Raw genomic sequence first — 64,922 nt, 5'->3', positions numbered from 1 at the left:
AAGCGGGATTGGCCTAGGGGGGGATTTTATAGGGATTTTAAAGGGATTTTATAATAGTAAACTTAATACAGGTTATTTAATATATATTTTAATTTGGCTTTTAGAGATATTTATTGTATTGCACTGTTTTTATTTACCTGTAAGCCGCCCTGAGTCCCTCGGGAGAAGGGCGGGGTATAAATGGGAAAAATAAAAATAAATAAAAATAAAAATAAAGGACCTGAAGGCAGGACAAGAAGCAATGGATGGAAACTGATCAAGGAGAGAAGCAACCTGGAACTAAGGAGACATTTTCTGACAGTTAGAACAATTAATCAGTGGAACAACCTGCCTCCAGAAGTTGTGGGTGCCACAAGTCATAAAAGGGCCGAGTTTGAAGACCCCTGGGTGAAACAGTCATCCCCACGGCTATTAAATAAGTCATTGACAACATTTGACAGATTAATCGGCCGTCTGGATTTAAATTAAGACATCATGCTTGCTTTAGTTGAAATTCTAAGGTTAAACTTGCGTTGTCTTTTTTCTCCGCAGCCTAAATTCTGTATAAATGCCACAGAATAAATGGCATCCAAAGTGACAGATGCTATTGTCTGGTACCAGAAAAAGGTAAGATATTTTTTTTCTCTAGTGTGAAATATTGGTTCTAAAACAAATTCTAGCCTGGTCTAAGGCTGATTACAAGTAGTCCTTGACTTATAACAGTTCATTTAGTGACTGTTCCAAGTTACAGCGACACTGAAAAAAGCGACTTTTAACCGCTCTTCACAGTGACAACCGTCGCGGCGTCCCTGTGATCACATGATCAAAATTCAGACGCCTGGGAACTGTCTCACATTTATGACAGTTGCAGCGTCCCCGGGGTGACGTGATCCCCTTTAGCGACCGCCTGACAAGCAAAGTCAACAGGGGAAGCCGGGTTGACTTAACAACCGTGTGACTAACTTAACAACCGTGGCAAGGAAGGTCGTAAAACGGGGTGAAATTCACTTAGCAAATGTCTCGCTTCAGCAACAGAAATTGTGGCTCAATCGTCGTAAGTCGAGGACTGCTTGTACTTAGTACGACTCCTGTGTATTTGTGCTGGGCTGCTCTCTGCTTTTTTTCACGGTTAGCGCCAAAGCTTTGAACGAAATTTATAGCGTTAACTCCGCTGTATTCTAAGAAATAGTCTTCATGCAACTAGCAGAGTTGTTTAGCAGACATCTTAGCATCTTCTATGTTGGGTATATTTTTCTTTACCTGAATGTTTGAATAGGCTTGTTTTTAAAGATCAGACATAGCCTAACTCAGGGGTAGGCAAGCTTGGCTCTTTTATGACTTGTGGACTTCAACTCCCAGAATTCCTGAGCCAGCATGGCTCAGCTTGGAAACCTCTCACTTTCCTCTCAGCATGGCTGGCTCAGGAATTCTGGGAGTTGAAGTCCACGAGTCATAAAAGAAACAAGGTTCCCCACCCCTGCCCTATATCAGGGGTCCTCAACCTTGGCAACTTTAAGACTTGTGGACTTCAACTCCCAGAATTCCTGAGCCAGCATGGCTCAGCTTGGAAACCTCTCCCTTTTCCCTCAGCGTGGCTGGCTCAGGAATTCTGGGAGTTGAAGTCCACGAGTCATAAAAGAGCCAAGGTTGCCTACCCCTGGCCTAGCTTTTACTTCCTTGAAATCAGCTGCTAAGGTTTTAATCCAGGCAGTCCTCAACTTACAACAGTGCATTTAGTGACCGTTCAAAGTTACAACGGCACGGAAAAAAGTGACTGGTGACCGTTTTTCACACTTACGATCGTTGCAGCCTGCCAAGGGGCCACATGATCAAAATTTGGACGCTTGGCAACCGACTCATATTTATGACGGTCGCAGCATCCCCGGGGGGGTGTCACGTGACCCCCTTTGGTGACCTTCTGACAAGCAAAGTCAAGGGGGGAAGCCAGATTCACTTAACAACCAGGTTACTAACTTAACAACTGCAGTGATTCACTTAACAACCGAGGCAAGAAAAGTCGTAAAATGCGGCAAAACTCATTTAAATAAACCTCTTAGTTCACCACGGAAATTTGGTCGTAGGTTTGTAAACCTGTAGTTTCTTGTTATGTTGGTTGAACTATTCCCGGAATGAAGAGAAGTTACTAAACTTAAGCCTCTGTGGTGAAGGGATTCACCGTTTTACGGATTTCTGAGTTGTTGTTTTTTTAAATAAAATAAAAACAATTCAGTTTATCCTTTTGTCCCGCAAAGCTTTTATAAGGTCTGAAAACGGTACGTGCAGTAGACGTGTGTGGCAAGGCTTTCATCTTTATGTAGAAAATAACTCGCCGCTGAGCTCACCCACATGGTCTTAGTTTTTCAAATGTTACTGGAGAAATATGCAAGGGTGTAAATCGCCTCGGGCACGCTTATTAATATATGAATGCAGTCATTGTGTCCTCTTTGTGCGGCTGGCTTAATGGAGTTTATTCTTGCATTCGACTTTTTGGGAAAGCAAATGCAGACGTGCCTTTTTAAAGGGCAGATGTTTTGTCTGCTTTTGTTTAGGCTTAAGGTTGAACTTGATGTTTAGCTCCGTCAGCACTACTTAGGAACAAATACAAATTATTTACTAGATTCCTTGGTGATGATGTTACTTAGTTGGGTAATGAAACGTCTGCAAGAAAGCCACCCAGCTAAGAGATCACCAAGGACCCCACAGTCGTCGTCGTCGTCCTCCTTCTCCTCCTCCTCCTCCTCTCCACAAACCCTACTCCCTTCTAACACTGATGATGTTACCTAGTTGGGTAATGAAACGTCTGCAAGAAAGCCACCAAGCTCAGAGATCACCAAGGATCCCACAGTCTTCCTCCTCCTCCTCCTCCTCCTCCTCCTCCTCCTCCCTTCTAGCACTGATGATATTACCTGGTTGGGTAATGAAACATCTGCAAGAAAAGCACCCAGATCAGAGAGCACCAAGGACCTCCACAGTCCTCCTCCTCCCTCCCCCACCTTCCCCTCCTCCCCTTTCTCCTCCTCCATTTCTCCTCCACTTTGCAAACCTCCCTCCCTTGTACCACTGATGATGTTACCTAGCTGGGTAATGAAACGTCTGCAAGAAAGCCACCAAGCTCAGAGAGCACCAAGGACTCCTCATTTTGACCCTGAGCTATAAATATTCTCCTTTATTGATTACTAGATTCCATTGACTGCAGCTTAGAGGGTGAACGTCACAAGAAATCTCCTGAAATTTGGTTGGTCAGTTCTAATCCAGCCTGGTGTAACTACATCAGGTTGTAGTAAAGGATTCATTGTTCCTAGAAGTTTTTTTTTTTTTTTAAGATTATAGGAAAAAGGAAGAGAAGAAGAAGAATCTTGCAGAAATTCTCCGTTCAGGAGCTGAATTCTACGTCTTCTTATTTAGAACCAACTAATGACTTTATGAGGCTCTAGTAAATCTTCCTTAGCTAAATGTCTTTTTAGTGAATAAAACATTTTTATGTCCTAAGGAACTTTCAAATAGCAACAAATATGGCTGATTATTGTTCAGGGCATCATACAGTGCCTTAAATTTTAATATAATTGCCTCCTTATTTACCAAGGATGATTAGACTTTTAAAAACATCAATTAGTTTTGATCACCGTGACACAGACCTACACTGATTTTTGCATAAAAATAAAGCTGAGTTCCAAGTTAACGCAACCCTCTCTAAATTTAGATGTATTTTTTTTAAAGTAAGTCTGTATAATTGCTCCTTGCGTGTTTACCCAATAAGAAAGTTTTTCTCCAAAAACTATAACCCTTGAATTGAAGCAGTAATCTTATCTTCACAGGGAAGACTAGAATACATGTAGTCCTCGAATTATGATCACAGTTTACCCTAAAATTTTGGTTGCTAAACAAGACGAATGCTAAGTGAGATTTGTCCCCATTTTATGCATGGCTGTTAAGTAAGTCACTGCAGTTGTTAAGTGAATCAGACAGTCATTAACCGTCCCCCTTTGACTTTGCTTGTTGGAAGTTCTTTGGGAAGGTTACTGTCATAGTTCCGACAGATGAAACTCTTCAAAAGAACTTCCAGGCATTGTTTACCTTAAAGAATCTTTATTTTGAGTAGCATAACATCGGCACTGCGTAATCGAAGCCAAAAACTGAATTCCCCTCCCTTGAGCACATAGTATCAAAGCACAATTCCCTCCTCCAATTGACAGTCATAAAATGTCAATCAGGTTGATTACATCAATATTTAGGTTGTCTCATAAATGCAGTACATTTTACTCAGTAATGGTTTCAGCTAAAATTTAATGCTGGACTCTTCATGTAGCTTATATTGCAGTTGTGCATTGCAGAATTTATATATCGGCCGAAAGTTTTAGTCTTATTTTCTGGTGGCCAAAATGTCAATCAGGTTGATTACATCAATATTTAGGTTGATTCATAAAAGCAGTACATTTTACTCAGTAATAGTTTCAGCTCAGATTTGATGCTGGACTCTTCATGTAGCTTGTATTGCAGTTATGCATTGCAGAATTTATATATCTCCTGAAAGTTTGATCCTTGTTTTCTGGCGGCCAAAATGTCAATCAGGTTGATTACATCAATATTTAGGTTAGGATTTTCATCTAGGAGGAAGGTTCAAATCAAATCAAATCAACCTTTATTGTCAAAGTACAACATGTGTACAATGGGATTGGCTAAGCCAGGGGTAGGCAACCTTGGCTCTTTTATGACTTATGGACTTCAACTCCCAGAATTCCTGAGCCAGCCACGCTGAGGAAAAGGGAGGGGTTTCCAAGCTGAGCCATGCTGGCTCAGGAATTCTGGAAGTTGAAGTCTACGAGTTATAAAAGAGCCAAGGTTGCCTACCCCTGGCTTAGCCATTTCCATCACAACAAACCATCCAATCAGCAAAACCCCAAATCAAAGTTTCATTTTTTTGCCACCAGAAATCGTGGGCGCTCCATCACTGGAGGTTTTTTAAGAAGAAGCTAGACAGTCACTTGTCTGAGATGGTCTAGGTCAGGGGTAGGCAACCTTGGCTCTTTTATGACTCATGGACTTCAACTCCCAGAATTCCTGAGCCAGCCATGCTGAGGGGAAAGGGAGAGGTTTCCAAGCTGAGCCATGCTGGCTCAGGAATTCTGGGAGTTGAAGTCCACAAGTCTTAAACTTGCCAAGGTTGCCTACCCCTGGGCTAAGCCTCCCTTCGTGCACCCCCCAACACAACTCAACAGTAACAATAAACCCACAATCTTATTGCACTATGTGAATTTATTGCAAAACGCGCCGGCCTCGCAAGTCCGGACATCAATTATACATTGCTGCTGAAATATTTATTGTTTCTATTAGAAACACCGGGGTTGGTAAGTATTGGAGTACATAGTGATACTGTCACAGCTGATAGTTAAGCTGGCGACAAGGTGTCTGCCCCAAAGCTCAGGTTTAGCTTTGGAAAGGATACCCATTATTCTTTCCACCGGAAACTTAACGAGAGCAATTAATCAACAAGTTCTCTTCTCCCAGCTTCACAAAAATTGAATCCCATTTAAAAAAACACACAGAGATCTAAAGGCAGACACCAACCCACTGTCAGCTACCTCTTTTTTTTTTTAGCAACCGCAACGGATCCCAAAATTTCTGTTGCTAAGTGACACAGGTTAAAGCGGGTTTTGCCCCGTTTTATCACCTTTCTTGCCATCGTTCTTAAGCGAATCACCGCAGTGGATAGGTCAGTGACACGCTTGTTAGGGGGAACCTGGCTTCCCCCGTTGATTTTGCTCGTCAGGAGAACGCCAAAGGAGATTGTGTGAACCTCCGGGCCGTCATAACTACGAACCCGTTGCCAAGCGTCTGAATTTTGATCGCGTGATCGTGTGGATGCTGGAAAAGTCGTAAAAAGTGTGAAAAACGATCATAAGTCGCTTTTTTTTAAGTGCTGTTGTAACTTTGAACGGTCACTAAATGAATTGTTGTAAGTTGAGGACTGCTTATACATCTCTGTTATCATTAGAAGGCATTTTATTATAATAATAATAATATAATAATAATAATAATAATAATAATAATAATAATAATAATAATAATAATAATAATAATAATAATAATAATAATAATAATAAAGTTGGAAGGGACCTTGGAGGTCATTGAGTCCAACCCCCTGCTCAGGCAGGAAACCCTACACCATTTCGGACAAATGGCTGTCCAGTCTCTTCTTAAAAACCTCCAGTGTTGGAGCATTCACAGCTTCTGGAGGCAGGTTGTTGCACTGGTTAATTGTTCTAACTGTCAGGAAGTTTCTCCTTAGTTCTAGGTTGCTTCTCTCCTTGATGAGTTTCCATCCGTTGCTTCTTGTCCTGCCCTCAGGCGCTTTGGAGAAGAGCTTGACTCCCTCTTCTTTGGGGCAGCCCTTGAGATATTAGAAGACTGCTATCCTGTCCCCCCTCGTCCTTCTCTTCATTAAACTAGACATACCCAATTCCAGCAACCGTTCCTTATATGTTTCAGCCTCCAGTCCCCTGATTATCTTTGTTGCTCTTCTCTGTACTCTTTCTAGAGTCTCAGCATCTTTTTTACATCGCGGTGACCAAAACTGGATGCAGTATTCCAAGTGTGGTCTTACCAAGGCCTTGTAAAGTGGTATTAATATTGCACGTGATCTTGATTCTATCCCTCTGTTAATGCAGCCCAGCACTGTGTTGGTCTTTTTCGCAGCTGCAGCACACAGCTGTCTCCTATTTAAGTGATTGTAGCAAAGCCACAGGGGTCTACTGTGACTTCAGGAGGTTTAGTGGGATGTTAGGTTTTTCAAGAAGGGGTTAAAAGTGGCTTCTTTCTTTGCCTGCTTCTCTCTTTTCATCTGGTCTTGTCCCCTTGTAAGAAACTTACACAAAGCTACGTAGATGAAAGTTACTCCCTAACGGGCACACCTGCAAATGGCCAGATCAAGATGTCCTTGGCGCTCGTCCCAAGAACAAGCTTGCGATCAAAACAAAGAGAAATTTAGCATCTAAAATGAAGTTGGGGATTCTTATGTAAGTCCTCAACTTACAGAAGTCCATTTAGCGACCGTTCGAAGTTACAACGGCCCTGGTAAAAGGTGACTTCTGACCGTTTTTCACACTTACGACCATTGCAGCGTCCCCCGAGATCCCGTGATTTACATTCGGATGGCTTGAAAACTGGTTCGTATTTACGACGGTTCGCCAGCATCCCAGGGATCACGCGATCCCTGTTTGTGACCTTCTAACCAGCAAAATCTATAGGGGAAGCCAAGTTCACTTAACAGCCGTGTAACAACGGCAGGGGACTCACTTCACAAGTGTGGCGAGGAAAGGTCGTAAAATGGGGCAAAATTCACTTCACAGATTGCTCACTTAGCAACAGAAATGGTGGGCTCAATTGTAGCCGTACGTCGAAGGAAGGAAGAACATTTAGCAAAGATAAAAAGATACGGTGTAAACCATTAGGTGGAACTTTTTCTGGCGTCTTCAATTTTTGTGACTGATTATTTCTCGTCCATTTCTCTGTCTGGTATAATAATAGTGTGACGCACGTGCCTTTGTGCATATCACATTTGTGCATGTATCACAAAAAAAAAAGATGTTGAGAGTTTGGAAAAAAAATCAGAGAAGAGCAACTAAGATGATCCAAGGCCTGGAGACTAAAACATACGAAGAACGACTGCGGGATTTGGGTCTGGCTAGTCTAAAGAAAAGAAGAAACGGGGGTGACATGATAGCAGCGTTCCAGTATCTGAGGGGCTGCCACAAAGAAGAGGGGGTCACGTTGTTCACCAGAGCACCAGAGGGAAGGACGAGAAACAATGGTTGGAAACTGATCAAGGAGAGAAGCAACCTGGAATTAAGGAGAAACTTCCTGACAGTGAGGACAATTAACCAGTGGAACAGCTTGCCACCAGAAATTGTGGGCGCTCCATCACTGGAGGTTTTTTTAAGAAGAGGCTAGACAGTCACTTGTCTGAGATGGTCTAGGTCAGGGGTAGGCAACCTTGGCTCTTTTATGACTCGTGGACTTCAACTCCCAGAATTCCTGAGCCAGCCACGCTGAGGGGAAAGGGAGAGGTTTCTAAGCTGAGCCATGCTGGCTCAGGAATTCTGGGAATTGAAGTCCACGAGTCATAAAGTTGCCAAGGTTGAGGACCCCTGATATAGGGCAGGGGTGGGGAACCTTGGTTCTTTTATGACTCGTGGACTTCAACTCCCAGAATTCCTGAGCCAGCCGTGCTGAGGGGAAAGGGAGAGGTTTCCAAGCTGAACCATGCTGGCTCAGGAATTCTGGGAGTTGAAGTCCACAAGTCATAAAAGAGCCAAGGTTGTCTACTCCTGGTCTAGGTTCTCCTGCTTGAGCAGGGGGCTGGACTAGAAGACCTCCAAAGTCCCTTCCAGCTCTATTCTATGCTCCCTATTCTCTATATATGCATGCTTTAAAACTAGACCCTAATAATAGCTAATATAAATAAGATCCTGGACAGCTTACGGCCATCGCATTCTAGGTTACCCAGTGTATCTGACTGGAAGAGCTGCAGTCCTCAGTTGCACGTGGTCCATGCCAAGGTTTTGAAAGAAAAATTCATGTGCTGCAGCAATTTCCAGCCAAACCATGCAGAGACGCTTTCTATTTATTTCTGCATTCAAAACTATTTATGTGCACAGTGATAGATCCAAAACAGGAACTCGTTCCTTCTGCAAAAGCCTACTCACAGGAAATGACAGTGGAATAGAAGAGCATTGGATGAGGAAATGGAAAGAAATGGGTGAAACTGCCTTGTCCAATGGAAGCTGGTTGAAACTCACACCGGCTTTGATCCCAAATGCAGGAAGTCCTTGATTTACGAGCACAATTCAGCCCCAAATTCCCATTGCTAATTTATGTTGCTAAGCGAGACAATTGTTAAGTGACTAAGTAACATCATTGCCCCGTTTTACGACCTTTTTGCCCTGGTTGTTAAGTGAATCACTGCAGTGAGGAACACGGTCAATAAAGGAATCTGGCTTCCCCCACTGACTTTGCTTCTCAAAAGGTCGCAAAAGAGGATCATGGGAACCCCGGGATATTGCAACCGTCGTAAATATGAATCAGTCGCCAAGCGTCTGAATTTTGATCACAGGACCGTGGGGATGCTGCAACGGTCATAAGTGTGAAAAACGGTCATAAGTCACTTTTTTCGGCATTGTTTTTACTTCAAGGAGTCGCTAAACAAAATTGTTGTAAGTCAAGGACTCCCTCTAGGGAAATTGCAGTGTTGACATATTTCTAACTTGTCTTCCTCTTTCAGATTTTTCCAAGTCGTAGGGCAAGAATCTTCACTAAATCCAGAACGTAAAAATAATTGGGGTCATTTCTCTGCTCAAAAGTTTGTTTGCCGTGCAGTACGGAGTATAAAACTGTTATCAGTTTGTTTTGAGCGGATAATTTTATTTGTTTCTCAACCGTGACTTTCTGGAAAGGGTAAATGTTTTTCTATAACGTCTACAGCAGCGTGGGAAATAGATCAAAGGAGGAACATAGCGATGATAGTAAGGAACGGATAAGAAGTAGTATTTTTCCATTTTTTCTGTTATTATACAGATAGACCTCGGCTTATAACAGGGGTCTTCAAAGTTGGCAACTTTAAGACTTGTGGACTTCAACTCCCAGAATTCCTCAGCCAGCCCTCAGGGCTGGCTGAGGAATTCTGGGAGTTGAAGTCCACAAGTCTTAAAGTTGCCAACTTTGATGACCCCTGGCTTATAACCACAATTCAGACCGGAAATTCAGTCTTTGAACAAGCAGTCGTGAAGATGCTTATGGGATTGCTTTACTCAATGACTATAATCCAGGCTCTCCTAGTTGTAGCAATAAACGGGTTGTTAAATGGAGTCCCCGTCTCCATGCCACTTGACCTGGGAGGCACTGACTCATTCTATGTCCTACCATGCCCAGGTCCACTTAACCTTTGCTATTTTTTTACATCATGTGAAGTATTGGTACCATTTTACAATGCCTTGTGTAAGACCACACTTGAAATACTGCATCCCATTTTAGTCACCACGATATAAGACAAGACGTTGAGACTCTAGAAAGAGTGCAGAGAAGAGCAACAAAGATGATTGGGGGTCTGGAGGCCAAAACACGTGAAGAACGGTTGCTGGAATTGGGTTTGTCTAGTCTAGTGGAAAAAGAACCAGGGGAGACATGATAGCAGTCTTCCAATATCTCAGGGGCTGCCCCAAAGAAGAGGGGGTCAGCCTATTCTCCTAAGCACCAGAAAGCAGAACAAAGAAGCAATGGATGGAAGCGAATCTTAGTGAGAACCAACCTAGAATTAAGGAGAACTTTCTTGACGGTGAGAACAATTAATCAATGGAATGATTTGCCTCCAGAAGTTGTGGGTGCTTCATCACTGAAGGTTTTTAAGAAGAGATTGTTTGGGTAGCGTTTCCTTCCCCCATCCTTCCCGTTGACGGAAAGAGAGGGCAAGTCAACTTGTGTTTGAGAAAGTCTGCTTAACCTCCTCAAGGTTAAGATAGCATGGTTTTATGACCCACCACAAATGCTACATCTACTCTATCACTGGAAGCTTTTAAGAAGAGATTGGACAGCCATTTGTCTGAAATGGTAGAGGGCCTCCTGCTTGAGCAGGGGTTGGATTAGAAGACCTCCAAGGTCCCTTCCAACTCTGTTTTTCTGTAGCCCGGCTGAGCTTTTCTCTCTGTGTGGAAGTGAACGCCTCCATGGAGCTGCAGAAATGGTAGTTGGGTCTTCCAGATCTGAATCCTGTTTCTGTAGCTCGGTAGATGGGGCTGAATTCCACTTGGCAGGTAGCTCCTTGAGACGAGAAAAAGGTGATCCCTCAGGTAACTCCCAGCTGTGTCTGGCCAAATAACGCATCTGAAACGGAACTGAGGTAATTTAGAAGCCCACTCATAATGGAATTCCAATTACACTAGTCATCAACATGTTGGTTTGAGCTAATAACATCCCCGCACGCCTTCTCATAGTCTGACTCAGCCACAGCCAATTACAAATATCAAATATTCTATTGAAGGAATAGAATTACACAGGAGTCAAGCAATGGATGACTGACAGGGCTCATTTTTGGTTATCGTAAAAAGTAATTGTACGATGACTGGATAATTACACAGTTTCTCTTCCTTCAGATGTCAAAGTCTGATGTCGGTTGAAGTATACGCAAGGTTGTTTTTAGTCAGCTTCTGCCCCTGTGTTTTCATTTATACAGGCAGTCCTCAACTTACGACAGTTCGTCAGGAAGGGCATCCGGCTAGTAAATGCTCAGTTCCATCCAGTTGCCCCAATTCTACCCCAAACTAAAGGATGATGGGGTCGTAAAAAAGGAGTTTTTCAGTAGATTTTGATATCTTTCGGTGTGAACCCCGTTGCAGATAATTATTTAACTGCCCGTGCAGATCTCAGTGTTCATACGAGAAGACTGATCCATCTCCTCGTAGTTTACCAGAGGCAGAATTTTAGTTCCATCTCTTATGACACCCGACATCTATTCTCTATTAGAGTAAGAAGGTGAAAAAACTTGAAAGAGGATTTAATGGAAAAGGAAGATAAATGCTTTAATAGAAAAAATATATATGACATACAGCATGTTTTAAAAAAGAAAGGTCAACGTGTAGAATATGCCTTGTAAATCGTACTACCTGTAGAGTCTTCAGTCTTTTAATGAAATTTTATGAAATCACTAAAATCAGTAGTACTAAACTGAAATGTAACGTTCATTTGCAAACTCTGTGGTAAACCACAAGTTTCTATTCTTCCTTCTTTCTCTAAAGATAACAATTGTAGAAGGGGAACTGGTGGTGTGTTTGTTCAACATGGCACATAAATGCTTGAAGCGCCTCTGAAATGGTGGCGATCCTTTAATTTTTACGGTAATGAAATCAGCACAGGAGAGAGTCAAAACTGCCTTCCATGTTTTATCTAGCACTCCTGAAATTGTTTTATTTCACCGTCTGTAACACCAGGCTGTGTACTGATAGAATAAATTATTATCTAGCACAATCTTGAATTACTATCTAGAACAGGGGTAGGCAACCTTGGCACTTTTATGACTCATGGACTTCAACTCCCAGAATTCCTGAGCCAGCATGGCTCAGCTTGGAAACCTCTCCCTTTCCCCTCAGCATGGCTGGCTCGGGAATTCTGGGAGTTGAAGTCCACGAGTCATAAAAGAGCCAAGGTTGCCTACCCCTGATCTAGAACAATCTGGGAGCAGGTCTTGAGAAGGATGTGGGATCCTGGAACTATACAGTTTATAGAAATGTGTAGATTCTTTTATTTGTATATATATTTTTTCTATTCCTGTTTGAACATAGAGCATGATTTTTTTAAATTAATGACTAACTTATGGATTTTGGCATATTAATCAGTTATCTATTTTACAAGGAAGCAGAATGTATGGATGGATAGAGAGATAGTAGATAGAGAGATAGAGATGACAGACAGACAGACAGACAGACAGATAGATAGATAGATAGATAGATAGATAGATAGATAGATAGATAGATAAAAATAGTGGATGGGTGGATAGATAGATAGATAGATAGATAGATAGATAGATAGATAGATAGATAGATAGATAGATAGATAGATAGATAGATAGATAGATAGATAGAATGGAGAAATAGATATAGATAAATATAGTAGTTAAATATAGTAGATAGATAGAGATAGAGATAGTAGATAGATATAGTAGATATATATAAGATAGATAGGTAGATGATGGATAGTTAGATGGAGAGATGGAGAGATAGATATAATAGATATAGAAAATATGATGGATGGATGGATGGATGGATAGATAGATAGCAAATTGTTTTTTTTTTCTGAGGACTATCTTAGTAGGAGCAATTCTTAGATGTTTATTTCATTTATCCAGGAATTAACTAAAAGTACCGTATTCAGGTGTACTGCCTTGTCTATTTACTATAATGCAGTTCCTTGAATTTGTTTGATGGGTTGATTGACTATGTGCCATCAAGTTGTTTTTGATGTCTAGCAACCACATATATAGATTTTCTCCATGACAATCTATGTCCCTAACTGGATCTTTCAAGACTTCTAACAATGCACTCATCGCCACTACAGTGCAGTGTCTTGAATTTAGCAGTCTTCTAAGTCAAATGTTTTAATAGGGCTTCTGTAATTGTGGGATGGTGCATTTTTGCAACGTCTATTTAGAAATGCTGTTGCTTTCTTTGGCCCGTTTTCTGACTTCTGAGTCCAGTCTAAGAAGTCTGAGAGTCTACCTCTCAAATACCGTTAACTCCGAATCCCGCTAACATCAGCTGGGTGCTGCCACCTATTGGAGCAGTGCGGATACCGCAGAAAAGACATTTTATAATTATGATTTGCGACACACTTAGCTAGAAGTCATAAACCAAAGCACCGTCATGCTGTTAAAACAGATAAATGTGATTTATTATCAGCTGTTCTGCTTAAACAACTATAATATGGGCAAAGCTTCAGTTTGCAATTGCTAAACTGGGTTTTTTTTATTTTTTAAAGGGCAGATTTAAATTAAATATATTTCAGCTGGTTTATCTTTTTGATTTGCAGCTTTTTTCTACATCTAATATGTACATATATGTAGAGATGCGCTATTTTGGACGTTGTGCCAAATTTGCATTCTGCAATGACTTAATATTTTGCTAGGCCATATTTTAATTAAATCTTTTTTTTTTCCTTTATAGATTGGGGCTTACGATCAGCAAATATGGGAAAAATCTGTTGAACAAAGAGAAATCAAGGTAAATTTCAGACTTCCATACTTTTATAGCAATACATTCCTTAATAAATTTCTTTTACACTGCTTAAGAAATGCAGAGTTTTTGCACAAAAACTTCTAATCTTTACAATGATGTTTAGTGTATTATTAGCACTGCTTAACTGTTCCACAATAAGCTTATGTACCACCAATAATATGTTTGATATTGTCAGTTCAGTTTTAGATATTTGCATACTGGTTTTTCTGCTCTGGTTAATGACCACAATAAACCTTTCCAAGTTTCAGTCACATATTTAGCACTCCTTTTCAAAGAATGCATTTTATGGAAATGTTTGCGGATGAATAAGCTTTGCGCAATTTCCTTTAATAACTTTTTGAAGAAGTCCTATAAAATTCTGAACATGACTCACAGAAAATTATTTGAAAAAAAAAACACCTGCAGAGTGTCATGCACTTTTAAAAGACCCTGCTTGAAAGATTTCTACCATTTTTTCTTAGGAAGTGATAAGATTTATTATGCTGATTCTTACAGATTTGCAGTATTTTTAGTAGTTTTAAATCAGCTTTTCTCCTGCTGAAATGAAAGATTGGCCCAAGGAATCAGGAATAGGGAGGGAAATTATAGGATTTGAACATCTGTATAGGTTTTAGGTCCACCTGAATGTAAACCGCACCCCAGTTTGCCTGCTATGGGTACCTCTATAAAAGCTCCTGCATTGGTGTAAAAAATTGCATTTCTGTCTCTCTTTAAGAAATCCAGACCCTGAAAAAAAATATTCCTGGGTTTAGTTAATGTTGCATGCCTGTCATTTCATTTGTGCACTCTCTTGTAAACTTTCCTGTGACTTTTGTCAATTTTAGTTTATTGTCTTCTGGTTGTGTTTATAGTCCCAGTTCACTTTTTCATCCTGTTATTCTTTTGAACAGTTTATTAAGTTGGTAAGTATATAAATTTAATAAAACTATAAACTAAGTATATGATAATGGCCGAAAATCTGCAAACAGCTTTCCTAGATTAACTGTCTCTGCATCTTTGCCTCACTAACAGAATCCACTTAGTATCTGGTGAGCTACAAACACTTGAATCTTTAAGGATCCGTTCCTTCTAAAATAATAATAATAATAATAATAATAATAATAATAATAATAATAATAATAAGGCTGCAGTCCTATGCAATTTAGTTCTGAAAAGGTCTTGTTAAACCCCTGAATAAACCTGTACAGGATTGCACCATTAGGTTAACTCTTAGTATTTATACAGTTTTCCAAAGGTGCATGAATGTGTACAATAAACTTAATTTTCTATGGCGAAAAGTTAAAACTTTGGGACCTGAATCCAGATTTTGACTTTAAATCAATGGTTCTAACATGTTTGGTGCAGTGGAACTTAGATGTAAGTGGCTTGGGCTCAAAACAGTCATTTTATTCTGAAGAAAATGCCTAAACTTATAAAAAAAAAAAAGATTGCTAGGAATTCATTGCTAGGAATACATACATTGCTAGGAATACATTGCTAGCAATACATTAATAATTAGCCTTTTTCTGCAGATTGAGCTAAGCAGGGATATATACGTTTCTTCCCTTTAACTCAGTTAAAGAGAATTTTGTTAAGAGTTTCTAATTTCTGGAAATGCTTATTTGGTTGGAAGTCTCCATATTTCTGAACTGACCCCTCCAGGGAAGGAGAGATACCTGAGTATCTGTTTTTCTTTTGGAGGATCAGCAAATTCATCAAATTCCATACTATTTTATTGTATATTTCCTTTCACTGCCTGCCTTTTGACAAGCGGATATAAAGGCAGCTAAAGGTCTCTGAGAATTTTGTTTTTAATTCTCAGATACAGTGGCTGTGTTCTTTATTCTCACCTTCTGTGTTGAAACAGAAATGGAACTAAGCGGTGATTGTCTTCGAGTCCAGAGAATAAACTTTAGAAGGGAATATTTATAGCTCAAAGTTGAATTGTGGTGTCCTTGGTGTTCTCTGAGCTTGGCGGCTTTCTTGACGACCTTTCATTACCAAGCTAGGTAACACCATCAGGGCTCTGTCAGTCTTTAATGGCTTAGCCCAGGAGTAGACAACCTTGGCTCTTTTATGACTCGTGGACTTCAACTCCCAGAATTCCTGAGCCAGCATGGCTCAGCTTAGAAACTCTCCTTTTCCCCTCAGCGTGGCTGGCTCAGGAATTCTGGGAGTTGAAGTCCACGAGTCATAAAAGAGCCAAGGTTGCCTACCCCTGGCTTAGCCTGTATGAAATCTGCCCATTCTAATCACCCTAGATATTTTTGGGAGGTATCTTGAGGTATTTTGCCTCATTTTTCTTTGGATTGAGAAGCTAAGATCAGGAGGGGCAGTATGCAATTTGCTTCCTTTCCTTCTTAATTTTATGAGATTTATCAGCTGTTTTGATTCACGAAGCAGCCCATTTCAAAAGTCTGCCCTTTCCTAGCTTCCTTGGGAAAAAAAAACCCCTTGCTTTTTTCACCTTGGTTAGACATAAATACGTTCTTCACACCAGTCTCTAGGCCAGGGCTTTTCAACCTTTTCACCCATTGTACCACTTTTAGGATATGGCAACATCCGAGTACCACCAGTCGCCTAGCAAGGTGTCAAAAACTTGATGACCCTCCCCCAAAAAGGAAAAAAGTGATAAAGTACAGGTAGTCCTCGACTTACAACAGTTTGCTTAGTGACTGTTCGAAGTTACAATGGCACTGAAAAATGTGCCCCCCAAGCCACAGCCGAGCAAGACGCCTGCCTGCCCACCCAGCGGCGCTCTTCCTCCTGTCCGAGGTTTCCATTGTTGTGAGCATTTCAGTTGAGGATTGGCAGTGGGAGTGGGGTGGGGGGTGTTTGGTTTTTATTCCCCCCCCCGTGTGCTGGGTGGTTGCAGCAGGTTTTGGTCCCTTCACATGACCCTGGGACACTGTGACCGTCATAAATGTGAATCAGTTGCCAAGCATCTGAATGTAAATCACAAGACCCTGGAGAGGCTGCAATATTCCCTCCCCTGCTACCACTTTTCTAGGATGCTCATGTACCACCTGCCAGGTCCCAGTGTACCACAGGTGGTACCCGTACCACTGGTTGAAAAGCCCTGCTCTAGGCTGACTACCTAATCTAGCTTTCCTTTTTGAAAACGTGGATGTGTGCTTTCCTCCCCCCCGCCCCGCTTTTGTTCGTGATGTGTGTGAAATAAACCTCGGTAGACTTCTCAACTTCAAAGATGGCCCTTGAGAAGTCTCCTTCACTGCTTGGGAATGTGAGTCTGTGTTGAGTTACTTCTCCGTTGTTGACCAAGTTTGTGAGCTAATAATTTCACGCGCTGAAATTAGCAATATCGCTGTGTTCCCAAATCAATAACGGCCTATAGCTGTGAGACTCAGCTAGGATCCCTTGTTTCAGCATTTGGCCAACATCAAATTTCACGTTCTCGTTTTTTATGGAACCAAGGGAAATACAACAATTTTGAGTCCAGCCTTAGAAATTCAGCGCCCCCCCATAGAGTGTCCGCAAGGTATGGTGAAAAAAAGTCAAATTGGCAACCCACCACAGTGTGATTGAACCTCCAGCTGTTGTTTTTTTTAATCTCCATTGCACATGGGGTGCATGAGCGGCCTGGTGGCCTAGTGGTGAAGACGCTCGCCTCCCACTTGGAAGGTTGAGAGTTCAATCCTAGGTAGCGGCAGATGTTTCTTTCTCAGGGCGCAAAGAAAAATATATATATTGCTGTGAACTCTACGTAGGCGTCAGGAAGGGCATCCAGCCAGTAAATGCTCAGCTCCATCCAGTTGTCCCCAAATTAAGGGATGACAAGAGTCGTAAAAAGAAACGTGGTGCCTCTAAAAAGGGGCGGAGCATTGTTCACACCATCCTGGCTGCCATCTTGACGTTTTTCACCACACCCCATGGATACCCCGCTTATTAAATTTTTAAAAAGTGGTTGAGTGTACTGATTTGAGTGGGATGAGAAGACTTTTTGAAAGCTTAATGGCTCGTTTCAGAAGACACTGAGACAAGGGGCCTTCCTGACAGGGTCGGAGACATTTTGGTAAGCTGTTGCTTGCCTCTCAGCTACTCCTGGCAAGTAGCTACTTCCCACTTGGATTTGCCTGCTCTTCTTTGATTGTTTGTTGCTTACCTGCATGCTGTCAGAGACAAGAAATCAGGAGCCAGGATAGTTCAAGTTTAAGTTTATTACAGTCAAAGACCAGAGATGAGCCAGGGTAGACTTCAAAAGTAGCAATAGCAATAGCACTTAGACTTATATACCGCTTCACAGTGCTTTACAGATTTCTCTAAGCGGTTTACAGCGTCAGCAACTTTGCCCCCAACAATCTAGGTCCTCATTTTACTGACCTTGGGAGAATGGAAGGCTGAGTCAACTTTGAGCCAGTCAGGTTCGAACTCCTGGCTGTGGGCAGAGTCAGCCTGCAATAATCCATTCTGCATATTGCACCACCATGGCCCCTTCCTTCCTTCCTTCCTTCCTTCCTTCCTTCCTTCCTTCCTTCCTTCCTTCCTTCCTTCCTTCCTTCCTTCCTTCCTTCCTTCCTTCCTTCCTTCGCACTAGTACTTAGACTTATATACTGCTTCACAGTGCTTTACAGCCCTCTCTAAGCGGTTTACAGGGTCAACATGTGGCCCCCAACAATCTGGGTCCTCATTTTATTGACCTTGGAAGGATGGAAGGCTGAGTCAACCTTGACCTGGTTAGGATCGAACTGCTGGCAGTGGACAGAGTCAGCCGGCAATACTGCATTCTGACCCCTATGCCACCAGGAGAATAGAAATAGAAATAATAGAAATAGAATAGCACTTAGATTTATATACCGCTTCACATTGCTTTACAGCCCTCTCTAAGCGGTTTACAGAGTCAGCATATTTGCCCCCAACAATCTGGGTCCTCATTTTACCGACCTCGGAAGGATGGAAGGCTGAGTCAACCTTGAGCCGGTCAGGATCGAACTTCTGGCAGTGAGCAGAGTTAGCCTGCAATGCTGCATGCTAACCATTGCACCACCAGGACTCTATAAGTACGATAAAGTTTATTTCATTCTACCTGTATACGAGAATAGCTCAAATTGGCCTCCTAATGAGAACTCCTTGGAGAAGACCCTGATGTTGGGAAAGATGGAAGACAGAAGAAGGGGACAGGAGCGGAAGAGATGATTAGGTAGTGTCATCAACGCAACAAACATGAATTTGGGCACACTCTAGGAAACAGTGGAAGATGGGGAGGGAGGGGCTGGCATGTTATGGTCCATGGGGTCACAAAGAGTCAGACATGACTTAGTGCCTCAGCAGCAATAACAATAATATACAAGAATTTGAACTACTAATGGTCAAGGTGAATTGGCATCAAACAAGAGTCAGCTGTCAAGGTTGAATGGCTAAGATGTTTGCTAACTTCTGTCACTACACAACTTTCCATAGAAACAGGCGGGAGGAGTAGGAAGCATGGGAAGGAAATGGGAGTCTAAGACACTGTCCATGGACCATGAGAGTCAAGGTCACAAACGCAGGTGTCTGACAAGAGAAGTGGACCATTCTCATAACAAACCAAAGAAGTATGATTGGGCAACGTGAACACCTGGTGGGTGGGGCTTATGGAAAGCTATTGTTAACTAGACTTCAAGGGGAGGGAACAGAGATCTATTACGGGGGTGTAGAGGTACCAAACTGAGGGTAAGCTTGATGCCGCCCTTTGGTTCGGCCTGGTCTTCTCCGACACATCCACCATTCACAGAATAAAGATGGCATCCATTGGAATCCGGTGTGAACCAGCTGGGACAGGGGTGGGCAACCTTGGCTCTTTTATGACTCGTGGACTTCAACTCCCAGAATTCCTGAGCCAGCCACGCTGAGGGGAAAGGGAGAGGTTTCCAAGCTGAGCCAAAATCAGCAGCCAAAAAAGCCAATGCAATCCGCAGCTGAATTAACTGAGGTTTAGACTCAAGATCACGTGAAGTATTAGTACTGCTTTATAAAACCTTAGTAAGACCACGCTTGGAATACTGCATACAAGTTTGGTCATCCTATTATAAAAAAAGATGTAGAGACTTTGGAAAGAGTGCAGGGAAGAGCAACAAAGATGATTAGAGGGCTGGAGGTTAAAACATATGAAGAATGGATGCAGGAATTCACTAGTCTAGTCTAGTGAAGAGAAGGACGAGGGGGGACATGATAGCAGTCTTCCAATATCTCAGGGGCTGCCCCAAAGAAGAGGGAGTCAAGCTATTCTCCAAAGCCCCTGAAGGCAGGACAAGAAGCAACGGGTGGAAACTAACCAAGGAGAGAAACAACCTAGAACTAAGGAGAAACGTCCTAACAGTGAGAACAATTAACCAGTGGAACAACCTGCCTCCAGAAGTTGTGGGTGCTCCAACACTGCGGGCTTTTAAGAAGAGACTGGACAGCCATTTGTCCGGAATGATGTAGGACCTCCTGCTTGAGCAGGGGGTTGGACTAGAAGACCTCTAAGGTCCTTCCAATTCTGTTCTGTTAGGTCTTCTCCAGCTTTCTGGGTCTTCACACCCAAAAGTCCCTCTGCCTTGGTAGCTCTTGATGCCACCTGAGGTGGTTTTCTTTGGCATGTCCCCAACCCCAGCATGGGAGAGACATGAGTGCCTCAACAGTTAAGTCAACGGGAGAATTAAAAAAAAAAAAAGGGGGAAATGAGAAAATTAACTCATGAGTGCCACCTCTTGGGCCTGAATTATCGATCAAGGCTAGAAAAAACAAACTTGTCTTCTTTTGTGGGGTTACAGGCCCATCTCTCAATGGATAAATAATAGAGTCCCAGCTTTTAAAAAAAATAATAATATTGATATGAAGATGCGCCAAATAATTGATAATTATTTGCTTCCAGGAGAGAACAACAAGTCAATTTATTCTAGATATAGGGGGGGGAAATGTTATTTCCAAAGGGTGAGGTGGATTGTCATGATTTTTGTGAATTCGGCGATTAGGATAAAAGGACTCTGAATTACAACAACTTCATCGTGGGGCAATTTATAGGGTGAAGAACGGGAGTGCTTGATGATAAAATAATAACCTTGATAGAAAATGTGCAAAATATTAGCTGGTGTTAAGAAGGAGATTTTTTTTAGATGAAATGCTAATGTCTTTGAGGTGTCACAATCATGAATTTTAGAAATACCAACATACAGCAAGTGAAACCATTGAATTTTTCTGTGGCATAATGTTTTATTGCATCATGAAGGACCTGAGAAATTGAGGAGATAGAACTGATTACAAAAGAGGAGTCAAAACAAAATAAAACCTGAATTAAAATGTTAGATCAGGTCCACACATGAGGGTCCAATTAAACTGATGTATTGCTGTTCATGCCTACACACAAAAATCTTCTCAACTAATGGTTGGCACCTACTTAGAGTAAGATAAGGATCCACGGAATTCAAGGGAGGTCAGATTTAGTCCGCTTGTGGCTACGTAGGGATGCTAGGCTGATTCCTCTTTTGACTCCGCCCCCAGGTTCTGCTATTCCTTCTCCTACAGGTTGATAAGGAACCAATCAAGTAGCTGGTTTGGTTGCGTTGTAATTCCCGCTGTATGTGTATGTTTAGTTTGTGATTTTTTAATGTCCTAAGCCTCTTGAAGTCACTATGTGTAAGTTGGACAGCTATATATATATATTTGATAATAATAATAAGCTAATTGGAATCAGATTTCAGAGAGAAAAAATTCCGATTAAATTTTGGAGGGGAGAGGGCAGAGGGAGAACAGCCCTCTAAAAGAAGCCTGTGGAAATAAGATAAGATAAGATAAGGCAAGGCAAGGCAAGGTATAAGATGAGATGAGATGAGATAAGATAACCTTTATTGTCATTGTTTTATTGTGAGCACATTGGCGCACATTAAAAATGAAATCCAGTTGCTTGCTCTCAAAAGTGTATACATCCACAATACACATTTAAACATGCTATACACAACATATGTATAAACCTTCACCCGTACATAGAAATAACATATAAATATTAATCACTGACCATCTTGAATACGTTAGGGAAAGAGGAAGCTTGAGCGTTCACAAGGTTAACACTGTATGGAACAAAACTGTGACTGAATTCTGCTTCGGATACCACGGAGCCCCCTCCTCCCAGGAGGTAACCAAGAAAACAGATTGTGAAGAGGATGTGTAGTGTCCCAGACAATCTTGCAGACCCTGCTCAAGCAACGCTTGTGTGCTATGTCCTGGATGTGGGAGGGAGGGAGCTGCCAATGATCTTTCCTGCTGTCCTCACCACTCTCTGCACCGCCTTCCTGTCTGAAGCAGGGATGCTTCCAAACCAGACTGTGATGCTGTATGACAGGATGCTCTCGATCGTCCCTCTGTAGAAAGTGGTCAGGACAGAGGAAGGAAGATGTGCTTTTCTCATGCGACGCAGAAAATGTAGGCGCTGCTGTGCCCGCTTCACCCTTCTTACTGTTGAGCGACCAAGACCAAAATGGTTTCTTCCCAAAGCTGCAAATCTCATTGGTGGTGAGAATGGGGGATTCCGGTTAATGTTTGGGGAAGATTGAGGATCTACTTCAATCTTCCTTAATATTTTGAAGGTTTTTGGCACTGGGAGACCTGATGGTAGAAAATTAAATTTCCTATATTAGCTGCTTTGGTCACTGCAGTACCTGAACTAAAAGACATTAAGCTAGGCCAGGGGTAGGCAACCTTGGCTCTTTTATGACTCGTGGACTTCAACTCCCAGAATTCCTGAGCCAGCACAGCTGGCTCAGGAATTCTGGGAGTTGAAGTCCACGAGTCATAAAAGAGCCAGGGTTGCCTACCCCTGAGCTAGGCAGATCTCCTTCTAACATTCTAATGGGATTCTATTATAGTTTCTCTTAAATGTCCCTTCATTGCCTTGAGTTATTTATCAAAATAATAATAAGAAGAAAGTAACAGGATGTTAAGTTTCCTAAATCTGGCCATACACAGATCTGGATCCTTTTTACACTGCAGCCTTCCATCAGATAGATTTCAGGCTGCCCAGTGATGACCCGTATTCCACTTTCAACGTAGTAAAATATCGCATTTTATGCCTCTTGTAGGGTTTGAGAAACAAGCCAAAGAAAACTGGGCACGTAAAGCCTGATCTCATCGACGTGGACCTTGTAAGAGGTAAGACTTGGTCTCCTCAACCGGAGATGTAATTTTTTTTTTGTTTTGGCTTAGCTCAGGGGTAGGCAACCTTGGCTCTTTTATGACTCGTGGACTTCAACTCCCAGAATTCCTGAGCCAACATGGCTGAGCTTGGAAACTCCCTTTTCCCTCAGTGTGGCTGGCTCAAGAATTCTGGGAGTTGAAGTCTACGAGTCATAAAAGAGCCAAGGTTGCCTAACCCTGCCCTATATCAGGGGTCCTCAACCTTGGCAGCTCTAAGACTCGTGGACTTCAACTCCCAGAATTCCTGAGCCAGCATGGCTCAGCTTGGAAACCTCTCCCTTTTCCCTCAGTGTGGCTGGCTTAGGAATTCTGGGAGTTGAAGTCCACAAGTCATACAAGAGCCAAGGTTGCCTAACCCTGGCTTAGCTGGTTAACTATTTTTTTAAAAATATGTTTTATTAATTTTTTAACACAATCACCTTAATATACATTTAAGAAACGTTCACTAACAGTTGATTTTTATAATCTATAATCCCCATAACTTTACTTGATTTCCTCTTTTTCCCATAATGTTCTCTTTTACCAACCTTAAGTTAATACAATTCTTGTTGTTTTCATGAATGACGATCGAGTATAAAAGTTTTCTAGTATTTCTACAGATAATAATCACATCAATATAATATTCCTTTTCTAACTAGTCATTCTGGTTGTCTCATCATAGATCCCGTTTACTGTTCTTGTTTACATTTGTTTTCCCCACAATGTTCAAAACATTCTTACCGGTTAAGGTTTTCTCAAAAGTTAATTACATTTAAATATTTAAGTCTTATTTTTTTCTCATGTAAGCCAACCCAATACTTTTACCTTTCTTAAGGAATAAATAAGACTTAAAAAAAGAAGAAGAATAAAAATAAATTAAAAAAAAGTATGCTACTTACGGAGATGTAATTTTTTTCAATACGTTTTAGCTCCATTTTATCATTTTTAATACAGGTTTTCTTCATGGGTGACACTCCCTATGGGGAGGGATTTTGCTAGGTGCAAAGGGTCAGGACCATAGATTAAGTTGCAATTCAGAAAGATTTACTTCTGAAACCCAGATACAAGAATTCAATTGAACTAAGGGTCAGCACATTACAAAAAAGATGTTGAGACTTTGGGGAAAAAGTGCAGAGACGAGCAACTCAGATGATTAAAGTGCCTGGAGACTAAAACATATGAAGAACAGTTGCAGGAATTGGGTATGGCCAGTCTAGAGAAAAGAAGGTCGAGGGGGGACATGATAGCAGTCTTCCAATATCTCAGGGGCTGCCCCAAAGAAGAGGGAGTCAAGCTATTCTCCAAAGCGCCTGAAGGCAGGACAAGAAGCAACGGATGGAAACTAACCAAGGAGAGAAGCAACCTAGAACTAAGGAGAAACTTCCTGACAGTTAGAATAATTAACCAGTGGAACAACCTGCCTCCAGAAGCGGTGAATGCTCCAACACTGGAAGTTTTTAAGAAGAGACTGGACAGCCATTTGTCCGAAATGGTATAGGGTTTCCTATCTGAGCAGGGGGTTGGACTCAATGACCTCCAAGGTCCCTTCCAACTTGATGATGATGATGATGATAGTAGTCTTCTAGCATTTGAGGGGCTGCCACAAAGAAGAGGGAGTCATCAGTCACTTTTTTCAGTGCCGTCGTAACTTCGAACGGACACTAAATGAACAGTCAGGGACTACCCATGGTCCACAAAGTCCCTTCCAACTTTATTATTATATTTATATTTATATTTATATTTATATTTATATTTATATTTATATTTATATTTATATTTATATTTATATTTATATTTATATTTATATTTATATTTATATTTATATTTATATTATTTATATTTATATTATTTATAAAAAGCTATATAATATTTTTTATATAAAATATAGGTTTCTGCGTAACCAAGTCCTTGATTTTGCTTCTCTTTAGGATCGGCCTTTGCAAAAGCGAAGCCAGAAAGTCCGTGGACGTCCTTGACCCGAAAGGGAATTGTCAGAGTCGTTTTCTTTCCCTTTTTCTTCAACTGGTGGCTACAAGTGACCTCCAAAGTTATATTTCTGTGGCTCCTTTTCCTTTATCTTCTTCAAGGTACGTATGGATGAGATCTTCTGCCTAAGAGATGCCCGGGTTTAAAAAAAACAACAACAGCCCTAGCTTCCAGTTCTAGTCTTTGGAGAAACAAGTGTCCCAATAGTTGAACAACACTAAAATAACGTATTTAAAATACATTACCGTAAAGCGAAATTTTTAGAGCATTAACGGTGTAAAAAAGAAACTTGACAGGGTAATCATAAGAATGCAACAGCCCAGCTTTCACAGTTTGACAAGAAAGTGGAAAGTGGATAGTGGACACTGCTAGAGACAGCAGGTTAAAAAGAGAAAGAACTGGAGAAAAATAACAAAATGGAAAGAAACAGAAATAGACTAATGGTGGCAAAAGAAAGCAAAGGTGGTACCAATAATAATAGGCGCCTTGGATGCAAACATCTGAACGCCAGTGGAATTGACACCATCCCTATCGGTCAATTGCAAAAGGCAGTTTTACCGGAGTGCAGCTGTAATCCCACTTAATGTTATTTTGAAAATACACGTTCTGAAATGAACGTTTTAGCTGTAGGAAAAGAACTGTATTTATATATAGGATGATACTGGATAGGTAACAAGTTTTACTGTACTGTAGATATAGATATATATATATTTTAAAGGAGTTTTCACTTTATTTAGAGAATGGCATCCAGCCATATTAAAAATGGTTAGATACCTTGATTTCAGCAAAAGACTGACATGGCTGCTTAAATCCCCTCCGCCCGGGGATAGGAGTTGAGTGGGAAGGTTTTCTGTGGATCGTGATCCATTTCTGACTTCCAGGAAGTCATCTTCTGATTAATGAGCTGCTTTTCTCTGGTTTAACCATGAATTGCTACGCCATTTGTATCCTCTTTTCTTCTTTCCAACAGTGGCGGCAGTCATACTCTTCTTTACGATAGAAAGCCCACACCACATACCTCTGACGGAAGTCATCGGCCCAGCATGGCTCATGTTGCTTCTGGGAACTGTGCACTGCCAGATTGTCTCCACAAGAACTCCCAAATCATCCGCAAACACCGGAGGGAGAAGGAGGAGGTACTTTTGTGGGGTGTGACCACAAAACAATTGAACGTCTGTATTATTGAATTTTAACACGCGGTCCCGTGTTAAAATTCAAGTTAAGATGATGCATTGCTCCAGCCTATGTACAAAAACCCAACACTAAATTTGCGCTAGATAAGAGACAACGAAATTCGAGGGCTTGGATTTAGACCGTTTGTGATCACGCACAAACCTATTTGGCAGGTTTGTTACCCATATTAAAAGGGGTTTGTTTTCTTTTGAGTCTCCAGCCTATTTTCTCAACAGGGGTTTTGTCCTTGTGCCTTTAACAAGGACGGCCATAGGCTGGGACAGAACAGGCAGAGCCTAAGGGTGGAGTCAAGAGAGGAATCAGCCTGGAATCTACACATCGCCAACCTGTCTTGAATTATGTTAACTCTTATCTAGAAACCAGTTTAGGGCTGACTATTAGTTTCATGGGCACAGGCTTGAGCAATACATCAACTTAGCCAGAACGTGACGCGTGGTCCTGATTCTTCGTGCCTGACCCAAATGAAATGAAAACGTAATTGGTCGCGTTTAAATCAACAAAGCCGCTTCAGCTTTAAATACGCTGACGGGTAACTCTGTCCATATTTTGGTGCTCGTGAATTACTTTTACCAAATGTCTCCCATTTTCCGATTTCTTCTGATGAAGGAAATTAAGGAAAGCAGCCCACTTGGAAGTGCATCGTGAAGGGGATGGCTCTAGCACGACCGACAACACTCAGGAAGGAACCGTCCAGAGTTATGGCACCAGCAGCTCTTACAGTCTTTGCTCTGTCTTCAAGGAACTCTGGCACGCTACTTCCTTTTTATCAGGGTTGGTATATTTTATTCAGGCCTTGGTTTATCTTAAAGGAGGCACTGTTGCCTTTCTTCATCATCATCCTGTCCCACGTTTTTGAGCACCTGCGACTTCGTTTTCCACCCTTTAGCACAGGGGTAGTCAACCTTGGCTCTTTTATGACTCGTGGACTTCAATTCCCAGAATTCCTGAGCCAGCTTAGCTGGCTCAGGAATTCTGGGAGTTGAAGTCCACGAGTCATACAAGAGCCAAGGTTGACTACCCGTGCTTTAGCATCTGTCAACCCTGGAAGCCAGTAGGGGAAAATTGAGGTCACAGATGCCCGAAGTCCATGAAAAAAAATTAGATTCTGTTCTAAATCTGCTCATCATTTTTCAGCTGAGTTTTTTATTTGGCTCTGGTGCCCTTCCTGTTAAATTAGGAAAGGCCTTTCTACTTTTTCAGTTTCCAGGAAACTTCCTTTAATTCCAACAAGCAAGATAAACAGTTGATATAGCGATTAAGGCATCAGTCTAGGAAGCAGGAGACTCTTGAGTTCCTGTCCCGCCCTAGCCATGATTGGCCCAATCACCAGGAGATGGTGAGTTCTAGTCCTACTTTAGCCGTGAAAGCCAGCTGGCTGACTTTGGGCCCGTCACCAGGAGATGGTGAGTTCTAGTCCTGCGTTAGCCCTAAAAGCCAGCTGGGTGACTTTGGGCCCGTCACCAGGAGATGAAGAGTTCTAGTTTTGCCTTAGCCACGAAAGCCAGTTGGTGACTTTGGCCCCGTCACCAGGTGACTGAGTTCTAGTCCCACCTGAGGCACCAAAGCTGGCTGGGTAACTTTGGGCCCTTTTATGATTTGTGGACTTCAACTCCCAGAATTCCTCAGCCAGGCACGCTGGCTGAGGAATTCTGGGAGTTGAAGTCCACACTTCTTAAAATGGCCGAGGTTGAGAAACACCATTTTAGCTCTTTCTGAGTTAGCTTTATTTCCCCCTCACATTATGTCAGGGGTCTTATGACTTGTGGACTTGTATCTACGCTGGCTGAGGAATTCTGGGAGTTGAAGTCCACAAGTCATCAAAAGGCCAAGTTTGAAGACCCCCTGGATTAAATATTTCCTGTGTGTATGTAGGCGTAAATTTAGGCCTAAAGTAATTATTGCCTCCAAACCACCTGTTTCGACTTTGACAGATAGGTTTGTATATCCTAAATCAATCATTAATTTGTAATAGTTTGTAAGTTTAAAATATATTATATATTCTTATATCCTAAGAATTCTATTTTTGCCTCTTCCCCCCCCCCCCCTTTGCCTTAAAACAGTTTGGGAAACGGGATCAGGAAGAAGTCTTCAGCTAAACAATAATTATTTTGTGTGTTTGGTTGGCCTCTAGAGCAAAGAAAGCAAAGAATTCCATCGACAAGTCCACGGAAACCGACAATGGGTACGTCTCCCTTGAGGGAAAAAGGACAGGGAGAAACAATGAAGATGCTTTGCAGTTCCAGGATCCTGTCTCTGAGGTCATCCGGGCAGAAGAGACCGGCTGGAATATCGGAACTGCCCGAAGTACATACAACACTTCGAATCATAAAGTGAGTCCTTTGTTTTGTGTTCATGATATTAGACTCTCTCTGTGAGCGAGGTGGGCGGTCTCTCCATCGGGTAGATAAATGAATTAGGGAAGAGAAGAAAGTTACGATGCAAAAGAAACAGAAAAGAACGGGGTCTGCCATTGCCCCAGCCCTCTGGAATATTCTACCCTCCCCCCCGAAGGTGAGACTGGTCCCCACTCTCTTGGCCTTCCAAAAAGGAGTCAAAACATGGTTGGAATAGAATGGAATGGAATTAAAATAATAATAGAATAGAATAGAATAGAATAGAATAGAATAGAATAGAATAGAATAGAATAGAAAATGAATGGAATGGAATAATAATAATAATAATAATAATAATAATAATAATAATAATAATAATAATAATAATAATAATAATAATAATAATAAGAAGAATAGAATAGAATAGAATAGAATAGAATAGAATAGAATAGAAAATATGGAATGGAATAGAATAGAATAGAATAGAATAGAATAGGAAATAATAGGAATAGAATAGAATAGAATAGAATAGAATAGAATAGAATAGAATAGAATAGAATAGAATAGAATAGAATAGAATATATGGAATGGAATAGAATTAGAATAGAATAGAAAATATGGAATGGAATAGAATAGAATAGAATAGAATAGAATAGAATAGAATAGAATAGAATAGAATAGGAAATAATAGGAATAGAATAGAATAGAATAGAAAATATGGAATGGAATTGAACTAGAATAGAATAGAAAATATGGAATGGAATGGAATGGAATAGAATAGAATAGAATAGAATAGAATTAGAACTTTACTGTCACTTAGCATACATTAAAATTAAATTTTGTTGCATACAGCTCTCAAAAAATACCATTATGCATACACACACACATACACACACGATACAGAGCAACGTCACAGTTTCCCATGCATGCGGAGCTCAGAGGACTATACAGCCAGGGGGTTGGTTAGTGCCCTGAAAGCCCTCCCTTCGCCTTTCAACTAATTTTAATAGCTTGCTGCAGAAGGAGTGGAAAAACCGGGGATGGAGTTGAAAGAGGAATCAGCCTAGATTAGAATCCCTATGTAGCCACAAGCGGACTCAGTCCTTGAATTCTGTGGATCATGGTGACCAAAACTGGATGCAGTATTCCACGTGTGGCCTTACCAAGGCCTTGTAAAGTGCATGAATTATTTGAGATCAAAGATGTGCCTTTTATTGAGAGTAAGTTCTTCTTTGGTTTAGGACAGTCACCGAACAATGACAAATATATCCGATGAAGTTTCTAGTGAGGAGGGGCCGGAAACTGGCTATCCTTTACGACGGAATGCTGAACGCGCTTCCAGCGATTGTGCGTTTCGGAACAAGAAAACTCATCACTATAAGAAGCATTACCCCATAGAGGTAACAACACTTTGCATTGCTGCTGAGTAAACTTTTAAGGACGTCAAATTCATGTGTAGTCCTGGGAGACGTAAGAGCTGTGGTGGGGCAGTGATGAGAACGTAATATTGCAGGCTAACTCACTGCTCACTGCCAGGAGTTCGATCCTGACCGGCTCGAGGTTGACTCAGCCTTTCATCCTTCTGAGGTTGGTGAAATGATTGGTGGGGGCAACAGGCTGACTCTGTAAACTGCTTAGAGAGGGCTGGGAAGCACCGTGAAGCAGTATATAAGTACTATGGCTATTCCTTCCTTTCCTCCCTCCCTCCCTCCCTCCCTCCTTCCTTCCTTTCTCTCTTACTCCCTTTTTCATTCTCCTTCCTGGTGGCACAGTGGTTAGAATGCAGTACTGCAGGCTAACTCTGCCCACTGCCAGGAGTTCGATCCTGCCTGGCTCAAGGTTGACTCAGCCTTCCGTCCTTCTGAGGTCGGTGAAATGAGGACCCAGATTGTTGGGGGCCATAGGCTGACTCTGTAAACCGCTTAGAGAGGGCTGTTAAAAACACTGAGAAGCGGTATATAAGTCTAACTGCTATTGCTATTTGCCCAGCCTGGCAGGGAGGAGGGGTCAAGTGTAGAGCTAGCCTGGAATCACCACATAATCACCAAAGAGCTAGGGCTGACCTTCCCTAAGTTCCTTGGAACCTTATTTCATTGTTCCCAGGCGTAGGCTGCCAGTCCGGGGAGATTCCTGTATTATAGGCTGAGCATAATAAAGTACTTAGCTTGAACTCTGCCTGTCTTGGTCTTGTTGCTCGTGCCTGACGGCGGAATAGCATCCGATGGTTCTTCCTGTGTTCTCCAGGATGTCCCCAAATCAGGGACCAGCTGCAGTTCGCGATGTTCAAGCTCCAGGCAAGATTCGGAGAGCACCAGGCCAGAATCGGAGACGGAAGATGTGCTGTGGGAGGATTTTTTGCACTGTGCCGAGTGCCGCTCGTCCTGCACCAGCGAGACCGACGCGGAGAATTCTCAGGTCAACTCCTGCATGAAGAAGGAGTACAGGGACGACCCCTTTCATCCGGTTAGTAGGAGAATAAATGATACAACAGAATAAGGGAATTGGAAGGGACCTTGGAGGTCTTCTAGTCCAACCCCCTGCTCAGGCAGGAAATCCTATACCATTTCAGACAAATGGCTGTCCAGTTTCTTCTTAAAAACTCCCAGTGTTGGAGCATTCACAGCTTCTGGAGGCAGGTTGTTCCACTGGTTAATTGTTCTCACTGTCAGGAAGTTTCTCCTTAGTTCTAGGTTGCTTCTCTCCTTGATTAGTTTCCACCCGTTGCTTCTTGTCCTGCCTTCAGGCACTTTGGAGGATAGCTTGACTCCCTCTTCTTTGTGGCAGCCCCTGAGATATTGTAACACTGCTACCGTGTCTCTCCTAGTCCTTCTTTTCAGTAGACTAGACATACCCAATTCCTGCAACCGTTCTTCACATGTTTTAGCCTCCAGGCCCCTAATCATCTTTGTTGCCCTTCTCTGCACTCTTTCTAGAGTCTCAGCATCTTTTTTACATTGTGGTGACCAAAACTGGATGCAGTATTCCAAGTGTGGCCTTACCAAGGCACTGTAAAGTGGTACTAACACTTCACGTGATCTAAAAAAATACTGTCGGAAGACTGCTATCATGTCACCCCTGGTCCTTTTTTTCACTAGACTAGACAAACCCAATTTCTGCAACTGTTCTTCATATGTTTTGGCCTCCGGTCCACTAATCATCTTTGTTGCTCTTCTCTGTACTCTTTCTAGAGCAGGGGTCTTCAAACTTGGCCCTTTGATGACTTGTGGACTTCAACTCCCAGAATCCCTCAGCCAGCGTGCCTGGCTGAGGAATTTTGGGAGGGGTCTTCAAACTTGGCCCTTTGATGACTTGTGGACTTCAACTCCCAGAATTCCTCAGCCAGCGTGCCTGGCTGAGGAATTCTGGGAGGGGTCTTCAAACTCGGCCCTTTTATGACTTGTGGACTTCAACTCCCAGAATCCCTCAGCCAACGTGCCTGGCTGAGGAATTCTGGGAGCAAACGTGGCCCTTTTATGACTTATGGACTTCAACTCCCAGAATTCCTCAGCCAGCATGCCTGGCTGAGGAATTCTGGGAGTTGAAGTCCACAAATCATAAAAGGGCCAAGTTTGAAGACCCCCTGTTCTAGAGTCTCAACATTATATTATCTATATTTTTTTTTTATTTTTTATATTTTATATTATTTTATATTTTATATTATTTTATATTATTTTATATTATTTTATATTTTATATTTTATATTTTATATTTTATATTTTATATTTTATATTTTATATTTTATATTTTATATTTTATATTTTATATTATTTTATATTTTATATTTTATATTTTATATTTTATATTTTATATTTTATATTTTATATTTTATATTTATATTTTATATTTATGTGGAGCTGGCCAAATCTGTCCGAAGCTATAATGTTTGCTAGATTACTCACCTGCTATTGACAATATGGCTTTTGTTATTATTATTAATTACGTATTTACGGAACCTTCTATGTCCCTTTTCTATTTATTTTTGGCAGAGTCATTTGCCCTGGTTCCACAGCTCTAACCCCGGTTTAGAGAAAGTCAGCGCCATCGTGTGGGAAGGGAACGACTGCAAAAAGGCTGACATGTCCGTTCTGGAGATCAGCGGCATGATCATGAACAGAGTGAGTCTCTTTTAAGCGTCTTAAGATTTGCCCCGATTGAATAGGATGCTTGCAAGGCTCATTGAAGTGTATAGATGGTTGGCTGATTCCTTACGTTTTTAGAGTTGACGGAATGTGCTAACTCCTGCTAAAATGCCTGCTGGGGATTTCTCCCCCAAAATGAAATTGCAATATGTGAATGAAGACTCTATGCCTAACCCAAAATGTTCATTTTGGCTGAAGAAGTTACTTAGATGAATAATGAAACTTCTCGGTTTTAATAAACTTTGGGTCCAGTTGCCATGATTTAAACTTTTAAGATACTTTTGGCCCGGATGATTGAGTCTACATCCACACTCTGAAGATTCTGTAGAATTTAATTAGGATAGGATAGGATATGATAGGAAAAAGGGAAAGAGGAAAGAGGAAATGAAAAAGGGAAAGAGGAAAGAGGAAATGAAAAAAGGAAAGATACTTTTGGCCTGGATGATTGAGTCTACATCCGCACTCTGAAGATTCTGTAGAATTTAATTAGGATAGGATAGGATAGGATAGGATAGGATAGGATAGGATAGGATAGGATAGGAAAAAGGGAAAGAGGAAAGAGGAAATGAAAAAGGGAAAGAGGAAATGAAAAAAGGAAAGATACTTTTGGCCTGGATGATTGAGTCTACATCCACACTCTGAAGATTCTGTAGAATTTAATTAGGATAGGGTAGGGTAGGGTAGGGTAGGATAGGAAAGGAAAGGAAAAAGGGAAAGAGGAAAGAGGAAATGAAAAAGGGAAAGAAGAAAGGAACAAAAGAAAAGAAAGGAAAAAGGGAAAGAGGAAAGGAAAGGATAGCAATATCACTTAGACGTATATACCACTTCACGCTGCTTTACAGCCCTCTCTAAGCGGTTTACAGAGTCAGCCTTTTGCCCCCAACAATCTGGGTCCTCATTTGACCAATCTCAGAAGGATGGAAAGCTGAGTGCACCTTGAGCTGGTCAGGATCGAGCTCTTGGAGTGAGCAGTGAGTTAACTTGCAGTACTGCATTTTAACCACTGCACCACCACGGTGATGGGATGGGATAATGGGTGGGGAGGGGAAGGGAAGGCGAAGGGGAGGGGAGGAGAGGGAAGGAAAGGTGAAGGCAAGGGGATGGGGAGAGAAGGCAGAGAAGAGGAGAGGGAAGGGAAGGCAAGGGGAAGGGAGAGGAGAGGAGGCTTGGCCAAGCGTGATTAGACACACAAGGAATTTGTCTCTGGTGCAGAAGCTCTCAATGTACATGCAAAGCAACAGAGTAATAATAATAATAATAATAACAACAACAACCAATAGTAATAGGCGCCTTGGGTGCAATCCCAAAACAACTGGAGCACCACTTGAACACCATCATCGGCATTGACAAATTCGCCATTAGTCAATTGCAAAAGGCGGCCTTACTAGGAACTGCTTCCATCCTGCGACGAGATCAGTAATACCATCAAACATCCACATCTGCCTATCCCAGGTCCTGGGTAAGGACTCGATAGGTAGACAAAAAGGCCAAATCCAGTCTGAACATCTGGCTGACTGCGCGATGATCCATAATCTTCTATATAAATAAAAATGTAAATGTTCGTTTGTTCAAAATCTGAAATCTCCGAAAGTTCTTCACCGATTGCTTTGAAATTTTGACACGACGTTGCATTCGAATACGCGCGTGTTTTTATATACCTATATTATATAGATGTCACACCTGTGACAGGTAAAAACATGCTTTTTTTTGAAAAACAGCGCCATCTGTTGGACGTAAAAGCAAGACACGCTTTTACCAGACAGCCACAGCAACGCGTGGCCGGGTACAGCTAGTAATGATAATAATAATAGGATACCACTACCAATGGTCTCACATTAGATTTTACACTTTCGTTCAGTTGAATTCAGATGTCCTTTTTTAGGCACTGTAAACCACTTCACGGTAACACGATGTATTAAAATGCACCCCCGTCATCGTCTTTGCTTTGTTTCCTATCTTTAGGTAAACAGCTACGTTCCGGGCATCGGATACCAGATTTTTGGAAACGCGGTCTCCTTAATCCTAGGATTAACCCCGTTTGTGTTTAGACTGTCCCAAGAAAAAGACCTGGAACATTTAGCCATGCATACGGCTACCGAGCTCTATGCCATCGCCTTCGGGTCAAATGGAAACCTAATGGTGATCTCCATGGTTATTGTCTGCTTTATAGTCCGTGTTTCCCTCGTGTGGATTTTTTTCTTCCTTTTATGCGTGGCTGAGAGAACGTACAAGCAGGTAAGCCTTAGCCCCAAACCTCTCTCCAAGTCGTCTTTTTTTGGGGGAAAGCATTGACGTATTTGTCCATGATCTCATCCCAAAGGTGCTTTTTTTCAAGAGGCAACTGGACTTTCTTGAATTCTTTCTTTGAAGACGTTTCGCTTCTCATCCAAGAAGCTTCTCCAGCTCTGACTGGATGGTGGGGAGTGGAAGGATTTATACTCCTTGCAGACGGCTGGTCATTTGCATTCTTGTAGAGAGTCGTTGAGGCCACCTGGAGCTTTTTGACTTAGATGGCCTCTTTGACCCCCTCTTTCAAACCGGCGGTCTTCTCTGTCCAAAATGCGGACGTTGCTGTCTTCAAAGGAGTGGCCTTTGTCCTTTAAATGCAGATGGACTGCTGAATCTCGTCCTGTGTCAAAATTGAACAGCCCTCCTTCAACAGAGGGGGAGGGATACAACATCATCTATCTCCAGTCTACAACAGCATCTATCTCCAGTCTACAACAACATCTATCTCCAGTCTACAGCAGCTCCAAGAAGGCTCCACACCCACCTGAGGACACAGGTAAACCTCCAAGTGGCATCAGCGACTCTCTGAAAGAATGCAAATGACCAGCTGTCTTCAAGGAGTATAAATCCTTCCATTCCCCACCATCCAGTCAGAGCTGAAGAAGCTTCTTGGATGGGAAGTGAAAGGTCTTCAAAGACCATGGTTGTCCCAAAGGTGCTTAGCCTTGGGACAACCATGACCTGGATGACTGAGCATCTCCATAGACATGTCTACGATCTCTGCTTTTTCATGCCTTGGTTATAACAGAATAGAATTATTCTTTATTCCATTTAGAATATAGATACATTCTATTTATTCAAAGACATCTCATATTCTTTATTGGCCAAGTGTGATTATACACCTTTGAATTTGTTCTCCGGTGCATAAGCTCTCAGCGTACGTACAAACAACAAAGTCAATAGATCATAAATCACAGTTTCAATCAATCATGAGATACAAACAATAAGCGATAAATCGTTAAGAAACCGATAGAAGAAGATAGTAGGAAAGATGAGAAAGATGACAGGGATAATAGCAATACGGCCTTACTACATGGGTAAATATCTTTAGGCCTAAGACAGTACTGTGTAATTTAGGTGTTTAGCAAAGTGATGGCACAGGAGAAAAAACCTATCTTTGTGTCTAGTTCTTTTGGCACGCAATGCCCTATAGCAGGGGTAGGCAACCTTGGCTCTTTTATGACTCGTGGACTTCAACTCCCAGAATTCCTGAGCCAGCCACGCTGAGGGGAAAGGGAGCGGTTTCCAAGCTGAGCCATGCTGGCTCAGGAATTCTGGGAGTTGAAGTCCACAAGCCATGAGGGGGCCATAGTTCCTCCATGCTGGCTCAGGAATTCTGGGAGTTGAAGTCCACCAGTCATAAAAGGGCCAAGTTTGAAGACCCCTGGTTTAAATATTGAAATATTTTTTCCTCACGGTCACGTGATCAAAATTCAGGCATTTGGGCAGGGGTAGGCAACCTTGGCTCTTTTATGACTTGTGGACTTCAACTCCCAGAATTCCTGAGCCAGCATGGGGGGAACTATGGCCCCTTCATGACTTGTGGACTTCAACTCCCAGAATTCCTGAGCCAGCCACGCTGAGGGAAAAGGGAAAGGTTTCCAAGCTGAGCCATGCTGGCTCAGGAATTCTGGGAGTTGAAGTCCACAAGTCTTAAAGTTGCCAAGATTGAGGACCCCTGATATAGGGCAGGGGTGGGCAACCTCGGCTCTTTTATGACTCGTGGACTTCAACTCCCAGAATTCCTGAGTCAGCCACGCTGAGGGGAAAGGGAGAGGTTTCCAAGCTGAGCCATGCTGGCTCAGGAATTCTGGGAGTTGAAGTCCACGAGTCATAAAAGAGCCAAGGTTGCCTGCCCCTGCCCTATAGCAACGTCCCGAGGGGAGAAGTTGAAACGGTTTATGTCTAATGCTATTTTATTATTTTTTATGCCAGAAATATATATTCTGTCCTTAAAAAACATTTTTCTAGTCACTACTTTAGTCACTAAATATAGAATTCCTGAAAATATCCACATTTTAATTGGCTACGACTATTATTATTGCACACAACTATAGATCAAATAAAGAGAAAACATCTAACATAAGCCCACTGCCGATGTAAACAAAGTAATTAAAGAAAAAATACACTCAGAAAATCGAGTCATAAAGAAAATATTTCCGAAAACAAATTTAATTAGTGACAGTCATCTTCCTTTGCAAAAAAAAACAACACAAAAACAAAACCCAAAACAATTAATTTAAATATTGGTTACACATGTCAGTAATCCAGTCTTGCAAATCAGGCTCATGCGGTATTGCAGAATAAATATTACCACAAGCAGATCCTTTGTGCATCTTTTCATGGCTTGGGAGATTCCTAATATTGGGGACCTAATAAAGAAATATACAACCTTAATACTCTAAACCAGGGGTCCCCAATCTGTGGGCAACAGCCCACTACCGGTCCCGTGCAACTGGATCGTGTGAATGGCTGGTGCACGTGCATGCGCACACATACACACAGTCATACTCGAGCATCACAGGCGCTCGGGGCCTCACTGGCACGACCATCGCAGGGGCTCACTGCCCCATTCGCGTGAGCCTCGCAGGCGCTTGGGGCCTCACTCATGCAAGCCTCGTGGGTGCTCAGGCCTCACTTGCGCAAGCGTCGCAGGCACTCGGGCCTCACTTGTGCGAGCATCACAGGTGCTCGGGGCCCCACTCATGTGAGCATCTCAGGCGCTCGGACCTCAGTGGCGCAAGCATCACGGGTGCTCGGGGTCCCACTCGCGAGAATGTCGTTCGCTCGGGACTCATGCGTGCTCGGGACCCCACTCGCGCGAGCCTCACGGGCGCTCGTGACCTCACTCCTACGAGGGTCACAGGGGCTCTCAGCCCACTTGCGGGCCACCAAACCCAGAAAATAGTGTGAATAATTATGGTTGCACTCTGCTTTTCCCACCTGGGCGCCACTAAGAGGCATACAGTGAAGATTCTTATTTGTTTCACGTAAAAACTCTTTCTGTTTTGCAGAGATTGCTGTTTGCCAAATTGTTCGGTCATTTAACATCTGCCAGGAGAGCCCGGAAGTCAGAAGTTCCGCACTTCCGGCTGAAAAAAGTGCAGAATATTAAAATGTGGCTTTCCCTCCGCTCCTATCTGAAGGTTTGTTGGCCTCTATTGTATTTATTTCTATTGTTTTTATTTCATGCCATAGACGCTCTTGGTGCGACAGGCTTAAACTCTCCCCTTGTTTTTAAGATTTTAAGATTAAGATAACCTTTATTGTCATTTTTTTTTTACCGTGAGCACACTGGCACCCATTAAGAATGAAATTCTGTTGCCTGCTCTCCAAAGAAAGCATATATCTACCCGTACACATACATGACACACATATATACTGTACATGCTATATACCTATAATAATAGTAGTAGTAGTAGTAGTAGTAGTAGTAGTAGTAGTAGTAGTAGTAGTAGTAGTAGTAGTAGTAGTAAAGTTGGAAGGGACCTTGGAGGTCATCTAGTTCCAAACCCCTGCTCAGGCAGGAAACCCTTTTCGGACCATTTCGGACAAATAGCTGTCTAGTCTCTTCTTAAAAACTTCCAGTGTTGGAGCATTCACCGTTTCTGGAGGCAGGTGGTTCCACTGGTTAATTGTTCTCACTGTCAGGAAGTTTCTCCTTAGTTCTAGGCTGCTTCTCTCCTTGATTAGTTTCCATCCGTTGCTTCTTGTCCTGCCTTCAGGCGCTTTGGAGAATAGCTTGACTCCCTCTTCTTTGAGATACTGAGATACTGAGATACTGGAACTCTTCTATCATGTCCCCCCTCGTCCTTCTCTTCATTAAACTAGATATACCCAATTCCAGCAACCGTTCCTTATATGTTTTAGCCTCCAGTCTCCTGATCATCTTTGTTGCTCTTCTCTGTACTCTTTCTAAAGTCTCAGCATCTTTTTTACATCGCGGTGACCATATATATACCTACACCATACATAGTATAGAATTAAAGGCCCATATTTCTCAGGATGGCACAAACAAATCAGGAGGTCAAGAAAGAAGAGAAGTCAGTCAGACCACAGTAGACCCCGTCTCTGTCTTCATCATGCATTTCATGCTCCTAATTTGAGGACTGCCTACACTGTGATCCGGCTATTTCTGTGTCTTTAAAGATATCACTAGCACTTCTTCCCATTCATTGTAAATAATTCCTTTTTTAAGAACCTAGGCGCTGAACCGTACAGCAAATAATGCAATATTTTGGAGAGAAATAGAATATATTTCAATAGATAAGATGTGCATTCTGAATATTAGACTTTGTGATGTATGGCGATAATGGGAACGTTGGTTATTTAAACCTTGGAAACTATAAATATTAAATGTTAAGTTAAATATCAAGGGGAAATTAAAAAGTGGGGAAAACTAATTAGGACATTGATTGTCCATAAAGACTGAATAAGGATATGTACAAGCCAAAAATTATTGACAAATGTAAGAATGTTATTTTTATTTAATTGATTTAATAAGAATTGCATTAGTTTAAACAGGAGACAGTAAATACTAAGGGGAAAAGAGAGGAAAAAATTAATATAGGAGCTTGAGATTTGCACTAAAGATATTTGTATGTTATTGTATTATCTATTAACCCAGCCGCCCCTCGGTTTTTCCAATACTCAAATGTAAACTTAGAAAATCAATAAAACTTATAAATAATAATAATCATGCAATATTTTACTTGTACAAGTTACCACTGCTGTGTATTAATATGAGACCAGCTTCTGCGATGGTTCATTCCTGCCTTCCATTCACAGTTTTTGTTTTTATTTTCAGCGAAGAGGACCTCAGCGTTCAGTGGACGTCATCGTTTCCTCTGCTTTCTTGTTGACTATTTCTGTTGTATTTATCTGCTGCGCGCAGGTAAGGAATCTGATGGGAACTGATTTCCTTCCTGTCGAAATATCGCAATTACGCAGCTTAGTTAGAAACTTTCCTGCATGCCTCTTCAGATGGACTTCAGAGGTCAAATGCATCCATAACCCAGAAGCAAACGTAGAGGTTGATCCTATAGCAAATGTGTTTAGCTGGATTAGTTATTTTTCAGCCTTGTCAATCAGTCAATCAATGCACTCAAATCAATCAGAATAGAGCTGGAAGGGACATTGGAGGTCTTCTAGTCCAACCCCTTGCTCAGTGGTATAGAAGACCCTATACCATTTCAGACAAGTGGATACCCAGTCTTCTCTTAAAAACCTCCAGTGATGGAGCACCCACAACTTCTGGAGGCAAGCCGTTCCACTGGTTATTGTCCTCCCTGTTAGGAAGTTTCTCCTTAATTCCAGATTGTTTCTCTCCTGGGTTAGTTTCCATCTGTTGTTTCTTGTCCTGCCTTCAAGAGCTTTGGAAATGTTGACCCCCTCCTCTTTGTGGCAGCCCCTCAAATGCTGGAAGGCTCCTATCATCTCCCTCTCAGTCCTTCCTTTCTCTAGATTAGCTAAACCCAGTTCCTGCAACCGTTCTTCATATGTTTTAGTCTCCAGGCCCTTAATCATCTTAGTTGCTGTCCTCTGTAGAATTCTGGGATTTGAAGTGACAAGGTTGAGAAACACAGATCTAGATAACGGGCCTTAGAATGTTGTTTGCTTTGTGTGGATCATTACCACAAAGAAGTATACAAAAGAGACTTTGTTCAATGGCTAATCAAGAGACAGGAAGGAATCTTAACTAGCATCGCTATATCAATTTTATGACTATTTTTTCCTTAACTATAAATGCAGCTGAATGTTTTCACTTGATAGCATAGCACAAAAGATGGGCACCGGTCCAAGGAGCCAGGGTGATTCGCATAGCCCATTTTTATAAAACTTGCACAGATGAAAGAAGTTGTAATTCCTTTCCTTCTGCTAATGGAGACATATGCGTTGTCAATGCTGCAAATACTGCATATTGTCAAAGCAAGAATATACAGTATTTGCAGCGTTGACATGCGTGTCTACTCAGAAATACATCACATTAAAGTTGAACAGGCCTGTCCTCAGGAAAGTGAGCATTTTATAAAGCAGGGGTCTTCACACTTGGCCCTTTTATGACTTGTGGACATCAACTCCCAGAATGCCTCAGCCAGCCTCCATTTTGTTTGTTAGGTTTAAGATAGGGGTCTTCAAACTTGGCCCTTTTATGACTTGTGGACTTCAAGTCCCAGAATGCCTCAGCCAGCCTCCATTTTGTTTGTTAGATTTAAAACAGGGGTCTTCAAACTTGGCCCTTTTATGACTTGTGGACGTCAACTTCCAGAATGCCTCAGCCAGCCTCCATTTTGTTTGTTAGATTTAAGACAGGGGTCTTCAAACTTGACCCTTTTATGACTTGTGGACTTGAAGTCCCAGAATGCCTCAGCCAGCCTCCATTTTGTTTGTTAGATTTAAGACAGGGGTCTTCAAACTTGGCCCTTTTGTGACTTGTGGACTTCAACTCCCAGAATGCCTCAGCCAGCCTCCATTTTGTTTGTTAGATTTAAGACAGGGGTCTTCAAACTTGGCCCTTTTATGACTTGTGGACGTCAACTTCCAGAATGCCTCAGCCAGCCTCCATTTTGTGGAGGCTGGCTGAGGCATTCTGGGAGTTGAAGTCCACGAGTCATAAAAGGGCCAAGTTTGAAGACCCCTGTTATTAAGATTGCAACAGAAGTCGATTACTCGTGAATTTTAATTTTTTTGAAAGATCCTTCAGTGCTTAGGGAGAATTAACTCCTCTGTTTTTTCGTTTTGCCTTGTTTCAGCTGCTTCATGTCCATGCAGTCTTCCTGGATTGCCATTATAATTGGGAACTAGTGATCTGGTGCGTTTCCTTAACCCTCTTTCTTTTGAGATTTGTAACACTTGGGAGCGAAACAAGCAAAAAATACAGCAATACATCAATCTTGCTTACGGAACAGGTAAGGAAATTTCCTGGCGTTGACGGAAAAAAAATTCCCTCAAAGCATCGTGTTACAATTTATTATTCTTTTCCTCTGGATATACCGTATTTTCCGGCGTATAAGACGACTGGCCGTATAAGACGACCCCCAACTTTTCCAGTTAAAATATAGAGTTTGGCCTATATCAGGGGTAGGCAACCCAAAACGCTCAAAGAGCCACTTGGACCCGTTTCCCACCGAAAACAATACACTGGGAGCCGCAAAACCCTTTTGATATCTAAAATGAAGATAAGACTGCATATATCCTTTTTTTACCTTTATGATATATGTGTGTGTGTGTGTGTGTGTGTGTGTATGTTTGTGTGTGTATATATAAAATAAAGGTAAAAAAGGATATATGCAGTCTTAAAGTTGCCAAGGTTGGGGACCTTTGGTCTATCATATCTATCTGTCTGTCTGTCTGTCTGTCTGTCTGTCTGTCTGTCTGCCTGCCTGCCTGCCTGCCTGCCTATCTATCTATCTATCTATCTATCTATCTATCTATCTATCTATCTATCTATCTATCTATCTATCTATCTATCTATCTATCTATCATCTATCATCTATCTATCTATCTATATCGTCTATCTATCTATCTATCTATCTATCTATCTATCTATCTATCTATCTCTCTAGTCTATTTATATCTATCTATCTATCTATCTATCTATCTATCATCTATCTATCTATCTATCTATCTATCTATCTATCTATCTATCTATCTATCTATCTATCTATCTATCACCTTTCTCATCCATCTATCTACTCTATCTCTCTAGTCTATTTATATCTATCTATCTGTCTGTCTGTCTGTCTGTCTGTCTGTCTGTCTGTCTGTCTGTCTGTCTGTCTATCTATCTATCTATCTATCTATCTATCTATCATCACCTTTCTCATCCATCTATCTATCTCTGCTTTTTTTTTTTAGAATTTTTATCTGAAAGCGGCCCAGAAGCACGACAGAGTCAGGCGACCTCAAATTTGAAGTGTTAAATATTTTTTATACCGTTCATGTTTAACGGATAAAAAATCATATGTTGGTGGAACGTTTGACCTTGTATAATATTCAATACTGAGCAGCGTTCCTCTTAGAAATATTTTTTCTTGATTCTCCATTCGATCTCTCAACATCAATTCTTAAGTGTTTATCTTCACGTTTATGAATTATTTGCAATAATTTTATTTCTTACGAAGAAATAAGAACGGTTCTTAAATAAGAATGAAACCCGTTTTGAAAATAGAAAGGTATTTCTGTGGCAGAAATAGTGGGGAAATAGTGAAAGCTTATAGCTGACATGTTATTGATGAGACTTAAATGTTAGGGATGAGAAAAATTCAAGCACGAATCTTGCTAGGATGTTCATCTTAATATTTACAATTATTTACAACTGCAACTAGGTACATTTTGCAATATTTGCAATATTTTCTTTGCTAATTATGCTTGGTATTTGTAGTCTTTATTTACCACATTAGTAGACTCACCATCTTCCAAGCATGCTTGTTTTCACATTGGAAATCATACCTCACTTATGGCATTTTATGGCAGTCCAGCCTTAATGTTCCTTGTGAATTCTTATTTCCACAATAGCTGCACAATTTCTTAAAAGGGGTAGCATCTATCTGGAAGGACCAAGAGGGTTTTCTCATAAATATATCTTCATAATTATATATATGTGGATTTATGGTTAACCCTTGACGCACTCAGAATACAGAGTAGTTCTGTTAACAGTAGTTAACATTTGGAGAATCAGTTTGGTGTAGCGGTTAAGACTCGGAACTGGGAGACGTTGAGTTCTAGTTCCACCGTGAACACAAGCCAGCTCGGTGACCTTGGGCTAGTCGCTTTCTCTCAGCCCTAGAAAGAAGCAATGGCAAAACACTTCTTGTCAAGAAAGTAGCCGGGACCTATCCAGGTAGTCTCTGAGAATTAACCACAATTGAACAGAAGGAAGTAAAGATCACTTCTTAGTAGACAGGGAGAGGATTTCATAGAACATTTTAAAAAAAAACACCTCCTGCTATATGAACCTACTCAATTTAGTCTTCATTTAAGGCAGGGGTCTTCCAACTTGGCCCTTTGATAACTTGTGGACTTCAACTCCCAGAATTCCTCAGCCAGTTGAAGTCCACAAGTCATCAAAGGGCCAGGTTTGAAGACCCTTGTGATAGATAGATAATAGATTGATGATAGATAGATAGATAGATAGATAGATAGATAGATAGATAGATAGATAGATAGATAGATAGATAGATATAGACTAGAGAGATAGAGTAGATAGATGGATGAGAAAGGTGATAGATAGATAGATAGATAGATAGATAGATAGACAGACAGACAGACAGACAGACAGACAGACAGACAGACAGACAGACAGACAGACAGATAGATAGACCGACCAAAGGTCCCCAACCTTGGCAACTTTAAGACTTGTGGACTTCAACTATTCATCTATTCCGTGCGGCCGGCCTGGCGTAGTTTGATTATGTTTCAGTGGGGTTTTTTTTTACGGGTGTGTTTTTAGAACAGGCCTGTTATTTAATTCGATTTTAAAACAAACTATTTATTATCGTGGTTTTTAGTATCGCCTGTTCACCGCCCTGAGTCCCACAAGGGAGATAGGGCGGTATATAAATTTGATAAATAAATAAATAAACTCCCAGAATTCCCCAACCAGCGTACCTAGCTGAGACATTCTGGGAATTGAAGTCCACAAGTCATCAAAGGGCCAAGTTTGAAGACCCCTGATTTAAGGCTTCAGCAAACACGAAACAGAGAATGCTGTATGTCTGCGGAGATTCTCAGTCTATCCAGGTCATGGATGTCCCAAAGGTGCTTTTTCAAGATTGGAGCTTCTTGGTTTTTCCCTGAAGACGTTTCCCCTCTCATCCAAAAAGCTTATTTAGTTCTGACTGAATGGTGGAGAATAGTTGGAAAAAATGGCCAGAGAGTCCACCTAGGTTAAAACTGAACAGCCCTCTCTCAACAGAGGGATAGAAATACAACATTACCCACCTCCTGTTTACAACACAGTCCTTCCAGCAGTTCCAAGAAAGTTGCACACCCATTTGCACTATTCAGGTGACCTTGAGGGCAGAGATAAACTCCCAAGTGGGACTCCATGACTCTCAGAAAGAGTACTAATGACCAGATGACTGCAAGGAATATAAATCCTCCCGTTCTCCACCATTCAGTCAGAACTGAAGAAGCTTCTTGGATGAAGAGCAAAACATCTTTAAGGAAAAACAAAGAAAGTCCAGTTGCCTCTTGAAAAAGCATCCTTGGGAGCAAATACTGTAGTTTTGATGCTCTGTCCTTGAAACGCTTTCCCTTGGAACAGTAGTATCTTATAAGTAACCAAAGGAAGGCTTTAAAACATTTATTAAGCACGTCAAGCTCATCGTCTTTTGTGTAATCATTTTACCGTTCTTTGTTAAAAGAAAAAAGAAAATAGTTGACAGGTCTGTCTGCCTTTCAATGTTCATTTAATTTGGTTTCATCCATTATACATTACCCCGAGATTTCTTCGGCTGAAGAGAGACTTACGGATTGTTTATATTAAATAAACATTTGAAAACCACGAGAACGAAAGACAAACACTGTCACGGTTTTTAAAAAAAAACATGCTACTTGAGATGATGGTTTTGTTTTAAGTAACACCTGTTTCTCCGCCGGGGCTTAGATAAACTTGTACTTGAAAATGGAAAAGAAGCCAAACAAGAAAGAAGAACTAACTTTGGTGAACAACGTCTTAAAGCTGGCCACGAAGTTATTAAAGGTGAGAATTAAAAACGTGGAAATGATTTGGGTTGTAATAAATAACACCAACTTTGCTCAGTACGGTTCCCTTTTGAGACTGTGGTTTTCATTCCCCCCCTCCCAATAATTTGCCATTTATGTTCTGCCAATTTATTTATTTATTTATTTATTTAATTACATTTATATCCCGCCCTTCTCCTTGCGGACTCAGGGCGGCTGACAATAGATAAAATGCTAACATGTTATACATCTAATTAAAAATCGATTAAAAAGAAATATTTAAATACGTCCAATTTAAAAGTAATTTGGATGTATTGATTTATTTTTTTAAAAAAAACACCTTAAATTCTGCCATTTCTGTTGCAGAAGGGGCCAAAGTGTACCTTGGCAAAAATTAAAATCCATAACGATCAGTGAAAAAGAATATTTAAACAGTACCGGTAATTCTCGATTTGTGACTAGAACTGAGCCCAGATTTTCCATTGCTAAGCCAGACAGTTAAGTGAATTTAATAGCCACCTGTAATTATAAGTAGTCCTTGACTTACGACAGTTGAGCTCCAAATTTTCCATTGCTAAGCCAGACAGTTGTTAAGGGAATCCTGCTCCATTTTACGACCTTTCTTGACACACTTGTTAAGCGTATCAGTGCAGTTTTTAAGTTAGTTAACAGGATTGTTAAGTGAATCTGAGTTCCCTCTTGACTTGGCTTGCCAGAAAGTCACAACTGGGGATCATGTGACCCCGGGACGCTGCGACCGTCATAAATGTGAGAGAGTTGCCAAGCAACAGACTTGAACACTGGGCGCTATCTAACAAAAATGAAATTCAAGGGTGAAAAAAGTAAGGTTCTACATTTAGGCAAGAAAAAACAAATGCACAGGTATAGTATAGGGGGTACCTGGATCAATAGTAGTAACTGTGAGAGGGATCTTGGAGTCCTAGTGGACAATCACTTAGATATGAGCCAGCCGTGTGCTGCAGCTGCCAAAAAGGCCAACACAGTGCTAGGCTGCATTAACAGAGGGAATCAAGATCATGTGAAGTGTTAATACCACTTTACAATGCCTTGGTAAGGCCACACTTGGAATACGGCATCCAGTTTTGGTCACCACGATGTAAAAAAGATATTGAGACTCTAGAAAGAGTGCAGAGAAGAGCAACAAAGATGATTAAGGGACTGGAGGCTGAAACATATAAGGAAAGGCTGCTGGAATTGGGTCTGTCTAGTTTAATGAAGAGAAGGACGAGGGGGGACATGATAGCAGTGTTCCAGTATCTCAGGGCTGCCCCAAAGAAGAGGGAGTCAAGCTATTCTCCAAAGCACCGGAAGGCAGGACAAGAAGCAACGGATGGAAACTCATCAAGGAGAGAAGCAACCTAGAACTAAGGAGAAACTTCCTGACAGTGAGAACAATTAATCAGTGGAACAATCTGCCTCCAGGAGCGGTGAATGCTCCAACACTGGAAGTTTTTAAGAAGAGACTGGACAGCCATTTGTCTGAAATGGTATAGGGTTTCCTGCCTGAGCAGGGGGTTGGACTAGATGACCTCCAAGGTCCCTTCCAACTATTTTTTTATTATTATTATGATTATTATGATTATTATTATTATTATTATTACTACTACTACTACTACTACTACTACTATTATTATTATTACTATTATTATCCGAATTTTGATCACGTGACCACGGGGGACGCTGCAACGGTCGTGTGAAAAAACGGTCAGAAGTCACTTTTTTTTCAATGCTGTCGTAACTTTGAATGGTCACTAAAACAAACCATTGTAAGTAGAGGACTTAGCTGCATTTCTTCCATTTCAATGATTTTAATACTTCTCCCATTTGTATGACGTGAATATATTTCCTCTTCCCAGGAACTGGACAATCCCTTCAGATTATACGGCCTAACAATGAACCCTCTGCTCTACAACATAACACAAGTTGTTATTCTGTCTGCTGTTTCGGGTGTAATCAGCGACTTGCTTGGATTTAACCTGAAGGTAACCTTTTCAATTTCGCCCTGAATTTATCTTTTGACTTTTGCAGATTTTTTTTAAAAAAACTACTGTGATTTCATTGATAAAGGTTGAAAAGTGCCTGTCCTTTTAAAAAGCATTGATTTGTTTCTGTCCCTAGCATCTGTTCTTTTCTCAACTATGTGAAAAAATGTCGGCAACCGTTGCGTTATGTTATGAAATTTCTTTAATTTCAGTCGTAAATATTGGCGTTAATGTCTGGACGCATAGATCCCTGGCATGCTTTTTATGTATTTATTTGTTAATTTATTTGCCGCCTACCACGCCTTAGCGCTCCTCTAGGTGGCTTACAGTATTAAAAAGAAAATGAAAGGCCGATAAGCAGGAGTAAAATAATAGAACTCGTAAAATAAACAATGAGAAAAGGAACGTGGGAACGAGTTTGGACCCGGTTCAGACTGGAATGAGCTTCGACTAACTAGTGATTTGCAATAAAAACAGCTTGAAGTGAAAGCCGTTATCTGCAACTTTCGAAGCTGTTAGATCAGTGTTTCTCAACCTTGGTAACTTTAAGATGTGTGGACTTCAACTCCCAGAATTCTCCAGTCAGCATAGCCGATAGCAAAGCTGGCTGGGGAATTCTGGGGGTTGAAGTCCACACATCTTAAAATTGCCAAGGTTGAGAAACACTGTGTTAGATAATTGACTGACTTAAATGACGATTGATCAACTTTCAGTGGAAATACTTTATGATAGGTTTGGGTTATTATTATTTTTTCAAGCGTGGCTTTGAAAGAAAAGAAAGCACTTTCTCAACATAATTGTATGCTTAGGTTTGTTTGTTTTTCTGTTGAGATTGTATTAATCCCTAAACTCGCATTTGATAGAAGAGAATATCTGTATCTCAAGAGTTGAATTGTGGGGTCCTCGGTGTATTCGTGGTGGTTTCCTTGCAGACGTTTCATGACCCAACTAGGTAACATCATCAGTGCTGGAAGAGAGAGGGGTTTGTGGAGAGGAGGAGGAGGAGGAGGAGGAGGAGGACTGTGGGGTCCTTGGTGCTCTCTGAGCTTGGTGGTTTTCTTGCAGACGTTTCATTATCCAATTAGGAAACATCATCAGTGCAGGATCGATGTTACCTAGCTGGGAATGAAACATCTACCAGCACTGACAGAGCAAGCCACTAGTATAAAATGAGAGCAAACCCCACACCCTCAGTAGCACTGATGATGTTACCTCGTTTGGTAATGAAACGTCTGCAAGAAAACCACCAAGCTCAGAGAGCACCAAGGACCCCATAGTCATTATCATTGTCGTCGTCGTCGTCCTCCTCCTCCTCCTCCTCCTCCTCCTCCTCCTCCTCCTCCTCTCTGCAACCTCACTGATGACATTACCTAGTTGGGCCATGAAACATCTGCAAGAATCAAGCTCAGAGAGTACCAAGGATATCACAGTTCTCCTCCTCCTCCTCCTCCTCCTCCTCCACTCTACAACCTCTCTCCCTTCTAGCCCTGATGACATTACCTAGTTGGGTCATGAAACATCTGCAAGAATCAAGCTCAGAGAGTACCAAGGACCCTACAGTTGTCGTCGTCGTCGTCGTCGTCGTCCTCCTCCTCCTCCTCCTCCTCCTCCTCCTCCTCCTCTCCACAACTCCCCCTCCCTTCTAGCACTGATGATGTTACCTAGTCTGGTAGTGAAACGTCTGCAAGAAAACCACCCAGCTCAGAGAGCACCAAGGACCCCACAGCTGAACCCTGAGCTACAGATAGTCTGTTCTATCAAATGGAAATTTAGGGAGGACAATGGAAACCATAAGCGGTCAAATTGGAATCCTTTGCTTACCCTTGTTTTCAATTTCAGCTTTGGAAGATCAAATCCTGACCCCTCTTCCAACACGGTTGCGTTGGAGAAGACAACTCAGAAGACTAAACGGCCTCTGTGCAGCCCCCCCCAGTGGCGGATTTCAGTCATTGCAATCTCTTGACGGACATCCTCGGAGGGGGGGGGAAACCCTGAAGTGTTTACAACTGACTGACTAGTGCAATCTAAATATTTATTTTACCTTTTCGATTTTTTTTTTTTGTAAACTTTGTTTTAGCTGACAGTGTGTTTGGTTGTGGATCCTCAGCAGGCTTTGGTTACCGAAAAGGTCAAAATCGGTGGGATCACAACACGGGTTGTGGTTTCACCTCAAATAAGTCAGATTGGCTTCATGGATTTGAAGCCCTTTTAGCTAAAGAAGTTATTGTTACAGGAAATCACTTTATCGAATAAGTATTACAAAGTATTTAGAAGGTTTTTATATACCGCCTTTGGGAAGAGAGTCTTGAGCCCACCAGCATATTGTCGTTTGTAGTTGAAAATAACACCTACTGTTAACGACAACGCATTATGCCAGGGAGCTAATAGATATGAGTAAAAAAAAATTTTTTTTAAAAAAAAAAAGAATAAATGCAAGATCCAGCAGCTCTCTTACTCAAATGATTCCAGGATCCACAGGGAACTGTTGTTTAAACAGGACTGAATCTCAAGGAGATATCACCGAGCAAGACAAGTGCTCTTTTCTCGATGTTTTTTAGCCGAGCAATAATTGTAAACTGTTACTACGTTGTAAGATATTTTGATAAAAAAAAAAAATTAGCTGTAGTATTTATTTTAAACGTGGGGCTGTTTATCCAGCTCTCTGCCGCTCAGTATGTGCACTTTTGTGGTTGTTTTAATAACGATCTTTATATATACTAAACTTGCATATACTACGGTGCTCTGTGGTGCAATAATATAGCTTTTGCAAGCGGGCGTAAAAAAAAAAAAAGGTTTATGCTCAGAATGAATATTTTCCCCACAGTACGCTGTAGTATAGGCAAACTTGTACCACACAGAGACTTTAAAGTGAACTTAATAAGGTATATGTTTTAAATTATATGATGGAACGCCAGTTTTTCGATCCTGTTCCTATCCTGGCTGATAAGCAATTGTGGATTATTTCAGGGAACGTCTTTCCTGACACACACACACACACACACACACACACACACACACCAAAATTCTTGAATGCTTGAAAAAAATAAATCCCAAATTCCCGATTTGTTTCTTCGCTCTGGAGGAAGTTATTGTATGCTGAACTTCCCAGAATAGTTTGGAGTGAGCATATTTAAAAAAACAGGCAGCCTAATTGCCAATTTAAAAGTTCCATTTGTGATCTGAAAGGACAAAGAGAAAGAAACAGATTCTCTTCCTTGTTTTCAAATAACACGCGCAATAAGATTACTGGCTAAATTTATTTCTGGTTCCAGGTAGGGCCATTTAACTGGGTTTCTGTAATTTTCTAAAGCTATGTATAGGTTTATATGTGTAGACAGTATTAGTCAGTTTTGCCTTGAGTAATAATATTAGTAACTAGTGATTAGTGATGCAGTAAACAGGGGGGGTGATGTCTATAATTGAGTTACCTTGATGTAATATGCACAGTTCTGATCTACGGAGGGCAGACAAAATGTTAGGCCTGCGAGCAGAGACTCTGGTCTTCTCCCCTTCCGTTGAGCAGTCAACACAGCATATCACAAAAGTTGCCTGTGACAAGTTGTCACTCCGTTAGGTGAGCGGGATAGCCCCAAGGCTGGGGGTATTTGCTGGAGGGCACCCCGAGTCTTAGGTGAAATTCGTGGCCTTTGCATAAAAGTCTTATCAGAGTTGGGCAGCTTAACAAATTGGAATCAATAAAATGTTAAATGATTGGCTTTACAGGTTAGAGCGATCACTATTTGGAGAAAAAGGATCGCTTGATTTTTTAAAAAAAATCAACTGAGAACAAAGTCTTTATGAAAGTCGGCTTACGTTATCAAATTGTAATCAAGTGGGTAAAAAGATACCATTGTATTATGTTGAATACACTTGGAAGAGCCTGCATTTCTAAGCTGACCCCTTAGTTTGAAAACATAGTTATTTTAAATGTAAGTAAGAGAAAATAATGTAGCTGAACAGAAAGAAAATGTAGACCAGTGTTTCTCAACCTTGACAATTTTAAGGCATGTGGACTTCAACTCCCAGAATTCCACAGCCAGCATTGCTGGCTGTGGAATTCTGGGAGTTGAAGTCCACATGCCTTAAAATTGTCAAGGTTGAGAAACACTGATGTAGACAGTCACTTCCTCTGCAGAATTATTACGATTGCTCTTGTGTGGTATAAGGTATTTTTATATATATAAAGTAACACAAAACATTTTGTATTTTATTCGTTGCTGTACTAATGACCAAAGTATCTTCTGTTGTGTTATTGTTTGCTCACCCTTTCTCCCAAAAGAATGTGTTACTAGAGCTTTAACAACATGCATTGCCTAATTTATCATGTCAAAACTTTGACCACGTGACCTGTTCTTCTTCTTCATTTGTGTTGTCTGATCTTCCAGGTTATGTTTAGGAATCAAGTCTGTTTTCTAGATAATTTTTTTTTTCCAAAATACGGTACGGACCTACCTAAAGCTAAATTTTACAAAGAATATATTTTAAGAAGAAAAAAAAACACAAAAACCTAAAGAACAATATGAACTGAGGATGAGTTGTGTAGCGATCAGAAATCATAACTCCATTCTGCCTTACCATTTTTTTTTTGTAAAGAAAAAAAAAAAGAACAGATGTTTTCGTAAAGAAGCATTTCGTTTTCGTGTTTTGAGATCTCTAAATACCGAGTAGGATCTTATTGGATGGCAGCAGTTTTGACTTTTGAGCAGAAATTTGATCGTAAGCCGACCGTACCTCTGCAACTGGCGGTATGCTGGATTGTTGCACTAATTACGGTTAGCGTTGGCAAACTTGCAGAACTGTCGGGTAGGAAAAGTACCTCACAAAATAATGACAGGTTTAAATTGTGCCATTGGTAAATCAAGCCTACAGTTGAGAAGCTAAGCTTATCTTACATCCCTTATTTGAGAAGAGAGCGGTAAGGAGAATGCGGCAGGTGTTGTTTAATTGTTGTTGACTTATGTTTGTAACCGGCAGCGTGCTCAAGCTTTGGAATAAAACCAGTGGCTGATGGTAGTCCTTTGTGTTTTTCCTATCGGAGTCTTCCTGCCAAAGGTCAGATCCACACATGAAGGTCCAATGAAACTGATTTATTACTAAATAGTTACAAGAATTTCAATTAACAGCACCTATTTGGGGTTAGATAAGGGTCAATGGCATCAAGGGAGATTGGATTTAGTCCACTTGTGACTATGTAGGGATTCTAGGCTGAGCCCTCTCTTAACTCTGCCCCCACGTTCTGCCGTTCCTTCTCTTACATTTCCTCACTGAAGCTCTGTCTTTCTTCAGATTGGCTTGGATCTTCCTTATTCTCTGTGATTGCCTCTAAAAGTCTCGGCACACACGTCCGGGAGACCATTTTATGGTTAACTCTTAAAAATGGAGCCCTTTTGCATCCTTCCAGATTCTCTACAGCTACTACATGGAGCAAGACGTTTTGAGCCTTTCATAAAAATATTCCCGATGCTATCCTGGGCAAACCAGAGACCTATGTATTGTGTTGTCACAACACAGAATTTAGAAATAGATTTCCATTGCAAAAAGTGCAGACTACTCACTTGATGTTGATACAATGGTATTTTTCGCTCTTGCGGGAAATAAAGGAACAAGTCCAGAAACTTTACAACTGGTTAAATTTCATGAGCTTTGGTTTAATAAAATAAAATGAGCTGGTTTGTCTAGTCTAGTGAAAAGAAGAAGTACGGGTGGTATGATAGCAGTGTTCCAATATTTGAGGGGCTGTCCCAAAGAAGAGGGGGTCAACCTATTCTCCAAAAGACCTGAAGGTAGGACAAGAAACAATTGATGGAAACTCATCAAGTAGAGAACCAACTTAGAACTAAGGAGAAACTTCCTGACAGGGAGGACAATTAACCAGTGAAACAACTTGCCTCCAGAAGTTGTGGGTGCTCCATCAATGGAGGCTGTTAAGAGACTGGACTTGTCTGGAATGGTTTAAGGTCCCCTGCTTGAGCAGGGTGTTGGTCTAGAAGACTCCAAGGTCCCTTCCAATTCTGTTCGTCTGTTCTGAAATATCATTTCTGATCTCTTGATGCTTCCCCCCCTAGTGCCACAAGGGGGCTCTCTGACCCACTAAAAAGCTATCTAGAGCTGGTTAAGTCGATCAAGAAAATTCAGACTGGAGGACTCTTGGTATCAAATCTTCTCAAGATGCTGTAATGTTGAAGCCAAAGAAGAAATTCCAGTTCACTTCTGAAACCTTATGTGATTAATGTCACACACTCTCAGTTGAGGAGACTTCAATTAAGATAAGAGATCTGGAGGCTAAACCATACGATGAACAATTGAGGAACCTAGGTATGTCTAGTTTAATGAAGAAAAGGACAACGGGGGAGATGCTAGCCGTCTTCCAATATTTGAGGGGCTCCCGCAGAGAACAAGGGATAGACTATTCCCCAAACTACATGAAGGCAGAACAAGAAGCCATGGATGGGAGGAAGATCATTAAACGGAGATCCAGCCTAGAACGAAGGAGAAATCTGACCGTGAAAACTATTAATCAGTGGAACGGCTTACCTCCAGATGTTGTGGGTGCTCCATCATTGGAGGTTTTCAGGAAGAGACTGGACAGCCATTTGTCCAGAATGGTGTAAGGTCTCCTGCTTGAGTAGGGGGTTGGATTAGAAGACCTCCAATTCTATTATTCTGTGTTCTAAGAAAGTTCTGTCTGAAGATGTTTGTTTCTGCTTAATCTGCCTAACGGGAGTACAAATAGTCCTCGATTTACAAGTTCATTTAGTGAACGTTCAAAGTTACAACGGCACAGAACGACGTGACATACGACTGTTTTTCACAGTTATCGACCGTCGCAGCATCCCCATGGTCACGCGATCAAAATTTGGATGCTTTCAAGAAGAGATTGGAGTGCCATTTGTCAGGAATGGCATAGAGTCTCCTGCTTGAGCAGGAGGCTGGACTAGAAGACCTCCAAGGTCCCTTCCAACGCCGTTATTCTGTTATTATACTGTTATTCTGAGTCTGAAATGTCTGATGCGCGGGAAGAGGGCAAAAGTGGACCCTCCCTAACAGTTCAGAGTATACAGGAAGTCCTAGACCAGGGGGAAGGCAACCTTGGCTCTTTTATGACTCGTGGACTTCAACTCCCAGAATTCCTGAGCCAGCCATGCTGAAGGGAAAAGGGAGAGTTTCCAAGCTGAGCCATGCTGGCTCAGGAATTCTGGGAGTTGAAGTCCACGAGTCATAAAAGAGCCAAGGTTGCCTAATCCTGTCCTAGACTTACAACTATTTGTTGAGTTAACTGTTTGGAATTACAACGGCATTGAAAAAAAGCGACTTATGAGCATTTTTCACACGACTGTCACAGCATCCCCCCGTGGTCACATGATCAAAAGTTGGACCTTTGGCAACCGGTTCATTTGGCAAGGGGGGGTCATGTGATCCCCTTTTGAGATCTCCTGACAAAGTTAATGGGGGAAACCAGTTCACTTAACAACCGTGTTCCACTCATAACAACTACAGGGATTCACTTAACAAGTGTGGCAAGAAACATCATAAAATGGGGCCAAGACAATTGTCTCTCTTAACAGAAATCTTGAGCTCAACTGTTCCCATAAGTTGAGGACTAGCTGTCTCTATTGCATTGCTAAAGATAATTGCTTCAGTGTGGCAATATTCAGTTGTAGGCGGAACTACCTCAGAAGTAACTCCACCTCGTTGGAGTTAAGTGAAGCCCTCGTTGTTTCCCGCCTGGACTATTGGAACGCTCTCTACATGGGGCTCCCCTTGAGGTGCACCTGGAGGCTCCAGCTAGTTCAGAATGCGGCCGCGCGGGGGATTTTGGGGGCCTCTAGATACTCCCATGTAACACCTCTCCTGCGTGAGCTGCACTGGCTGCCTGTGGCCTTCTGGGTGCGCTTCAAGGTGTTAGTGACAACCTTTAAAGCGCTCCATGGCAATGGACCTAGGTATTTGCAAGACCGCCTCCTACCAAACACCTCCCTTCGGCCAGTCCGCTCCCACAGAGAGGGCCTCCTTAGAGTGCCATCGGCCAGTCAATGCCGGCTGGCGACCCCCAGGGGGAGAGCCTTCTCTGTGGCAGCTCCTGCCCTCTGGAATGACCTACCCCCCGACCTACGTACAGTTGCGGACCTGCGCCTTTTTCGCCGAGCCCTGAAGGCCCATCTATTCCGTGCGGCCGGCCTGGCGTAGTTTGATTATGTTTTAGTGGGGTTTTTGTATGGGGTACTTTTAGAGCAGGCCTTTATTTATTTAATTTGATTTTAGAATAGATATTTATTGTGATTTTTATTATCGCCTGTTCACCGCCCTGAGTCCCGTAAGGGAGATAGGGCGGTATACAAATCTAAATAAACAAACAAACAAACAAACCTATTACTCATGGTTCTTGGGGGGGACCCATAATGAACTACACGGTATAAACAGTTGGGAAAAAAAAGATTCTTGGATATATATTTTATTTGAGTGGTTTAGAATATCATACAGTAAACAAGATTTCTGTAAAAGTTAATTTATCCGTAGTGGTGGTTTCATAAAAATAGTTGCTCACTTACAGCTTTTCTGTGACTATTAATACATGGAATTATATTTATAGCAATAGAGCTGTACAAGGTAAATTCACAGCTAACACTACACAGAAATATTATTTGGAATGGGGGGTTTAAATGATGCCTTCACAGGTTATCAATTACAGCCGCATAAAGCCGTGTGATCTGCACAAAAAAGAGGGAGGGGCAGGGTACAAACAGAATCTCCATTTCTCCCTCTTTGCTAGCAAAGTCCTGTCTACATTTCAGGCTTAATAAATTAACAGCAAATTATGCCAAATATCTAGGCTGGGAATAAAGATATATCTCTCTCTATTTCTTTCATTAATATATATAGACAGATAGATATTCTATTTTGTAAACAGCTACATATCTTTGTGCTTTCTTAAAAAACTAGAACGGGACAAATTCTTAAATATGCAATTTTTTGATTTCCAAGGTGCAAAGTCCTTTTTTCCTTCTCAATTTAATTTAGTCTAAGAGGGCTCCACGGTTCCTGAAGAAAACAAACGAAAAGACGGATTAACTGATCGTAGGTTGAGCGGAACTAGAAATACGGGGATTTCGGTTGATTGACCAAGGTTCAATCTCTTGTTTATGCCTCTCTTCGAATCGAAAATTTCTCCTGATCTTAAAAAATAACTTGATTCTGCTCACCTGACAAGGTTACTTCTGAGAAACAGGAGGGGTTTGCGAGAAAAAAAAAATCTTTTCAAGTTTAAAAAACAAACATTACGGAGTGCTGCTGCTCTTGTTTCTATTGCTGTTGCTTAAAAAGAAAAAAATAATAGCAAACCTCTCAGAAATTAAAAGGGTTGATTTACGGAGCTCAGCGAACAAGCCACACTTTGTCGGTGTGCAAATGAAACGTTATTATGGCACTGGAGACGTGAAAAAGACACAGAATATGGAAGGAAGAGACACGGCGTTGCCTGGTGGGTTTCTATCATAAAAATAGGAGTTTTGTGGACATCTTTTTTAGACTTTCTAGAGTGCCACGGGGAGTAAAATTCAAAGGTGGTCCTATGAAAAAGAAGTTGAATTACTATTTTAGACAGTTGTGAGTTCTTGCAGGCGACCAAGGCTGTTTTTCAAGAATCACTCTCCCGTTGTGGTGATCCGGCAGTTGTAGTTTAGGATCCCTCCTGTGAAAACTAGGTCAGAGACCCCCAAATTTGGGGCACCAGGGACCGGTTCTGTGGACAGAGATTTTTCTGTAGACCGGAGAGGGGGCAGCGTGGTTTTGTGTGCTGCCTGCATCCCGTGGATGGGGCTTCGCTTGTTTGTGCAGCCCGGTTTCTGGCATGTTGCGGCCCAGTGCTGCTCCACAGCCCGGGGGTTTGGGGTTGGGGACCCCTGACCTAGTTGACACTTGGAGATCCAGATCTGTAGGTGTGCCTCTCTGGGAGAGAAATCTATCTGAGGCTAGGTTTCCGAATAGAATTCCACCCTTGTTTCTCAGTGTACAGAAATATGGTTGGTTCACAAAATGGACATAAAAATGGTTCTGCTTTAGCTAACTCACTAGGGTGCCTCGTAATGAATTATGATACTAATATTGGGCAGATCTGATTCTTTTTCCCCCCTCCCAAAGTGTTAACAGTAGAGACATAGCATGGATTTACAATTTCAATGCTTCAACCCCTGTCTAGATACGCCGAGAACTATTTATTTACAACACTGAATTCAGATAAAATATTCTATTTCCACTTTTAACTTTCCCCGTGCAGTTTTTTTTATTTAAGGCGATGTTCCAGTTTATGATTGCTCTAACTTCTTCCAGTTTCTCGATATAAAGTCTGAATGAAAAAAAATCCCAAGTCCTTCATGCAGTGGTAAACATCAAACTAAAGCTACACTGCATGGGGGTCAACGGTCCTTCATATTATTTTGGTTTCTTCCGTAGCTGCCAAAGTCTCTGAAATGAAACTGGGGGCTTGAAGGTCACATTGGGATACAAGAGTGACGCTATCTTCCATTAACGTATTAAGACATTATGCATGTTGTCACAGAATTACACATGACTGCTTTCGTTTCTCCATCGTTTTGAGCGTATGAGTTAAAATAAATTAAAACGAGGTGAGACAGAAATAGGGAGGACGTTCTGCAACACGGTGTGTACCATGAGAAGGCAACAGTCACAGTTGGCTTATCTGCTCATCGCGGAGGTGGTCGATTTTAGGATGCCGGGAAGCTTATCGGAGCCAGGAATCTTCCATGGCCCCGGCGAGACCGTTGCCTTCCGAGCGGTGGGGTTGGGGTAGTGTGTTGGGATGGGATGGGCGTGTCCCTTCCGTGGGAATTCACCGGGCTTCCTCTCCAATTCTTTCTGGCTGTGATCCATGTCACTTCCATGGGAGCTGCAGCTATTGCTACTGTACGCCTTGGTAGCACCAATGGAATCCAGCTTGACGTGTTCGGTTGACTTCTCTGCAGCCACCGTGACATAAGGATCCTTTGCGCCAAGGGATCCCCCTCGTTTGCTTTCCAACCTCTTGGATCTCCCAACCCATTCCTCGTTGGTTCCAGCACATTCGTGTCCTCTGACGCCGTCCTCGGCTGTTGGGTGGAGTCCTCCTGCCTTAGTTTCCGGCAATGGCGTTCCACTCTCGGTGGTCTTACTCTTGCCTTCTGAGCTTGCTTTCCTCCATACCTCTTCATGTTTTGACCTATCTACCTTCTTAGGACTTGCAGATCTCTCCGTCTGCTCGCCTAACCTTTTCTTCCTGTGGCCGTTGACCGAAAGCTCCTTTGGTTTGTTGGCGTGATGTTCCCTCTTGATATCCCAAGCTGAGTCTGGGCTTATCGGACGGGAAGGGTCAGAGGACTGGGCGAGATGCGATGAAGATAATGGCAGGACAATGTCATCGGGGGAAAGAGTTACTTCCGACAGACCTGGGGAGGTGGCAATGGGGGCACTCCAGGAGTTTGGTTCGTCTGTTTTAACGAAGAGAAACAAGGTTAGTTTCCATAACGAAGAGAAACAAGGTTAGTTCCACAGGCTTCTGTGGAGTATTCATTACAATGCCTAGAGAGTTCAACGGAAAGTCGCCTCCGTCATTTTCGAAAGCTCTGTGAAAAGGAGGGAGGAGACGAGTGAGCAAGAGAAGTCATTTCAACAGAAATTTCAACTGAGGCATTGCTAGCTTTTCTTTCGTTGATACTCTTCTAAAGTTGCATGTTGAGAGCTATGTCTCTCAACTTAGGGGCACTTTTTTTGGCTCCCCAAAAGCTAGCCGTGGTAGACCATAGAAGGAGGAGGAGGAGGAGGAGGAGGAGGAAGAAAAAAAGGAGAGGAAGAGGAAGAAGGAAGAAGAAGAGGAGGAGGAGGAGGAGGAGGAGGAGGAGGAGGAGGAGGAGAAGAAGAAGAAGAAGAAGAAGAAGAAGAAGAAGAAGAAGAAGAAGAAGAAGAAGAAGAAGAAGAAGAAGAAGAAGAAGAAGAAGAAGAAGAAGAAGAAGAGGAGGAGGAGGAGGAGGAGGAGGAAGAAGAAGAATGCAATCATATCTATCCCCTGGCTATCTTTTGGAAGGGGCATTGAAGAAGGGAGCATTGAAGAAGGCCCACCCAAAGGAAAAGATGATTACAACATCGAATCTGGGTCAGCCACCGGAACTAGAGATTTAGTCTTCTGGGAACTTCTCTCTGCTGGAATATGTGCTTTGAACTATTCTGTGAGTCGCTTTGGACTATTCTGTGAGTCGTGTTTATGTAGTGCCTTCCTATTGGCGGATTGGTGTGTTGATGGCTGGCGATTGGCTGTTGTTCCCTTGTGCTGCCAAGCCCTCGGCTCCTAACTACCTGATAAGCTGGTGGTCTGTTGACTGATGAGGGTCCCATTTCCCAGGCTTCAATCACTTCCTGGCTATCTTTGTACCCACCTAGAAAATGTTATTATTGTAAAAAGGTACAAAACCAGCCAGGGAAGCGATTGAAGCCTGGGAAACAGGACCCTCGTTGGTCAACAGGAATGCTGATTGTCCACCAGCTTATCAGGTACTTTGGAGCTGAGGGCTTGGCAGCACAAGGATACAACAGCCAATCGCCAGCCATCAACACACCAATCAGCCAATAGGAAGACACCACATAAATACGACTCACAGAATACCCAAAGCACACATTCCTATAGAGAGAAGTTCCCCAAAGATGGGCTCCATCACAAGTCCAAAAGCTTGGAAGATTAAACCTCTGGTTCCCAATGACCGACCCAGATTAGATCTCGCAACATTATCCTGGGACACGTATGTTTGCCTTTATTCGTAAAAGATTATTAGAACATTCCTTTCTCTGGGCCAATTGGTAACCCCCCCCCAACACAACACATCATAAAAATGTTGGGCATTTGTAGTCAATTCCTAAGGAAGAAAGTTGGCCTCACCCTGTAACTTTGGTCATCAAATGGTTATAAAAAGATGGCAGGTTAACCATTATGCAACAGAATGGAGTCCATCTCCTATATATTGTAACAAATGCAGCATCCCTCACTGAAACATGAGCCCCTCGGTGAGGGAGATGGGTGGTTAAGACATTTGATATATAAATAAATGTTTGCAGCACACATTGAACACCACAGCTGATCCCGATTTGCACGCTTAGAGCTAGATTTTTTAATTATACTGCGGATTCCGTTCATTGCCCTTTGATGGTCATTTCAGATCTGCCTGAAATCTTTACACATTTCATTCAAGCAGATAACATCTGTGCATGGAGACAGTTTGCACATGGAAGGAGATGGCAAGTGGGATGAAGAAGATTTGTCGATTTCATGGAGCACCTCCATGCAATCCAGAGAAATTAGGATTTTTCATTGGGGGCTTGAATGAAGGGGGAAAAATGCTTTGAAAATCATCCCATCCACAAAGAACCCCCTTTTGTCCTGGAGCATAATTTTCAATTTTCTTCCAGCTTTTTGAATAATGTACACATATTATGGATATGAACCCCATCTATGTTGATTGTATCCACGTCTTTCCCCAGGTCAAAGAGTTTTCCGCAAAAAAAATGAGCAATAACTGAAGATCATAGTGAGTCATTACATTAACTGAATTTAGTTGAAATTGAAATGAATGGGGCTTAACTAAAATTCAGGGGGTTATTGTTTTAATGGAAGATCCTACTGACAGCATCTGGGTGGTCTTTTGTGATGCGGGTTCTCTGTTTTAAAATATTAATAACGACAACACATCTACAACATATAAACCACACACATTGACAGAACCCTCCTCTTGAAATCAAGAATCCCTGAATTAGCTACTTTATTGCTCAACGCCTAGTTCGCAGGAATCTTCTCAGGCAGGTATCTTTTGCCTGGGAAAGGCTAGATAAGGTCCAATGGCATCCAGGGATTGAGGGGCGGTGTTCTATCCCAGCCTACACACATCCTTGTTACTTCACAAAGACAACCCCTCTTTTAACAGTAGACTGGAAAACAAACCCTTTTTATTTGAGTTACAGACCTGATCATTGTCCCAGAAAACAAAAGCAACAGAACACTTTTCCAATGGAGACAATTGCCCAAAAGCAACACGGAGCACGAGTCAAACAGGAAATAACTCACAGGCAAAATAAACAGACCATGATCTCTTGACACTGAAGTTCTTTGCAAATGGTTGCCTCCAGCAACCAGCCCTGCCCATACATTCCCTTTTTGTTACGCAGTCCCCAAGGCGTGGCTTCTCACTGCTTTCTCCTCCTCCCCTGGAGTCACACCATTGCCTCCCTCTGTCCTGCTCGTGTGACCTGTCTATGTTTATGAGCGTCTCTTCCAGCTGTGCTTCCTCCGAGTCTGACTCAGCTTCCCAGCACAGCTGGCTCTCAGCTTGATCACGAGTGGAAGGACCACCCTCTTCATTAGTTTGTAAGTCCTGCAGCTCATCAGAGCTTCTCTCTGACTCTGATGGCTCTCCAGGCTCCTCCTCCTCCTCTGATTCCCCAGATTCAACTACCGGGATCACAGGCTGGCACGGAATCACAATGGTGGGGGGGAAACCTTACCCTCTTGTGCTCTCATCAGGATTCCAGACTAATTCCCTATTTGACCCCCTCCTCTTGATTGGAACGGTTGCTCTTCAACATAAGCTACGAACTTTCTGCGGTTAGGTGCCTGCTAAATCTAATGCCAGGGAAGCTGAAAATTGTAACGTGCTTTTGAGTCATTCTATTGAACGGCAAACCACAATTACTATTGCTTCTTCTTCTACTTCTTCCCCTTCGTCTCCATTTTATCATTTCAGCAGCCTTTTCAGAAAAGAGAATGAAACCAAACCCCACAATATTACAGGATCCCTCTGCGAAAGCGTATAAATGAATCGAGTGTAAGTTAAAAAGAAATGATACAGAAAGCCAAAGATAAAGAGCCCAGTTAATTATCCCTATTAGACTTGAAATTAAACGTATTTGCGAATCACCATTGGAGCTATAAACATGAAGCAATTCATTAGGCCGGGAGTTAAAGCCAATGATAATTCAACAGATAAGAAAAGCCAAGTTTGGGAGATGGCAAATAGTGAAATTAAAAAAACAAAACAAAACAAATGGCTTTGTGAGGTTTTGTAATGAATTAGCTACATCCAAATAGCTATCTGGCACTTTTCCAGGCTCAATTTTACGAGTTATACCATCCTTGCCTTTCCAAATGATCTCTCGTAACCCAAAAGATCTTGTCCTGGGGGTGAGCAAAAGGTTGATGGTGGGATGTGAATAAATAAAATAGCCCCCTTTTTTCCTTCTAATATCTTTCAGTGGCTACAAGTACTAAAACAGCTGCTCGGTGGTTGAAGGGCTGGATAAGGAAAGCTGGAGGTAAATGGTCACGTTTGGGGGATTAAAAATTAATTTTAATAGCATCCTGAGGCACCTCCCTAGCAAGTCTCCTCTTTCTGGGGTTGAAAATACCCAGCCCATAATAATAATAATAATAATAATAATAATAATAATAATAATAATAATAATAATAATAATAATAATAATAATAACAACAACAACAACAACAACAACAACAACAACAACAACAACAAGAAGAAGAAGAAGAAGAAGAAGAAGAAGAAGAAGAAGAAGAAGAAGAAGAAGAAGAAGAAGAAGAAGAAGAAGAAGAAGTTGGAAGGGACCTTAGAGGTCATCTAGTCCAACCCCCTGCTCAGGCAGGAAACCCTATACCATTTCGGACAAATGGCTGTCCAGTCTCTTCTTAAAAACTTCCAGTGTTGGCGCATTCACCACTTCTGGAGGCAGGTTGTTCCACTGGTTAATTGTTCTAACTGTCAGGAAGTTTCTCCTTAGTTCTAGGTTGTTTCTCTCCTTGATTAGTTTCCATCCGTTGCTTCTTGTCCTGCCTTCAGGCGCCATTTTTACTCTAGATTTTATTGTTCCTATGGCTATCGGGATCAACTGTGCTGTAAAATGACTAGGTTGCATCAGAGGATATTACCATCCTGTGATTTGTTTTCCTGCTCAAATGCAACTCTACTCAAAAAAGCAAATTTGGATTTGCTCTGCCATCCATAAGTTGATAAGGTTTTACAAATAGTTGAATAGGAAACCTGCTCCATTTTGTCCCTTATACCAGAGTTCCCCAACGTTTCCGGCTTTGTGGACCAGTGGGGTGGTGGTGGTGGGAGAGAGGATGCAAGCAAGTGCCCAGCTCTGCGCAAGCAGCCTGTCTATGCGCCTGCCGCTTACTTAAATGGGGCACGCACGGCCCCTCCCGCTGCTTGTGCAAGGGAGGACACGCGTGCATGTGTGTGTGCTCACAGGTTGGGGACTCCTACCTTACAGATATTAGTGCTTTTGGTCTTTCCAGGTAAATTCTGCAGATATTAGTATTTTTGAAGCATGTTCTTCGACTAATACACACAGACGCTCGCTTCCTTCCTTCTCTAAGTCATTATATCCCAACGATGAATTTTACACCATTCCTGTCTAAAACTAAGGAATCTGTCATTTGCTTCCCTAGGGGGAATTTGGGATGGATTCTCAGATTATTATTATTATTTTTATTATATTTGTGTTCTCCTTCTCCTTCCAAGAGCTTAAGGGTACTGCTGTTGTTAAGACAAAACCCCGATGACTTCTTCTGAAAGGTACTGACTTGTTCATACTTTTAAAAACAAAATAGATAAATGGGATTCGAACCTTGGTGGCGAAACACAACATAACTGCGTGACCTCGATACATTTGCAAAAAAGTGTGTGTGGGGGGGAATCACTTTGGATCATCTACGCCAGTGGTCCCCAACCCCCGGTCTGTGGACCAGTATTGGGCCGCGGCATGCCAGCAACCGGTCCGCACAAACAAGCAAAGCCCCATTCGCAGGATGCAGGCAGCACACAAAACCACGCCCCCCTCCAGTCCACAGAAAAACCTCTCTCCACGGAACCGGTCTGTGGTGCCCAAAAGGTTGGGGACCTCGGATCTACGCTGCTCAATCTTTGGACCTAAATCTATCAACTTCAGAAATTCAGTTTGGAAGAGATGCTCTACATTAGGGGTCCCCAACCCCCAGGGTTGCAGCCCACTACTGGTTTGTGGCCCATTTGGTACTGGGCTGTGCAAGTGGTGGGCTCTACTCACACAAGCGGTGGGCTGGCGCCCACGTGCATGCGTGTGCAACTAAACTTGCAGTTGAGCTATGCAGTCAGACCACCAAGCTGCAAAGGTTGGAGACCACTGCTTCAGATAGTCTAGAAACAACACACAAAAGCACACATTTGCACACACCATGCACACTGACAAAACCATGGAGGAAGATTCTTTGGCTGTTCACTCTCCTTTTACAATCAAGAATCTCTAGATCTGTCCATTCATCTGGGAGTGATGGCAATTTACTGATTCCTTGATTGATTGATTGATTGATTGATTCATTCATTCATTCAT

The 64,922-nt window shown here is 41.8% G+C and overlaps 2 protein-coding genes across 2 annotated transcripts in view; one reads left to right on the top strand and one right to left on the bottom strand.

Annotated features, from left to right (window-relative positions):
- Positions 1-25,836: 25,836 nt before the first annotated feature.
- PHTF2 (putative homeodomain transcription factor 2) lies at positions 25,837-49,561 on the top strand. The gene is made up of 13 exons (XM_015827650.1): positions 25,837-26,002; positions 26,667-26,831; positions 28,192-28,390; positions 29,635-29,793; positions 30,638-30,856; positions 32,380-32,508; positions 34,495-34,767; positions 37,836-37,967; positions 39,629-39,715; positions 41,574-41,729; positions 45,431-45,526; positions 47,385-47,510; positions 49,350-49,561. Exons 1-13 carry the CDS (start codon positions 25,917-25,919, stop codon positions 49,368-49,370), a joined length of 1,848 nt encoding a protein of 615 aa, XP_015683136.1. The 5' UTR covers positions 25,837-25,916; the 3' UTR covers positions 49,371-49,561.
- An 8,641-nt stretch (positions 49,562-58,202) lies between these two features.
- Positions 58,203-64,922, bottom strand: part of LOC107298274 (membrane-associated guanylate kinase, WW and PDZ domain-containing protein 2) — a gene marked incomplete at its 5' end in the record, with an annotated part of 59,243 nt that continues 52,523 nt past the window's right edge. Inside the window, one exon of the mRNA XM_015827648.1 lies at positions 58,203-58,990. Within this exon, the coding sequence (XP_015683134.1) occupies positions 58,203-58,990 (788 nt within the window). The remainder of the gene's footprint in view (positions 58,991-64,922) is intronic.

This window comes from Protobothrops mucrosquamatus, unplaced genomic scaffold (genome assembly GCF_001527695.2).
Source record: "Protobothrops mucrosquamatus isolate PMUCROS unplaced genomic scaffold, P.Mucros_1.0 scaffold3841, whole genome shotgun sequence".
NCBI lineage: Eukaryota > Metazoa > Chordata > Lepidosauria > Squamata > Viperidae > Protobothrops > Protobothrops mucrosquamatus.
Note: the sequence above shows the minus strand (reverse complement) of the source record. Positions and strands in the feature narration are given on the sequence as shown.

Coding starts and splice junctions, on each gene's coding strand:
- PHTF2 (XM_015827650.1), top strand. CDS start 25,917: ATGTTGCTTCTGGGAACTGTGCACTGCCAGATTGTCTCCACAAGAACT. Junction 37,968..39,628: donor CCCTCCGCTCCTATCTGAAG/GTTTGTTGGCCT, acceptor TTTTATTTTCAG/CGAAGAGGACCTCAGCGTTC. Junction 41,730..45,430: donor CAATCTTGCTTACGGAACAG/GTAAGGAAATTT, acceptor GCCGGGGCTTAG/ATAAACTTGTACTTGAAAAT.